The sequence below is a fragment of the Aedes aegypti genome, chromosome 2, assembly GCF_002204515.2.
Source record: "Aedes aegypti strain LVP_AGWG chromosome 2, AaegL5.0 Primary Assembly, whole genome shotgun sequence".
NCBI lineage: Eukaryota > Metazoa > Arthropoda > Insecta > Diptera > Culicidae > Aedes > Aedes aegypti.
In genome coordinates this window covers 454,524,589-454,596,677 of record NC_035108.1, presented here as the reverse complement: position 1 = coordinate 454,596,677, position 72,089 = coordinate 454,524,589, and the positions used below count along the sequence as shown (strand labels likewise).

The 72,089-nt window shown below is 37.8% G+C and overlaps 1 protein-coding gene and 1 long non-coding RNA gene across 2 annotated transcripts; both read left to right on the top strand.

The window, feature by feature from the left end:
* The first annotated feature begins 39,179 nt into the window (after positions 1 to 39,179).
* On the top strand, positions 39,180 to 39,914 carry LOC110676081. Its single transcript, XR_002500053.1, has 2 exons — positions 39,180 to 39,355; positions 39,416 to 39,914. It is a non-coding gene; the product is annotated as an uncharacterized LOC110676081 (long non-coding RNA).
* An 819-nt stretch (positions 39,915 to 40,733) lies between these two features.
* On the top strand, positions 40,734 to 41,583 carry LOC5576846. The gene is made up of 2 exons (XM_001662905.2): positions 40,734 to 40,979; positions 41,052 to 41,583. The coding sequence occupies exons 1-2, from the start codon at positions 40,974 to 40,976 to the stop codon at positions 41,526 to 41,528; spliced, it is 483 nt and encodes a 160-aa protein (XP_001662955.2). The 5' UTR covers positions 40,734 to 40,973; the 3' UTR covers positions 41,529 to 41,583.
* Positions 41,584 to 72,089: the final 30,506 nt, after the last annotated feature.

Sequence of the window (72,089 nt, the reverse complement as noted above, 5' to 3'; positions counted from 1 at the left end):
AAATGTTAGTCTAGATCGATTTTGAAAAAACAAAGTATGTAAAGTATCTTATAGTTTCACATAGTCTTCACACCCAGAAAGTTTCATTGAATTCTGAAGGGGTGCTGCCAATCCCTTTGTCGAGTTGGCGTGAAATCCGTCCGTTGGATAACGTCCTTCGGCAACATATGGGGGTACAATTCCAAAAAAAAAAAACGAAAAATTGAGCATGTAACGAAAAGTGGTCTGGTTTTGACCGGTAATAACTCAGCCATTTATCGAAAGATTTTCAATATTTATACATCAATCGATCGGAAATTTATCTACGCGTCGATTCAAATGGAGGAAACTATTGATTATTGGCAACAAACTATTGAAAAATCGTAAAATGTTGACCCCTTTCTTATTTAACCAATCACGTTCAAGCACATTTTTGGGTTCCGCTTCCCACTATAAAATCGCACCAGTCCTGCTTCTTCTTCTGCTATTTTTTCGAACAATTTCACCCAGTATCTCACTTTCCGGCAGGGGCTTAGAAAATTTTGAAATTTTGTGTTTACAAAATTGGGCATATTTGTAGTTCTGTGGAGAAAATTTCAGCTCGATTGCTTGAAAGGGAACAAAACTACAGCATGTCAAAGTTGAGCATTTTGTATGAAAATCGACATGCGCTGCTATTATTCAGAACAGCACTGTATATGCGTTGAGGATTCCCCGTTTGACCATGGCAATTAACTGATAACATCCCGCAGTGCTATCCATCTGTGACAGCATCGAAGCTAAGAAAGCCATCGGCTCTTTTCAGGGCCATCAAATGTGTTGAAAAGAGTTAAAAGAAAAATATTTCCGACCTTATAACATCTAATATGCCTCAATCAATTTCACAGCTTTATACAAAATTTAATTTGTCATGAATAATTGATGGCACGACAATTTGATACTGTATTCGCGGACACTGCTGCAGTGCCGTCGGGTTGAGTGCTCAACATTTCACAACGATTGTAAAATAGAGTGGCATTTCCAACAGCTTCTTAGACTTGCCATATTTTATGAGAACACATGTAACAAAAATGCGACATATTCAGAATGCTTTTGAAAAGACATTCTCATTGAACAGTTTTCATCATTTTGGCACTCATGGATCAGAAATTTCCCTTTATACTAAAGAAAACTATTGATTATCAATAGCGAACTATTGAATATTTAGTAAATGTCAACCATTCCAACTATTCATGTTTGACCAATTTCTCACGCATGATCATTTTTCGCAATTTTCATGTAATTCTAAGCCCAACTCATTATTGGCACATACCCATTTCCCAGATTGGTCGACTAGAAAGTGAAGAACACGAAATGGAGGAGCATCATCTGCTAATCTAAGGGTTTAAAACATGCTTCCTTCGTCGGATTCGGTTTCATTCCATTTTCGTTTTCGAGCTGGTAAGAGCTCATCCGAACCTGCTTAGCAAGGAACACCTCGCAGCCAGAAGCCTGTTGAGCTGTTGATCAGCGTCTGGTTTATGAAATCGCCCTAGATTGACCCGTGCTTCTAGATTTCGACTCAAGACATCAAGATTGAGCTACGTTTCCAGATTTCGACTTAAGCCGTGTGATCCACTACCTCTTGTTGTTGTGTGCCATCCACTCCACGAATCATTCTGCTGGTTTGTCGTATAAGCAGATAACTTGCTCAAATTCATACATTTGAGTTGAGGATTCCCCGTTTGACCATGGCAATCAACTGATAACATCCCGCAGTGCTATTTATCTGTGATAACATCGAAGTTAACAAAGCAATCGGCCCTTTTCAAGGCCATCAAATGTGTGGAAAAGAGTTATAAGAGTAATATTTCCGACTTTATTTATAACATTTCATATTCCTCAATAAATCTCACAGCTTCAAACAATATCTCATTTGTCATGAATAATTGATGACACGACAAGTAAACTTGAGCTACATTTCCAGATTTTGACTTCAGCCGTGTGACCCAATACCTATTGCTGATGTGTGCCATCAGCATATACCTGCCAGGAAACATTCTGCTGGCTCGTCGTATAAGCAGAGAATTTATTCAAATTTATACAACTGCGTCGAGGATTCCCCGTTTAACCATGGCTATCAACTGATAACATCATGTAGTGCTATTCATCTATGACAGCATTCGAGCTAACAAAGCCTTTGGCCTTTTTCAGGACCACCGAATTCGCGTAAAAGAGTTGATAGTAATTTTTCCGACTTTATTTATCACATTGTCAAGCATTGAATAATATTTCTCTCAAACCATAAGATCAACACAGCGATGACTGGAGCTTTCATTACAATCCTCGAATAACTTTCTATAGACACATTGCTGTTAAATATTATTTATGAAGTGAAATTTCTCATTTTCATAGATAAATATGACGAATGATTGATAAAATTGTAATATTTATACAAAACGAACTCACGTTCATCTGATAAAGATAATGTAAATTTGGGACATGATTAAACGTACACTTGGCTGCAAATCGTTATATGCATAAATATTTACGAAAGTTTCGAACACTGAAGTCAATGAAGTCAAAACTAGCAACAAGAACGAGATCAAATTCAATTACATTACTAGTTCGTATAACCCCATAGGGATGTACCCTTATAGTTTTTCAGGGCCTCCAACCCAACTAACAATTCAGTGCCACAAATAAGCATGCATGTTTAATTATTGTTTAATAATGGTAATGACAGTTGAATGAAAATGTTGCCCTATAGTAAGCTGAGAAGATGCTTTTCAAATACAAACTTAGGTCATTGTTCAGCGTTATGCATTGAAAGGAACAAAAGTTGAATCACCACTTATTAAACGTTTCCAAAGATTCTCATTCGACTAGTCAAGATTGTTTTACTAATGAGCTGAACAAGACATATTTTCCCCAAGTAAAAAGCCAGTATTCCACCAAACAAATGTATATGTATAAAGGGATATTCAGAAGACGCTGAGTGTGCTTCACACTTCAGCTATTTCCACATGTTGAACATAAACATGATTAAGAGCTGAATAAGTACTTTATAAAACCCTAATTTAGCTTCAGTATATTATAAGAACAGTTGATCCAATTGAGGCCAAAATAACGACTAACAAACACATTGTTCAGCAATAAATAAGCCTTGCAAAAGAGATCACACTATAACTAAATTTCATAAAATGGACAAAATATCCGAATTTCGTGTTGAGTTCCGTATGGATTCCAAAGCTCATAACTTATGCTTTCTCAAAACTTTTTAAATAGCTGTTCAGAAAATAAACATAGTCAGCCTTCAGAAATATAGGATTATTTTGGAAAAAAATCAGCCAAGTATTCGGAGTAAGAGCGAAAAACTTACAAACAAAGCGTGTTATTGACTTGATTGGCATAAGAGATAAAAGATCTGAATACAATATCAAAATTTTGTTCCTGGAACTTCTGGACCTATGAAAAATTTGATGTTCGCAGATCTAATAAATAGTTCGCAGCTATTGGTCATATCTTATATATGGCATGACAATTTTGTTAATTTTAGATATCATTTCCAGATCTTTTATATCTTATATCTATCAAGTTAATATCACTTTTAGCTATCCATATTATAGTTTGCTATTGCAAAGCTTTTCTGGCCTGCTCGGGATGTTGTTCCGTACAAGAAAAGTGGAAATTTCTTTGACAGAATTGATTAAATAAATTTCTATAGCGAGCTACTTTTGAAATTACATTTCTTTACAATTGAATAAATACTGAGATCTGAAAAAAAGGTTCACTTGGCCGCGCATCATGATATTGAATATTTTTCTATTCAGGTGCATAGTTCTCAGAACCCTACAAATGATTTAAACATATTCATACAGAGAAATATTTCTTTAATGCTTAATAGGTTTATGAACAACACGAATCAGTAAAATAATTAATTATTAAATATATAATTTATAAAACAAAATTATTTCAATTTAAGTAAATGAATCATTCAAATTGAAGTTTTGAACAAACTAAAATTTATTATGAAATAAGATCAATAATATCGGACAGATTTTAATTTGTGTAAATAAACATTATTTTCGACCATTATTGACATTAATTGTCTCAATGTGCGCTAAAAATAGCCGACTGAACTCAGCTTGGATCAGCACTAAACAGCAACTGAATAATATTCTTGTTCAGCTGTTAATTAGCGTACCATGTTTTGATTAGACGTTGTCGAATAGAAGCGCAAACATGATCAATATTCAGCTATGAGAGGTTTATATTTTGCACTGGACGGTTTATTCATCAATTCTAGGATGGCGCAGATGGCAAGGTATACCGCTGATGATTGGAAGGTCTCGAGTTCGAATCCAGTATCCAGGCGATTTTTAAATATGGTTGTTGATCATGATACATGTGTACACTTCATTAATGTGCCTACAAAAACAAATTTTTTGAGCGGAAAGCGGAAAAATAAAGTTGGTATTCAACGACATGCTTTAAAGTTTCTCCATATTTGTGTGAACCACGCCTGAACAAAGGTTGGATATGAAAATTATTAAAATGTTATAAAACATGATGCTGAATAAAACTGCCATAATGGTGTTTGTTGAATGAGTGGTTGTTAGTTGGGAAGAGTATGAGTTGTTTTGAATCATATTTCTTACAAAAATACCATTATCTCACTCTAACCAATTTTGAAATAATCGAACGCAGCATTTAACTGAACTATGTGTAAAACCCCCCAAATAATCGGCCCTTCATTAAGACCATTTTCGAAACCATATCATTTTTGAACCAGCCTAAGGTTATCCAACGTCAACACTGCGGTCGTGTCTTGCACACAACCCCTCAAACTTTTTTTTTATATTATTTGGAAACGTAAACTTATCTTTCGAGTCTAGTAAACGACACTGAAGACGTCTGGAGGTTGTTTCCAGAATTTTTTATAGTTTATGATATAGCCGAACAAAGAAAATATAAAGCAGAAAGGACGTTACTTCAAACTAAACATCGAAAACTCAAATGGTGTTTTGCTCGTTTGGACATTTATCTTCAGAAATTGAAATAATTAAAATTCATTAGATGGAATACCTTTGAGTCAAACGAAGTTATTTATTAGTTGTTTCAGATGAAGTTGAGTAACTTGATTACTTTTTTTAGAGCTTCTAGCACAACACTGCGGCAAGAAATTGTCTAAAATTCCAGCAAATTCCATTATCAGTGCACTCACTGCCCGGGAGCAGCACTATGCAAATCAGCGCCTGAAAGCTTTCATCATAACACCTTCCGGAAGTGTCGATAAGCAAGCAAAAGCAAGCAAGTGGAAATGCAAACTTCCCGAGGAGCAAATATTGGACTACAATTAAATAATTGATGAAAGATTGCACAGTCGCCGCCCGTCGATTAGACGTCAATTAGACGGAGAGAGGATGATGCGGGAAAGCAAATGTTAGAACTAGGACACTTTCCCAGAGCTGGTGCCTATTTCTTACTGTTTGAACTGGCATTAAGAGTATCTCATCGCTCTGCTTCATCAGCTGCATTCGACTCCCACACAGGCAATTAGTCTAATGAAGTGAGTGCGATTCTTACTCGTCATGGAACCGTGTTTAATGGTAGAAATATGGTTCTTTTATCTAAGTAAAGCTACATATTTAATGCAAGGAGCTTCATAGAGTACCCGGGTAGAGGTGAATAACAAAATAAATATAAAATACGAACACATTTTTCAATCATATGAAGTTTAACCATAAGCATGTGATCATTATCTCAATAATAACTTTTTTTTTGCCTTTTCTGTTTGCATTCATTTATGTTATTAGTTTATTATTGCCATGTGAATATAAGTTTCTCTTTAGTTTTTATGTCATTAAAACTTTGTTATTATTTTTGTTGTTTTAACTTTTCATTTCAAACAAATAAATAACAAATTTAAACATTATATTTTGAAGGTAGACCTTAATATTCATTTGCCATTCTCATCCACCCGGGAACGCCTGCTGGTTACTTAATACCACAGCTCGGCACAAAGTCTCCTAGAGCTCTGTAGCCCTAATCCAGTCAATTTGTTAAGGGAGCTGTGTAAGTGGTGTAAGCGATATATCCTGCTGCTATGAAAAGGACGACAACGACATAACAGAATTAAAGGATGATGGATCGAAAATTGATTTCCATCCGCCCTCCCGGAAGATGTAGATGTTCTCTATATGGCAAATCCCTTTGATGCGGTTCCGAGCGTCACTTCAATCTCCGGCCTCTTAACATTTCGTCTTCATTGAGAGCTGGATCGAAAGCTTAGTTGTAATGAATATGTAGCCCTATAGAGTTGGTATTTAGAAGGAATCGAAGCAAATGACACAATATCGGAAACCATTAGGAGCGACTCTTGGGGCTTCTGCTTTGGTGATGGTTGGTTTGATTCATATTTAAATAATGACAAACTGTCAAGTGCATTTTGCCGGAAGGACACAACTGTTTCTGGACGGATCATCATCAATCTGGCCAGCCGGTGAATGGATGGATAGATGGATGACAACACAAACACCAGACTTATTCGACTGCAAATCAGCAAATAAAGACAAACACTAGTACAGTATGTTAATCCTTTATTGATGAGCTTATGTCTAGTATCTTATGGTCGGTGGAAGCATATGAATATATGTTCTTGGGTATGCAGTGCAATCGATGACTAGTATTTCAAATTATTGGAACTCGATTTTCCAATTTGGCTTCACTAGCAGCAGGAGCTGTGGGGAAGCTTTTCCTAGACAAGTGGAGAAAGAATAAAGCATACGACGAGTCGCTCAACATGATTTATTCATCTCTAGCTATGTGACCGTCATCACTCGTGGGGATGTCAACGGCTGACTGAAAAGTGGCAATGTTGTCGTTTGTGGTCTGGCAGTGGCCCATGCAAAAGAGTGCGGTCAGGTCAGAAATGACATGTCTGATTTCTGTCAATTCTATCCATTTGGATTCATTTGAATAATTAATATTTTTTTAATATCACAACGGATAGGGTAATGCACTTCTTAGGATTATCCATGATTCACTATAGGTAGTACCAATTCTTTCTATAGCAGGAAAAATAATGTATATGCCCATATTGCGATGATGCAAAGCTCACTGGTATGGGCGAAGCATATTGCTACAAATTTTGAGCTTAAAAGCTTTTACCCTTCCAAAGTAAATTAAAACTGTCAAGAATAAGATGCGTCTCCCTAGTCAAGAAAAAAGTTTTTTCAACATAACAAATACATGTCCCTGTTGCACATATGGCAACACAGCATGTTCCTTCAAAGGACACCATGCACGCCAGTTTCCCAAAGAAGAAGAATTCCCAGACTGCGGTTACTGCATTAACCCCTAACGAAGCATATTGAACTGCTGCTCTAAGGAATGGCGTTCAACAAATCCCGGAACACCATCACTAGACAGTCGCCATGTTGTCCTCAACGCAGCAAAGGACCTCAAGGAACAGCTTTAATCCCATTTGGGACGATACAAACACTGACTATTACGTGTTAAAACATATCGAAAGCGCTTTGATTTATGGACGTTGCGTGAATGTTCGACACGACACGTACTTGCACAGCTAAGGGTATGCGATGTTTTGAACGTTTCCGTCAAATGCCGTTCGAATCGAAATACTGCGAGTTTCGGCTAACTGAAAAATGTTCGCTGTTTTTCGATTTTGAAACCAAATAAAAATGTTTTTTCTTGACATTACGTCGTTAAATCATTTATTTTTGTAAATTTAGATGATAATAGCGGAACGTTAAATGAGATGGTTCATATATTTTATCTTGTTTTAAGTACCAAATTAAAAGAGATGTTTATTTTTTTGATTGTGCTACTTTTCCCTCTAAAAGTCATTTCTCCGAATGACCCTTTTCTCCAAATATCCCGTTCTGAAGAGTTATGCAGTTCAAAAAGATGCAAGAATTGTGTTGAGTGGCAGTGGTAAGGACTATTAAAAAAGATAATCAGTCAAAAGATAGAGATTTTCTGTCATATGCGCAGAGAAAAGTAGCACGTCATTCGTTTCGACAGCCAATTGCAAGCTACAAAGTCAAGTGTAGCTTGCAATTTCGAAGTAATAAATCTCAGTCCTCATATGACTACTATACTGATTCAGAAAAGGATCAACTGATGAGTTAAAATGCGGAAAGTATGCTGATACTTTTTCAGTTTTGTCGGCTCATTTTCATTACTTTAATATCGTGAAAAGAATTAGCAACAATCATCAAGAACGCGTTCATATTTCAATGGCGGCCTTAAAGAAAATTAGTTGGTATTGCACTGACACATCTGAAAAAGTATCAGCCTTTTTTCTGCATGTCAGCGTACCGTTTTGACTCATATTACGGTATATAGTGATACTTTCCCGAATCAATATGGGGTCATGCACAAATTACGTCACGGTCCAAAGGGGGGGGGGGGGTCAAGCCATGCGTGACAAGCCTTACAAAATGTTCGGAAAGCTCATACAAAAAGTATGACAAAGTGGGGGGGGGTCTAAAAAGTTAAAATTTAGCGTGACATAATTTGTGTACCATCCCTATGAGCTATAAGGACTGAGTTTTATCAATTTGAGATTGTGAACTGCAGAAATGGCTGCCAAAATAAATGACGAACTACTTCGCATTAAAAAGTACAGCATTTTGGCGACGGCGACGGTGAATTAGAAGAAATCTACCGGCAAATCATGCGGCAGAATCAAGCGATGGCGGAGCATAATGCCCGGTTGATGGAGATTTCCACCGGTGGTAACGGAAGTACGAAGACCTCCTCCTCAAGGTCGTAGCGAGACTGGACGATACTGCAATAGTGCGATTGCTGTCGATAAGCCTCAGCGTGAAGGGGCACGACAAATACGTCAAATTTGTGCTCCCAAAGCATCCTCGTGAGTACCCGTTAAAAAAAAAACGGTGAAGAAACTGAAAGAGCTCTGCTCAGAAAGCGGTACCAGTGCTGTCAGCTCTCGAAGAACGACGCAGACGATTTCTTAACGTACGCTAGGACGGTCAAACGATGCTTTTTTTTTAAATTATTTATTAGTATCATTCCAAACATTACATTCATTTCTTATATCTAGGTGTTCTGTGTTATTAGACAACACTATCATCAAACAAATTAAGATTTAATTAACATTTTGTTAACAACATTACATTTCATTTGCCGTAGCAGTTCAGTTTATTTTACAGGTGAGTTGATTTCACCTGCTTATAAGAGAAAAAAAACGTTTTTAATATACTTAACCTAACTTAACCTAAACATATAACTCATTAATTGTGGCAATAGAAGATTGTAACGATTTTTGCCTGAAATTATTAATTATTTTATTTGACATTTGTTCCAATGTTTCAACATTGGATATTCTATGTAACTCATTGGTACTATACCAGGGAGGAAGCCTCATAATCATTTTCAAAATTTTATTTTGTATTCTCTGCAGAGCTTTCTTCCTGGTATTACAACAGCTAGTCCATATTGGTACAGCATACAACATGGCAGGCCTGAAAATTTGTTTGAATATCAAAAGCTTGTTCTTAAGACAAAGTTTTGATTTTCTATTAATAAGGGGATAGAGACATTTTACATATTTATTACATTTGGCTTGAATGCCCTCAATGTGATTTTTGAAAGTTACATTCTTATCTAGCATGAGCCCTAGATACTTAACTTCATCTGACCAATTTATTGGAACCCCTCTCATCGTGACAACATGTCTACTTGAAGGTTTCAAATAAAGAGCTTTTGGTTTATGTGGGAATATTATTAGATGAGTTTTGGAAGCATTAGGAGAAATCTTCCATTTTTGCAAGTATGAAGAAAAAATATCCAAACTTTTTTGCAATCGACTACAGATGACACGCAGGCTTCGTCCTTTGGCGGAGAGGCCTGTGTCATCCGCAAACAAAGATTTTTGACATCCCTGAGGTAGCTCAGGTAAGTCAGATGTGAAAATATTGTATAATATTGGTCCCAAAATGCTGCCTTGAGGAACACCAGCTCTTACAGGAAGTCTTTCAGATCTGGAGTTCTGATAATTAACCTGAAGTGTACGATTTGACAGATAACTTTGAATTATTCTAACAATGTATGTTGGAAAATTAAAGTTTTTTAATTTTACAATCAAACCTTCATGCCAAACACTGTCGAATGCTTTTTCTATGTCTAGATGAGCAAGACCAGTAGAATAGCCTTCAGATTTGTTGGAACGGATCAAATTTGTTACACGTAAAAGTTGATGAGTGGTCGAATGTCCATGGCGGAATCCGAACTGTTCATTGGCAAAAACTGAATTTTCGTTGATGTGGGCCATCATTCTGTTCAAAATAACCTTTTCAAAAAGTTTACTGATGGAGGAAAGCAAACTGATTGGACGATAGCTAGAAGCTTCCGCAGGATTTTTGTCTGGTTTTAAAATTGGAACAACCTTAGCATTTTTCCATTTGTCAGGAAAATATGCTAATTGAAAACATTTGTTAAATATATCAACTAAAAATGATAAGCTACTTTCTGGAAGTTTCTTGATGAGGATGTAGAAAATTCCATCATCGCCAGGAGCTTTCATGTTTTTGAATTTTTTAATAATAGTTCTCACTTCTTCCAAATCAGTCTCCCAGGCATTTTCGAAAACGTTCTCTTGATTGAGAATATTTTCGAACTCCTGAGTAACTTCATTTTCAATTGGACTAGTAAGTCCTAAATTAAAATTGTGCGCACTTTCAAACTGCATAGCAAGTTTTTGAGCTTTTTCGCAATTAGTTAGTAATAATTTGTTTTCCTCTTTCAATGCCGGTATTGGCTTCTGAGGTTTTTTCAAGATTTTAGATAATTTCCAAAAGGGCTTAGAGCCAGGGTCCAATTGAGAAATTTTATTTTCAAAATTTTTGTTTCTTAATTGAGCAAAACGTTTCTTGATTTCTTTCTGCAAATCCTGCCATATAATTTTCATAGCAGGATCGCGAGTGCGTTGAAATTGCCTTCTCCTCACGTTTTTAAGACGGATCAAGAGTTTAAGATCATCGTCTATAATCACGGATTCAAATTTTACTTCACATTTTGGAATTGCAATGCTCCGGGCTTCAACAATGGAATTTGTTAAAGTTTCAAGAGCATTGTCAATATCAAGTTTAGTTTATAAAGAAATGTTAACATCAAGATTAGAGTCAACATACGTTTTATATATATTCCAGTCGGCTCGTAAATAATTGAAAGTGGAGCTGATAGGATTGAGAATCGCTTCTTGGGATATTTGAAATGTAACAGGGACAGGATCAGAATCAAAATCAGCATGAGTAATCAGTTGGCTACAAAGATGACTAGAGTCGGTTAAGACCAAATCATGGATTTCTAGAAGAGGAAAAACATGTAGGGCTATCAGGGTATTGAATTGAGAAATATCCTGAAGAGCACTCATCAAATAAAATTCTGCCGTTGGAATTACTTTGAGAATTATTCCATGACCGATGTTTGGCATTAAAGTCACCAATGACAAAATTTTTTGACTTATTGCGAGTAAATTTTCGAAAGTCAGTTTGGAGCAAATTAACTTGCTGTCCAGAGCATTGAAAAGGCAAATAGGCAGCTATGAAAGTATATTTACCAAACTGTGTTTCAACAGAAACACCTAAAGTTTCAAAAACTTTAGTTTCAAATGATGAAAACAGTTGATGTTTTATACGCCTATGAATGATGATTGCAACTCCCCCACATGCCCCATCAAGTCTATCATTACGATAAACAAAAAAGTTAGGATCTCTTTTGAGTTTAGATCCAGGTTTTAAATACGTTTCGGTAATAACTGCTATATGCACGTTATTAACCGTAAGAAAATTAAACAGCTCGTCCTCTTTACCATTCAGAGAACGAGCATTCCAATTTAAAATATTTAAATTATTATTTGGATCCATTAGAAAAACGTAATCCAATAACAATTTGATTTGTAAATTTTACACCTACTTGGACTGCTTCAGTCATAGTGGTGGCTTTGAACATTGCATCAATCATTAGATTCAATTGTTCAGTTAGAAAATTAAAATCAGAGGCAGACATGTCATGTGATTTCCCATTGGAATTTCCGGTAGACGAAGAAGCGGAGTTACCTGTGGCGGTAGGGTTTTTTCCATTTGATTTGAAACAAGTAGAATGGGTACCCATGGATCGAACAGGGGAGGAGTTCGAATTTCCTGCTACGATATCGGCAAAGGATTTACCGTGGGTAGATACATTCGAAATTGAAAGATTCGAACGGCTACCCGACGGATTAAAATTAGTTTGTGAATGAGCATGATTATGATCTTCCTGATGGGTATGATTCATGATCAAGCGATCGTTAACTGAAAAATGAGCATTGTTCGATACTCTACCAGGCAAATTCCGGAAACGACCGTTATCGTAACGGATATTATCTTTCATCTGCCTGGCACGAGCCTCAATGACCCTTTTGCGTGAAGGACAATTCCAAAAATTGGACTTATGGTTAGCCCCGCAATCACAGCATATGAATTTGATGGTATCTTCCTTCACTGGACAGACGTCTTTGGCGTGAGAAGAACCTCCGCAAATCATGCATTTAGCATCCATTCTACATTTTTTTGTACCATGACCCCACTTTTGGCACCGACGGCACTGAGTGGGGTTCTGGTAATTTCCTCCAGGTTTCTGGAAATGTTCCCATGTCACACGGACATCGAACAAAAGTTTTGCTTTTTCTAAAGCTTTAATATTATTTAGTTCTTTTTTGTTAAAGTGAACTAAATAAAATTCTTGAGAAAGCCCTTTCCGAACAATGCCAGATTGAGTTTTCTTTTTCATAATGATTACTTGGACTGGGGAAAATCCAAGTATATCATTTATTCCATTTTTGATCTTTTCAGGTGATTTATAGTCACTTGAGAGACCTTTCAAGACAACTTTGAACAAACGTTCAGTTTTGTCGTCATAAGTAAAAAAAATGTGCTTCTTCTCTTCAAGATGTTCGAGAAGAAGTTCACGATCTTTAAGAGTTTCCGGCAAAACGCGACAGTCTCCTTTCTTTGCGATTTGGAAGGAAACCTTGATTCCCCTAATGGAGTTCGAGATCTCCTGCCTAAATCCCCCAAATTCGGAACAACTGACCACGATAGGCGGTACTCTTTGCTTACTCACTTGAATCAAAGAGCCTGGGCTAGAGGCTGCTTCGATTTGGTGTTCGGAAAATTTGTCTAGTGCATCGAACTGATTGCTCATTTCGATACAATTATTCATTTCACCCTTGGAAGAAAGTTCGCATTCCGGGGAAACGTTCTTTCTTCCATTCTTGCCACGTGTAGTGACAGTTTTAAAACCCACTTTTTTTGGAAGGAAGTAGTGAATTCAGAGATTCACCCTTCCTTTTGTTAGTTGTTGATACCATGTTTAGTTAATAAACGAAAGAAGACGTGACCTTCGAGAGGTTTTTTCCCAAGACGGTGTCCAAGAAGGATTACCACCGCTAGCTTTCGCCAACGGGTCCAACGAAAAATCGAAGGCACGGGTCCAAACAAGGATCGTAAAGGGATCAATAGTAGAAAAATAGTACTGAAAAGTACTGTTTTAGTAGCACTGAAAAGTACCGTTTTTAATTTTAGCACTGAAAAGTACTGTTTTTATAGCACTGAAAAGTACTGTTTTATTGCTTTAGGTAGTTTTTAAGAAAACTTCCAAGAGCAGAGAGAATTCGTGTACGCACAGCACGAAGGTACGATGCGCACTGGTCAACCGATGCTGATACTTTGAGCTCACGGCGGATCAGTTCACCTGTAGGCTCCGATCGCCGAAGGACGCAGACACCTGAAATGTACTACTATCCAAGCTTGAGGCCAATACGGTGGATGAATGTACGCTGGAATCCCTCATCACGGAGTGCCAACGTCTGCAAAACTACACCAAGTGGTCCAAGAACGCCCTGCTGGCAGTGTGACGTTTGTATTTTTTTTTTTTTTACAAGAAGAAAATCTGCAAACAGATCCCCTGAGAAGGTTACTCAGGGAATGCGGGGATGGAGCACCAACGACGACCCGCTAAAACCAGCCTCTGCACTGTACTTAAGCAATTCTTTTAGAATTGCTCAAGTGGTGTACAGTGCATTGACATTACCCTTGGCCTCAGACCCTTATCTCCCCGGACCACCTTACACCTTACCTTACCTTACTCTTGGTCGACGCGTCATAGGCGCTGCAATTCTAACATGATATGAGTGACAGCCGTAGTTACTGCACTCGGCATCCGCACACAATCTCTCTATTATATTGTCGGGGGACGTGTCCCCTCCGCATGGAGCGAGCATGCGACCTCTCACAATAATGAAACGGGGGCAATCGAACACGACATGATCCGCTGTTTCTTTCACACCAGCACAATAAGGGCACGCAGGAGATGTCCTGACAGAGATCGCGTCAGGTGGAAGTTCACTTCCCCATGGTTTCTACCATACCAATCTGACACATTTGGTATTAGCCGATGGGTCCATCTACCCTGAGTGGAGTTGTCCTGCTGCCAGCTTCTGAGCCTTTCCTCTTTACATGTGTCGCGGACTCCTCTGGTACCCCTTTGAAGCATTGAAGCATTGAACATCTTCCTTGATGTTGACCCCGATGGGCGTCATCCCGGCTATGATGCACACGGCCTTTTTAGATACCATCCGGTATGCCATTATCCTGTACGTGCTTTCCAACCTCTTTAGGTTACTGCTCGTTCTTAGCGCTTTTGACCAGATTGGTCCTCCATACCTTAGTATGGATAGCGCCTCGCTTGTCAGTAGCTTGCATTTGGTGGCAATTACAGCAGAGCTGTTAGACATCATCCTCAAAAGCGCCGCTATAGCCGTGGATGCCCTTTTACAGGCATATTCAACGTGGCCAGCGAAGCTGAGCTTGTCATCGATCATTACCCCAAGATGCCTCGCTTGAACTCTATGGTGCAATCACCTACCGAGATAAACGCCCGTTGCTCGGACTTGCGGTTGTTGACCACCACCACCTCAGTCTTGTGACGGGCCAGTCCTAGTTTTCTAGACTTCATCCATTCCTCAACTATGGAAATAGAGTGCGTTCAGGTCCGTCACACTCGGGCTAAGATTGGGTACCACTTCTAGTACTGCATTTGGTCCCTCGGTAGTGCAAAAGGTACCCAAGTTTGACAGATCGCAGTACACAATAGAAATATAAGAAATTAGAACGCTAATGTCGCTGCAAACCTTGTGACCAACATCTAGTGGGCATAATTTAAAGGTGGTACTCAAAGTGTCAAAATTATTTTAATTTAATCATAGTAACATGTTTTCGAAATCAAAATAACAGTTCTTGGCAACGCACATGCGTGTTGTGTTTCATTGAAACAATTTGTTTTTCGTATGCCCTGAAGATCTCCAGGCAAAAGATCGCTGTCGTTCCACAGGTGATTATTTTTTCTGTATATGGATTACACAAATGTATAATTGAATTGCTCCTTAGATTTACATAGATTGAACCAATAGCAAGACAGATGGCGACTATCTCTGTGCTCCCGGTACTTTCAAACCTGCTGCAACTCGACTCTGTATGGTGAAACTTTGAAGATATGTAGGTACGAGGAAAACGCAAGGATCAATTAGGACAATTGCAGTTGTTTAAGATGAAGCTGAATAGTAGAAGCATTAACCTAAGAATACTAATGCCGCTGCTGTTCGTGTTACCAACATCTAGTTTGCCAAGAACTGACAGCGTGAGTACCGGGCCTCAAAGTGTCAGATTAATTTTAAGAACCAAAACAACATCAAGGTATTGAACAAACAATGAAAAACCATGATTTAAGGTAATTAAAATTGAAATCAGTGTTGTGACAACTACGCCATTAGCGTTCTACTACTAATATTTCTATTAGCTGAATCGAAGCCAAACTTCAAATCTGGAGTACCGAACACCTGTTTGAGTAGAAACTTTAATCGATTGGTTACCACCAGTTAATGACTAATCGAGTAAGTTTCCAGCTTGAACTAATGTTTGGTTCTTCAGATTTGAGCTTTTGAAAATTTGAGATTTGGCTTCGATTCATCTTCACCTTAAACTGTTCATTATTCAGTAGCTTCTCATTTCCATAGCATCTGTCTTCTAACATCAGTCAAAATTCTTAAATAGTTTTAGTAATATAATATGACGGACCAAAAGTTGAAGATAAAGCAAATAAACATTGTTTTATTTAAATGAAAAAATTCTTTTACATATTACGCATACGTGTATCCGAACGAATTCTGAGTGTCCCTTTCCGATTCGTTCTGCCGTTAGAAACGTTAAACAAACTAGCACCGACTGGGTTTGGGAGTGTTTATACATCTCTTTTGTTTCAACGATTAGGATTTGGCTTCACTTACATCCCGCATTTCACTTTCAGGATACGAAAAGAAGTACAAAACAAAACAATCGTTTTGACACTTTGAGTACCGGTAGATTGCGCCAATAGAAAATCAAGGCTACTGTGGTTCATTCATTCCCATCACAACCATCGTATGGAAGGAACAGCGCTTCTAGCGTTCTATATCTAATATTTCTATTCAGTACACTTTGAACGGCATTCTAGATTACCTTACGAACCATAAAATTTTGGGCAACTGCAAGGGACATGGAGGTCTTTAATTTGTCTTTGGTGCGTTGCTGTCAACTCTACTTCTTCCATCGATTCATCATAAATCACTAGGGTTATATCACAGACAAACAGACGTAACACTTAGAACAAATTCCATTAAAATCCATCGCCCAGTTTACACCATCATCATCTGGTGAGTATGTTGCACGAAAAAGTGTTTTGTGCAACAAGACCTGCAGATGGCTGAAGTGTAAAACGTCAAACACGAAGAAAAACGATGCGCGCGCCTCTTGATGTGATATTTGTAACAGAGCGAATTTGAAATGATCGTTAAATGCGTGGTCGATGGAAGTATCTTCAGTGTTACGTCTGTTTGTCTGTGGTTATATCGTCGGCGGAGCCAACAATCTTAACACCCGTCGGAAGGGCAGCCTCAGTTCGTCATCGTACATCACATTCCATAACAGCGGGCCCAGGATTGAACCTTGAGGTACTCCCGCGGTAATTCGAACGCTTTTCTGTCCCTCCTTTGTGACATACAGTAGAATCCTACCATCAAAATAGCTTTCTAGAAGCTTACACAACTGCACCGGTACCTTGAGGCGGTGAAGCGCGTGTGCTATTGCTTCCCAGCTTTCGCTGTTGAACGCATTCTTCACATCCAGAGTGACAACCGCGCAGTAACGGATGCCGCTCCTTTTATGCTCGATTGCCACCTCAGCTGTCTGAACGATTGACTGGATGGCGTCCAGTGTAGATTTACCTTTCCTGAATCCAAATTTGTTGTTGGACACACTCTCCGTATAAGGTACTAGCCTGTTGAGAATCAACCTCTCCCATAACTTGCCCGTCGTATCTAGTAGACAGATAGGTCTATACGCCGACGAGTCACCTGGTGGTTTCCCCGCCTTTGGTAGTAGCACCAATTTTGGTCGCTTCCATACATCCAGGAAGATTCCTTGATCAATGCAGCGTTGCATCGTTATTCTGAACATGTCCGGATAAGCGTTTACTGCCGCTTTTAAGGCAACATTCGGGATACCATCGGGTCCCGGTGCCTTATTTGACGCGAATGATTTCATGACTTCTGCCTTCTTCGTTCGTCACTCTCGCCACTTCTTCTCCTTCATCTGCCGCATACGGCACTGGGGGCCATGGGCTTGTGGGATGGTGCGGGAAGAGTGGTGAGTCCCTGGACTTTCGTCCCTGCTGCTCCGTGGCAATGTGGCGTAATACATTTCATCCGCGACTGCACCTACACTAAGCGCGTTTGTCGGGATTGCAAGCAAACCGACCGCAACTCGCTATCAACCAGGTCAGCTGCACTTCAAGAAGGAAGTCAACGGGTCTCAAGTCACTCTGCAGTTGGACACCGCGACCGACTTCACCATCTTTTCGAAGAAGCAGTGGAAGAAGAACCTGAGCTTGCCAACGCTGACTCCCGCACTGCGTTGGGTGACGCTCTTCATCTTCTATGTGAGCTCCGATACCCAAGTCAAACGCACCAGGCAGATGAACTCAACTTTTTTTTTGTAACCGGAATTCCCCAGGCAGAATCTCTAACAATTCTCATAATTAGTTAAATATGTTCTTCATAACATAATGATAATAGATTAATTAAGTTTTACCAAATTAGGATGACAGTTTTGCTTAACACAGAACGCCTAGATATAAGATATGAATATAATGTTTGAAATGATACTTATAATGGATTAAAAACAATATAGTTTTGTATCGCCATGAATAAAATGCATTATTCATACATATCGCATACCCTTAAACACAGCTGAGCGAAATCGCCGTCGGTCGTCCTCGAAAAGGGGTGCGAATGGGACCCGTTTTGGTGCAAAGGGCACATCTTCAAGGCAGCGCCGCACAAAGAACTCGACCCACCAATGGCGCTTTGGATCCAGCGGGGTGTCGGCGCCTCGCATCCCGACATGTTGCAGCGTTTTTTTCACCATCAGAAGCAGCGATGAAAGAATTATGCGAATGGAATTATGATAATCATGTTTTATGGTGTGAATTTTCGTTACGAAAATCCAATCGCATGGTTTTTATTTTTATTGTTATCGTCTCGTTTGCCTCGTCTTGTTTCCTATTTGACTATGTATTGCTTTTCTTAGAATCCGATAGTGCGCGGACTGAGAGCGGACTAGCATTAATGAGCAACATGCTTCAAAGCGTGATGTATGCTTCCTCACGCGTGGTCGCCATTAAGAGGTGATTTGCATATGAATAACGGCTTTAGGAAGTTGTCCCACAGTTGATTGGAATTGTTGCGGTCCTTAATGTCAATGGAAATCACTAATTGGCTCAAGAAATTAACCATAATTGTTATTGCGTGACTCGATAAAACAATGATGGTGCAACGTTTTGATAATTTTACCTTCAGATTGACGAGTACATGCTAAAAGTATGTCGACTGGAAGAAGCAATTTGAGAGTGAATCCGACTCGAGATTTGACTGCAATTAAATTTGGCTTTGGATTGGATTTGGATTGGATTTGTAATGATATCCATCAGATTCAACTATGAACTGCAAGACGGCACCGCACTTCACGGTTCTGCTGATTAACGCCGATTATTGCCATTCCATTTTACAGGTAGCTATTGCAATTGCTCGCCCAAGATAGAAGTAAAAAGCGGAAAAATGTCGTTCGAGGCTTATTGCCGTGCCGCTTGTATGACCATCTCAACGACTATCAGTTCAGGTCAGGCCAAGACGTCGTTGGTTTATGTTCTGTTTTTATTGGACTTTAACAGTCTTGAAGTCACCTCCTACGTCCAAATAGGGATCACAATGAGGCCTCCCGGGTGAGAGATATCTGTAAGTGCTCACAGGAATGGTGTGGATAAGCCTTGCTAGAAATTCAACTGGATAGGATTTAATTAAACGAACATCGCATCATCCAGGGAAACTTCCGCGCGAACGCCTCCATACAAAGTGGATCCAAAGAGCAGGGCTGGTAGCGAATGAGTGCCTTCAAAATAGGAACTTCAGAGTCCTGAAGAATTTTGGGAAAAATCCTGTCAAACGTCAAACGGATATATAATTATTTATAAAATCACATGGAAATGGCTGGTAAAATAATTGAAAATATCGACGTAGAAACTCCTTCTAGGGCTTCCTGGAAAACCTATAACAATTTCTTTTTAATAACCCTGGAGTAAACCCTTCATCCTTGCATCCCGCAAAGGCTTTGTGCCACGAGCCGCAATGTGCCGGGATAAGGATGGAGGTATCTTGACGGACGAACGTGAGGTGATTGAAAGGTTGAAGCAGCACTACGATAAACACCTAAACGGCGCAGTGGAGGAAGATCAAGATAGCAGGAGGATTGGTTTCATCAGTACGGCGGATGAAGGAGACGTGCCAACTCCCACAATAGGTGACCTTAACTTCATCAAACAGCTCAAGAACAACAAAGCAGCTGGAAAGGATGGTATTGGAGCGGAACTTATTAAAATGGGCCAACAGAACAGCTACCGGAGGAGTGGAAGGAGGGAATAATATACCCAATTTACAAAAAGGGTGACAAGTTAGAATGTGAGAACTATCGAGCGATCACCATTCTTAACGCAGCCTATAAAGTGCTTTCCCAGATCATCTTCCGCCGTCTATCGCCAGTTTTGTGGACGGGCGATCGACGACAGACCAAATCTTTATGTTGAGGCAGATCCTCCAAAAGTGTCGCGAATATCAAGTCCCTACGCACCACCTATTCATCGATTTCAAAGCGGCCTATGATACCATCGACCGCGAAGACTGGACTAGACTGATCAAAGCAACGATGGATCGTGTACAGTGCTGTGTGAAGATATCGGGTGCATTATCGGACCCGTTTGAAACACGCAAAGGACTTCAACAAGGCGATGGTCTTTCCTGCCTCCTGTTCAATATTGCGCTAGAAGGTGTTATAAAACGGGCGGGCTTCAACATGCGGGGCACGATCTTCAAAAAATCCAGCCAGTTCATCTGCTTTGCTTACGACGTGGACATTATCGGAAGAACGTTCCAGATGGTTTCTGAACAGTATACCAGGCTAAAACGTGAAGCAGATCGGGTTGGATTGAAGGTAAAAACGTTGAAGACAAAATATCTACTTGCTGGAGGAACCGAGCGCGATAGAGCTCGCATTGGCAGACGCGTGATGATCGACGGGGATGAGTTCGAGGTGGTGGACGAATTTGTCTACCTCGGATCATTGATAACGTCGGATAACAACTGCAGCAGAGAAATTCGAAGACGTATCATTGCCGGAAGTCGTGCTTACTACGGACTCCACAAGACCTTGCGGTCTGGTAAACTTCACTTCCGTACTAAGTGTACCATGTACAAGACGCTGATAAAACCGGTAGTCCTCTATGGGCATGAGACGTGGAAAATGCTCGAAGAGGACCTGCTAGCGCTAGGAGTTTTTGAACAACGTGTGCTTAGGACGATCTTCGGCGGAGTATGTGAGAATGGCGTATGGAGGAGAAGGATGAACCACGAGCTTGCGCAACTCTAGGGTGAACCCAGTATCCAGAAGGTCGCCAAAGCTGGAAGGGTACGATGGGCGGGACACGTTGTGAGAATGCCGGACAACAATCCCGCAAAAATGGTGTTCACCTCGAATCCGGCCGGTACAAGACGAAGGGGAGCGCAACGAGCTAGGTGGTTTGACCAAGTGGAGCAGGATCTTGGAAGTGTGGGGCGATCGAGAAACTGGAGATTAGCAGCCATGGACCAAGTTAATTGGCGTAACATTGTGGCGCAGGTCATGTCTTGAAGGACGTAGAGCCAGCAAAAGTAAGTAAGTAAAGTAAGTAAGAGTAAACCCTTGAGATTTTCATGAAAGAGCTCCTGTATGAATCTTTGGAAGATCTCTTAGAGTGACTACTGGAAACAACGGTGGAGAACTGGAATACGTGGGAAAAATCTGTGACGGAATTCCTGGAAGAGAATTTTTCAGAAATTTCAAAGTAATTCCTGTGGGAAATTCTGTTTAGGTATTTTGAATGTCAATTCACTGCAGATATAAGTAAAATAGTGGGGGCATTTTTGCTTCGAAAAAGAGCCTTCAGAGATCTTCCATTGAAAAATAAACTTTTAAACTAGAAACGAAGTCTCAAAAAAGAGACCTGCTACCAGCCCTGAAAGAGCAGAGACTCTTGAAGTGACACTAATGGCGTGAGCTGCAGCCTAGTCTGAGGTCCATCCGTTGGGAAACGTGACAATTTCGTCGCACATTCCCATTATGCTCGCTCGGCGAATCCTTCCCGCCAGTGTCTAGGGGTACTAGTTGAAAATCGTGATTCGATTTCAATTTAGTTTAAATTATGCTGTCATTAGGAACTACACGCACGTATATGGGGGGGGGCTTAATTAGAATTCCCGACAGCCAACGGCCGAACGGTTTCGGTTTCTGTGATCCAGGATGAGCGAATCAAACGGGATGCATGTGGCGTGGCAAAAAATCGTGTTCTGCTCATCGGATGGTGAGTGCTTAATCGAATTGCAGCAAAATCCGTTAGATAAAAGTTTAATTTTCTGTGTGGGATGGAGAACGGCAGCCTAATGTGTACGGACGTCTGTCAGTAATAATAATTAGCAACATCCATCCGTTGTCACCTTTCAGAATTGTACTAAATAGAGTAAGGTGGGGCAAAAGTTCGACCTTAGTGATATAATCAAAGTTTCCAGAAAAACAATAGCAGTTGAAACAAAATAAATACCATACAGTGAACCTTCAACATATTGGCTATAATTTTGCTGAACACACTTGTGTCAAAATATTTACCCATTTTTAGTTATAATAGTTTCAAAATTGATTGTCTTAAGGTGAAACAGTTTGGAATCAACTTCTAAGATTGCACTGAAACTTCAAAGGCACTAATCTCGCGAAGAAAGCATCCAAATAGACTGAACTTTTTATTTTGGCTTTGTGCACTAGCAGAAAGCTTAACATAAGAAGATCAGGAACGTTTGTCTTCTATTTCTCCAGTTTTGTGCCTTTGAAAACGCGAGTAGGGTCACAAGTCGGCCATTGTGACGGCCATCTTTGGATTCCGAGATTTTTCACCTTTAACGAACTTTTGCCCCACCGGTGGGGCAAGATTTCGAATCTGGTGTGGGGCAAAAGTTCGCTGGCTAACACACTAAATATTGATAGTTTTATGACAGGCATACTTTAAACCAGCCGTAAACTTATGTTTGCCGAAAAATACACACTAAATTTTCTTCAAAAAATTGCCTTAAACAGGGTTAGTTTTATTATACCCAAAAATAGCAGTTTTTTGCAAAACTAAGTGAAAATGTAAAACTTTTGTGACATTTTTCGCAGGATCAGGCAAATTTCGCTAAAATAATATGTGGATTTTGGGCAATTTGATTTTTTTCCGTGATTTTTTACATGAGTCGAACTTTTACCCCGCTTATTCGAACTGTTGCCCCACTATGGGCCAAAAACTGTTTCCAAGCATTTATGCAAAAACTAATAGGGTAACTGGGGGTAAGACGCGCCCTCTAAGGAAGGAAGCGTTTTTAGCTATAAAGAACATTATTATAAGCTCATTTTTAATCATTATCCCATAGACAAACATGTTTTCTATCAAATAGTAGAAACAGCCATCCATTTTCATTTTTCTGGAATTAATAAATCAATTTTTATAAAATGCTTGCTTATCTGCATTTTTATTTTTTGCGGGGTAAAACGCGCCACCTGATCTCGGCGTTAGTCGTTTGCGCGCACGCATGCGCAATCATGCTTGCAAACACGTTGCATACATAAGGGCGTTTGATCAAATGTTATTGTTCGATTATAGTATACATGCTGATTCGAAAAATATGCATTTGTAAGGTTCAAATTGGCACGTAACTACAGCTTGGCATTACGTTTGCTGGAATTTCAATTCAAACGGCTGTTTTGGTGTTATGAAATAGGTGTGGCCGTTTTGCCCCACGAGTTAATTAAAGTTTAAGTCCTTCAATACGCTTTTTAAGGATAAATTCAACACTTTTTTCGCATGAAATACAAACTATGGGAGTGCGCAGTCGATTCTCGATGATAGTTTCGAAAGTTTAGTTATTTATCGACCTGAAAAATGACCTAGAAACTAACACAAAATTACAACAAAACCAGCAAAAAACGTTTTTTCGAGTTTTTCACGATTTTTGCCGGGAAAACACTTAAAAATATGTATAGGTAAGCATTTTAATACATTTTCTATTATCTCGGGTGAAAAACAGCGTCCCAAAGCACGTCGTTTGTTCAAAACAAGGGTGGCGCGTTTTACCCCAACGGCGCATTTTACACCCAGTTCCCCTACACCTCAAAGCATCCTTATGGTAGGCCTAGAAACGCCCTTATATAAAATATAAAAAAAGATTTTATCTTTGTTTGGTTCCGTGAAACGAAAGTTTGACAAAAATTACAATATTCACGTCAAAAAACAACAAATAGCCATACCTTTTCCAAATCTCTACCGATTTTTATGATATCCCTTTCGGGACGGACCATATTTGAGTGATTATTTTAAAATTTACCTTGCAAACTAATTATCGCGAACTTTCTTTATTTTGGCTATTCTATCAATCTATGAACTTCTTGGGGTCAAATTCAGACCCCAAGGCGGTCGATGTTCGAAAAAAAATTTTTTTTTTCAAATTTTTTTGTAAATTTTTCCAATCATGCCTTTTTGAAAAATGTTGGACACGTATTTTTTTATTTCGTCATTAGGGTGCTCTTTCGTGGAATAGGGTGACCAAAAAATCCAGAAATAATTTTGTTTATTTTTATGTACATTAAAATTTAAAAAAATACTTTAATAATATATGATTTTTTTTATGAATATTGCCGAGATATAAAAATACTTCATATTCTCTCTAAGATTCATAGCATTAGGTGACGATGACGTTTATCGCTATAATTCAAGAGCTAGTCTATGTCATAGAAAATTGGGTAAACATAGTGGTTATCACGCCCAATGGTATGGGTGCCTTAGTGTAGATGTAGTTGTGAACCTTAGAGGAAAACAATAAGCACTCAGTCTCGAAAAGCACCCTGAAACCGGGTGTAAATTTTACAAATTGAGTAATATTTATATTTCCATATGCATTTTGATGAGTCTGGAAAGCGTGTGCAAGTTTGAGGAAAACAAAAACAAACTGTGTATGACGAGCGTATGCAATTATTCGTGTGTTCAATTGTCACTAAACTCTATACATGTGTGAAAACTAATTGTCTCAACCAAACCATCTTGGTTTTGCTATGTTTGTTTATATCCTCACAAATTATGTAAGATGTTTTTCTTAAAAATAATAAATGGAATAAAAATCGAAATTGAAAATAATAATAAACCTTCGAGTTGTATAGTGGAATACTTATAAATAAATGAAAACCGAATTTAGTACTGTACCATTTAATTCCAGCTCTAGAGTTTGTATCTTTTGACAGATACACGTAATTTGACCTGGGGCCAGATAGCCGTAGTGGTAAACGCGCAGCTATTCAGCAAGACCAAGCTGAGGGTCGTAGGTTCGTATCCCACCGGTCGAGGATCTTTTCGGGTTGGAAATTTTCTCAACTTCCCAGGGCATAGAGTATCTTCGTACCTGCCACACGATATACGCATGCAAAAATGGTCATTGGCATGGTAAGCTCTCAGTTAATAACTGTGGAAGTGCTCATAAGAACACTAAGCTGAGAAGCAGGCTCTGTCCCAGTGGGGACGTAACGCCAGAAAGAAGAAGAAGACATAAGAAGACCTCCACTATAAGGCCGTTATCAGAGCCATGTACTAGACTCGAAAAGTAAATTTATTTTTTTAGAGACCCTTAGACCCTTGCCCGACAGCTTGGACGTTGATTACCAAGCATTTTTAAGAGCAAATACCGTGCAAAAAAGTAACACCATTTCTCGACGATTCATGCAAAAATAAAGTTTTGGCGGAAAAAAAATGTATGGAAACTTTTTTTGCACGGCCGTGTAAAAAAAATCTGTGCAAAAACAGAATCGGGTGTAATTACCATCAAATTTCTTCTTCTTCTTTCTGACATTACAGAAGCCTGCTTCTCAACTTCTCATGAGCACTTCCACAGTTATCAACTGACAGCTCTCTTTGTCAATGGACCAATTGTGCATGTGTATATCATGTGACAGGTACGATCATACTCTACGCTCAGGGAAGTCGAGAAAATTTCCATTACGAAAAGATCTGAAAGATCGAAAAGATCCGGCTGGACTCTAACCTACGACCCTCAGCATAGTTTTGCTGAGTTTACTGTTATGGCCCCATATATCAAATTTACTTTATTTTATTTTACATCGGTTATTTTTCTTCAAATTGAATTTATGTCATTATAATATTAGTTTTATGTACTTTGTAGCACTGAAAGAACTAAGACGGATAGCTAACATATAACAGGGAATTCAAAAACCCTTTTAAATACGCATTGTCAAAATCAGGTCATTAACCATATTAAAGCATGAATTTGAAACAATTAAATTTTGTTTTCGAATGTATTCAATTATTAAGAAATTATCAGATTTGAAAATAAAGAAACTTACAATGCTTCTAATAAAACAATCTTTAAGACAGCAGCGATCAGCAGGCTTTTTGCCCAGACAACCCAAATGTACGTATAACGAAATCACCTGGAGGCTCTATATGTGCAAAATTTCACTTATAAGATGTTGCGAAACGGCCTTCTACGTGCAAAAATGGAGGCGATATGCGTGCATATATTATGTGGTGAATCATAGCATACAATGCTAGTGTATAAATTTTCTACCGAACTAACCTGCAATATTATGCGACTTAACTTATGATAACAAATGATGATTTGACAGCTGCTACGGATTGATTCGACTTACTTTGTACGTGTGTACGGGACGAAACAAAATTTACAAATGAACTCAGAAAAGAAGTGTTTTATGCGAGGAAACTCATCAATCTGACGAGTTTATCTACGGTGTTCAGCGAGTTCGATGTAATTAGTATGAATAAACGAGTTGTAACGTGAACTTTCATGCGATTTCTGGTTGTCTGGGTGGTTTACCATGAGTTTTTAAAAATTCGCAATCAGCTCTGAGGAACGATTCAAATATGACGTCCATTGTTTTTCGGGATTTCTAGACCCCCCTCCCCCATCTGTCACGCTTTTTCAATACCTAATACATGCACTGTCATACTTTCATTACCCCTCCCCCCCCCCTTCTCTAAATGATGAACGTAATTTTTTAATGACCCCTGATCATACTCGTAAGTTTTGTTTTCCCTTTCGTTTCGGTTGCATGGGCACTTTTAGTTGTCAACCCTACCATGGAAAGTTTCCTGGAAAGCACTATGTACGATTAAGACCTTCGAATCAACGGACTAGCATGCAACGCCAAATGGTCGTAATAAGTTCCTGACAAAAAAACTGAGCTGAAGCGGGAATTGAGCTCACACTTCTTTGATCGATGCAGCTAGTTACTTTGCAACACTATACGCACGGCAATGAAGTCCAGATTTCAATTTTTAATATATCAGTCTCAAAACTCAAGATATGGACAATACATTTAAGGTAAATGTAACTAAACGATATTTTTTTTATATGAGCGGATAATCTAGACTCCAGAACTCCAGAAAGCCATTCAAAAGACTCTGCAGTTCAGAAGCAAATAGTAAGTAAATGTTTTCAGCTCCAGTTGTCCAACTTCATAAATATTGTAGAACACAAAAATGGATTATCGATTCAACATGGTATTGACAGATTATCAAAGCAAGGGAACATTCAAATATTACGTCCATTGTTTTTAAGTCTATCTAAATCCACGCTTTTTCTCAAGCCCCTAGTTCATGCACTGTCACACTTTCGTACACTCCCACTCCCCTAAATGATTGACGTAATTTTTGAACGTTCTCCAAAAATTTAACTGCTTCTTAAACTTTGCTATAGGCGATTTAAGATAATAAATGTGATTCCCAATCTATTTCAAATATCAACGTATTGAAAAAAAGGTTTCAAACCAAAGCTATGGTTTTCTGTTACATAGTTTTTGTACGGTACATAATTTTTATGATTCGTATGTAATCACTCGTTCATGTTCCAATACAATATTATGCACTTTTGTGGACATTAGAACCAGATTCAACCACTTAACTTGATCAAAATAATGAAAATGAAAATTGGTAGTCAACAACGAACATCGACCGGGTAAGTGCCGGCACCAGCACAATTGTGCTGGTCCCAATTTGTCCCTCCAGAAATCTTTGCTGTGTGAATCAATTCTCATTTGGTCTTCACCATTTCAAAGAATGACTCTTTCACTCTCGATTCGTACCTGTGCATACCTAGAGAAAACGAATAGTTTAAAAGTTGCGACACATAAAACTTTTTCAATTCTTACGGTGTTTGTTTACATTTTGTTTACCCTGGGCTGGAGTTTTCTAAACACGACGTAAACAAAAGTTTTTGCGCTTAATTACAAGTATCAATGAAAATTCAATAATCGCAATCAAAAAAGTTTGGTAAAACAATGATTTATTGGCTTAAAAAAATCATTCAATGTCATGGGTGCCGAACAGCACAATTATGCTGGTTCGTCCCGAAAGGGATATTTGGAGTGAAAGTCTCCTACTTGAATAGCATTCGAACTAGAGAGAGAAAGCAATGACATGTAGAGAAACTACATGTCATTGCTTTAAAACTTTTTTTTTGCAATAGAAATTTTGAGTGTATCAAAAAATTACTATTTACTTTATTTACAAACAAAGTTTAATCCAGTGACTGAGAAAAAAAGCTTGTGCGCATCGATGTGTGCGCGATGCTCGTCATAAAAAACTTTTCCTTTGATTGTGTTGTTTTTGCTACACTGTGAGCAGCTGTCATGATTGTTCGGTCAAAAGGAATTGTGCTTATATGTTTGAGCTGAACTTTGATGGCGAACAATGGATTTTCAAGGAAATTAATATATTTCATCATGCTGAAGGAATGGAGGGAGATGCCCGTAGATTTAAATATTCTAGTAAAACATTTTATTATAGCGTTGATATGTTATATTTCGACCTCTCATTATATCACAGTGAGCCGTAAGTTGTGAGACGAATCTGAAAACTGATTGCGATAGAAATGAAAACGATACAACGAATTGAGAATATGGCAAGAAGCAAATTCCTTGCATTATTTCCAAAAAAGATTTGTGAAAAAATTGTTTGGCATCGGTTTATATCAGCATCATTCACTACAATACTGGGAAAATTGCACGTTTTCACTAATAAAAGCTTAATACGATGGATATTAGCACATCACCCTATTTCTCACTATCTGCCAAATGATTATCTAATCGCACCGCTCAGTAGAATAGCGTGTGATAGAACCACCACACCACCATATTTCCGTGTGTAGCCGACCGTATTTGTTGATGACGCCGAAGAAGCTTATGATGATGGTGATGAAGAGAAGCGTGAAACGCGTAAAACAAAACAAAAGGTAGGCTATGCTCGCATGTTTCGTTGAGATGATTTTTTTTTTCAGAGCGACGGAGATTGATGTGTTTAATAAGTGTTGCCAATATTTATCCTTCAATCAACGACCGCAATGCAAAGGTACCGTTGAAAATTGATAATCAACATAATAATTTATACCAGAAGAGATTATTATGATTCATACACAATTTTATAACACTTGGAATGAATAAAAAATGGCAGTCTATGATTTGATGAAAGGAAATGAATTTCAACTCTTGAAAAAAAAGGAATACTTATCTTCGTGTCCCAAAGTTACTGGCAGCTATGTCAAAAAATGCTCTCGTTTTCCTCGAAACATTCGGTGTTGGTTGGACCACTAATGCAGGTAGCAATTAAATTGCATCCAATAAACTTTCACACATACATAGTAAGGCAGTACCCACTTCAGCAAACATTTTCAGCCCAACATACACTCTATTATGTTTTGCTTTTCACACACATGAGCATCGCTCAGAGCTGTATCACTTACGGAATATTCCTTCCTCACTAACACATGCTCACTCACATCTTCGCTTTCATCAAGTTTTTAACTTTTTTCCTTTTCCCATCCAGCAAATTTGAAGAATTATTCACTAATTAAATCAACTCTACGCTTTCCTAATTACATATCTTATTGCTAATTCACATGGTTTTCTACTATATTGAACGATAGTCCATTTTACGAAACGACAATACTGATGATATTGTTGTTACTTTCACACGTTACGACAGCGCCTTCTGTCAAAATTTCATTCATAAAATAAGCGATCAGCTGTTCAAAAACGTCTTGTAAAATGGACTATTCTCTTGGTATTCATTAATTTACACACTATACTTAAAAACAAAGTATATTGAGGGAGCACACGCACTTGCAACTTAACACGGTAAGAAATCGAAGCTGACTAATGTTGGAATCCAAACTGTTCATTGGCAAAACATGAATTTTCGATTGAATTATTCCATGAGCAATATTTTGCTCAAAAGTCACCAAAGACATTTTTTTTACTTATTGCGAGTTTGAAGTAAAATAACTTGCTTTGACTTATTGTGAGTTTGAAGTACATTAACTTGCTGTCCAGAGCATTGAAAAGACAAATAGGCTGCTATGAAGTATATTTACCAAGCTGCGTGTTAACAGAAACACCCAAAGTTTCAAAAATGTTGCTTTTAATAGACGAAAAAAGTTGATGTTTTATACGTCTATGAATGATTATAGGAGCTCCCCCACATGCTCCATTCAGTCGATCACTACGATAAACAAAAAAGTTCGGATCTCTTTTCAGTTTGGATCCAGGTTTCAAATAAGTTTCAGTAATAACTGCTACATGTATGTTATTAGCTGTTCGAAAATAAAACAGCTTGTCCTCTTTACCATTCAAAGAACGAGCTTCCGATTTGAAATATTAAAAAAAATAGTTGGATCCATAAGAGAACTTTTTTCTGATAACAATTTTATACCAACTTAGAATGCATCAGCCACAGTGGTGGTTTTGAACATTGCATCAATCATTTGATTCAATTGTCCAGTTAACTGAAAATCAGAGGCAGACATTGTACTAGAAGTAGGTATATTTACAAAGACAATTTACACCGTCTTCAGCACATAGGCTGCACAGAATGAAAGTTCACTAACATTAGGCAACGGACCACACGAAACACCCAGTAGTTCAGCGATGAATTTTTCGTTTGACGAAAAGTTTTCACCGACTGGAGAGGAAATCGAACCCACACCCCGTGGCACAATACGCCTAGACGACTGACGCCGCTAAACGCAAGGCCACGCAGCCCACATGATTATACGTTAGTGAAGAGACGGAATAGCAGTTGCCTGCAGCGGTATGAGTTTTTTCATATGATTTGAACAGTGAATCAATTGGCACCCAACAAGCAGCAACAAAGACATTGTCATCTCCTATTCTTGTTGCAACATTTTTGCTCCACAACATCCATTTATCACCACTTGAACAGCATATGACAATGATCGATAACCACATAGACAGCGATTTTCTGGGCTTCGCATTTCAATTTTAGAGAACTCTCTACGTGTTGATAAACTTTGACACATTATCGAACAGCTCCCATAAAACAAATTTGGTTGAGTGTTTAAAATAACTGATTAATCGCGAGTTGTTGCCACCTGTGATTGTCATGACAATTTTACTTTTGATTTTATCCCTATCCGTAAAAGTTGGGACACGCGGTTGTGAGTCAGCTTGCTTTGTTGTTTGTTTTTCGTCTGTTTAGATGACAATTTGATTCACAACGGGCATCCATAGGAAGATAATTTGAAGAGAAGGAGCTGAAGCTGCCTGCTACACTATCGGCATAGGAGTTTCCTTGGGTAAACCCATTCGAAATTAAAAGATTCGAAAGGATACCCAACGGATGGAAATAAGCTTGTGATTATAGTTTACCTGATGGGTGTGATTCTTAAGCAAGCGATCGTTTACTGAAAAATGAGCATTGATGGCCTGGGGAATTCGGGCTACAAAAAACGTTGCCGCTCATCTGCTTGGTACGAGCCTCGACGATTCGTTTATGGGAAGCGCAATTCCAAAAGTTAGACTTATGGTTGCCCCCGCAATTTTCGCATACAAACTTTTTAGTATCTTCCTTCACAGGACAGACGTCCTTAGCGTGAGAAGAACCTCGACACATGATAGGATGGATTTAGCATCCATGTGGAAATGTTTTGTATCATGACCCCACTTTTGGCACCGACGGCACTGAGTGGGGTTCTGAAAATTTCCTCCAGGTTTTTGGTATTGTTCCCATGTCACACGGACATCGTACATAAATCTTGCTTTTTGTAAAGCTTTATTATTATTGAGATCACTATATGATATTCTAGAGAAAACCCTTTTCGTAGAATGCCAGATTGGGTTCTCTTTATCATAATGATTCGTTGGACTGGAGAAAATCCAAGTAAATCACTTATTGCATTTTTTATCTCTTCAGGTGACTTATAGTCACTCAAGAGACCTTTCAAGACGACTTTGAACAAACGTTCAGTTATGTCGTCATGAGATAAAAAATTTTGCTGTGATTGCAGAGCTGTATGTTTTAAACCCCAGACATTATGGTCATTGCAATATGAGAAAATTACTGAAAGAATTAGGTGGATTAATTTGATTTTTTCCTCTTCAGAACACCCATTGAACACCTGTTAATTTGATTTAAACGATGAATTCAATCCTACGTGACTCGACCACCGTTGCACCAGGTCCCACTTGAAGCTGGTATATTCCGGCTTCTGTTCGTCCAATGAATAAGTGTCGTTTTAACGTCGGTCATATCAAATCAACAAACACCCACATTGCCACCATTGATCATCGGTAAATCATAAGTCGCAATGCGTGACAAGTTGATGGTTAACTTTTTCGAACGAATCGCGCCCCAGATGTAACCATGTGCAGTGAAAATGCAAAACAGTCGCACTACGTCCTACTGAAATAAATAAAAAAAAAAAACGAACCAAAAAGACAACTTTCAATCGATGGCACTTTTTGCTATATACCTTTCATTGTTTTCGTCGATGGCGATTATCCAACAAAGTTTAATTGTAGTTTTTATTCGCGGACAAAACTTGACGTGCAATCACGACCTTCACATGGTGATACAAATTCGCGTCCGTGCGTGATCCAATTCTCTCCAATTCAACCATCCAAATGCTCCTCAGCTGACTATCGCGACCCAACTGGGGGGTACCTTCCTACTGAGTACCTAGAGTGCACTGTGGGCCATAAACTAATAATTGCGGTAAAATTCTAAACACTGTTGAACGGTTTTATTTCTCACCAAATGTGGACGATCCAACAAAACGGACGATACAAAAAGGGCTGATCAACATTTGGCGAAAAATTAGAACGTTCAATAATTGTAAATTTACACTATATGGGATAAATTCATATTTACAATGAACATGTGATCCTTAATATATATTTATTTATATAGCGTATTGGGAGTCGTGGGATCGAAGCCCACCAGAACGATTCCATTATCTTTCACAATTTTCAATATCAATAGAGCCAAACTGACATTTGTGTCTACACCGATAGAAAGTGTTGTAAATTTCAATATATTTTCATGCACATATTTGGAGCATAAAAATAAACTGAAATGCCAGCGATCAATTTCTTATATTTGAATAGAATACACTTTAAATTTATACGATTATGTAGTATTCAAGCATCTGTAGTTGAATATTTAACGTGATGCTGTAACAATAGATGAATTTGGATTTTGTTTACTATAATCTTCTGTTTACACTAGAGGGTATTGTCCCAGGAAATCCCGGGATCTAAAAAATCCCGAATCCAGGGATATTTTTGAAAATCCCGGGTTATCCCGAAATTGCATGTTTAACTACAAAATACTGTTGTATTATTTTCAAATAATGGCACAGAACAAGCTGCATGTTTTTTCCGGTGACTGTTGATACAGGAATGTATTTAAGTTATTGCATTTTGCTTACTCAATAAGCGTTTTTATTGAGGTTTAAGGCCACTAATGCTTGAACTTGTTTTTTTTTTCTGGTGTGTTAGTTCCGTATTGTCCAATAAACTATAGCAGGTTACTCTACGGTTTGTTCCATTTGTCAATAAATTTTTTTGATTCTTGAATTATTCATAATATTGAAATTTTATTGATAACATTTTATCTTTCCGTACCCGTTTTAGTTTGCCCGGTTTATCTAACAATTTTCCAGGACGAATATGCCTGTGTTTGTCATGCCAATAATTGAAAATCATGAAGAATCTATTTGACACAACAATGTAAATAAGTTGCATAATCATGAGATTAGATTTTTAAAGATATGGTAAAAATTGAGAGTGATTGGTATCACCTATACTTTACCTTATACATCACGATTGATTTTCGTTTCAAATGAACTGTAATAAATGCCCGTTGACTTCAACTGCAGATAGGTGAAATATTGATGAATGAAATCTAAGACAGCATTGTTTTGTTTTATAATTCAACTTAACCTTCGAAAACAGTTTCGGGTATTGTGAAACTGCTCTATAAGACTAAACAAAGCTTCAATACGCGCTTTGGTCGTTCTATAGTCGATTTAGAAGCATTTGAGTTTTGTCCCGGGATCTCGGGAAATCCCGGGATTTTTAAGATAAAATCCCGAATCCCGGGATTTTTTCGAGTCCGGGAAACAAGACCCTCTAGTTTACCCTACTATTACAATTTTGCTTACATCATTTGCAGAACTTATGTGAGACATGAATGTTTGGTAGTGTCATTCATACTCAAGGAAATCATTGTTTCGAAAAGTTGAAAAATTTACCCACGAAAAATACTTAAACCCACGAAAAACATTTAAAAACCTTATTATTTGTTAGCTCATAAATATAAGAAAAAGAATTCATGCATTGAACATATTCCATGGATAAATGTTAATTAATACTTCTTACTATCTTACTAGTAGGGACATTCCGATCAATATCACTTCGCTGATCAATGTTACCCAGTTTTACGGTACACACATTTCAGAGTAGTGAACGGCTCAGTTATCGTATTTATTTGATTGGCGGTTCTTTCGAGTCTCACCGTCCTCAGCACATTTGGCTAATGATCAAGAATGATCAAACATCTCCTTAATTTGATTGCTAATCGTTCATTCTATTTCACCACCGTTTCACTGAGGACCATTCCTGCATTTTCGTGAACTGCTTCGCTTTCCGGAGAAACGAGTTACTCAAAAAAATGGCTGTCGAGGAAAAGTATCATTCAGGGATCTGTCGTTCACGGAAACGACATTCGAGGAAAAGGACCACAATGATATGGTATATAATAATATGAAACTAAATATAGATATATTGAAACAAAATATTAAACACACTTTAACCGGAACGGACTAACCATTATAATAAATCAATCAATCGGCATATCTTCTTCTTTCTGACGTTACGTCCCAACTGGGATAAAGCCTGCTTCTCAGATTAGTGTTCTTATGAGCACTTCCACAGTTATTAACTGAGAGCTTTCTTTGCCGATTGACCATTGTTGCATATGTATATCGTGTGGCAGGTACGAAGATACTCTATGCCCTGGGAATCGAGAAAATTTCCTTTACGAAAAGATCCTCGACCGGTGGGATTCGAACCCACGACCCTCAGCATGGTAATGCTGAATAGCTGCGCGTTTACCGCTACGGCTATCTGGCCCCCCATCAATCGGCATATATGACATGCTAATCACCATTGATTCTGATTGCATCGCTCGTTTCCGTAAGAGCAGATGTCATAATTGAAGGACCAAACACTACTCTTCTTTTGATTTATATTTGTTAATAAAGCAAAAAAATGGTTTTCTACAGGGTGTTAAGATGCATCTGATCTACGTGAAACAAGGTTAAATTACTGCAGGGCGTTGATATAGATTGAAAAATTTAGATTGATTCTTTACAGGGCGGTCAGATCCACTTCATATATGTGGGCTAAGATTACTTGATGAGTGGAAGCTTGGAATTCTCAAATAATGTCGTACAAGGCGTTGAGATGTACCTGATTTACCTAGGATAAGGATAAGGATACTCCAGTATGTGCAATTGATGCTCTACGAGGCATTGCGATGATCTACATGAAACAAGATAAATAATATCAGGGCGTTGATATACCTTGATAATTTATATTGATGTCATACAGGACGTCAAAAGACATCTGATCTACATAGGAAAAAGTCAAACTACTCCAGAGCGTCGATACAACAAGAATATTTCGATTGATTTTCAACAGGATGTCAATATGCTTGCAAAGATCATTGTGGAAAACAGTCAAATTACTCCAGGGCGTTGATATAGCATGATCGATTGATGTCACCCAAGATGTTTCTGAACTACGTGAAATAAGGCTAAATTATTCAAGGGCGTTGCTAAAGCTAGGAATTTCGATCAATGTCCTACATGGCGTTGAGATGTACTTGATCTACATGGAATGAGGTCAAACTACTACCCTGAACACGAATTTTAATTTACAATTTATATAGTACAGGGCATTCAGATGTATCTGAATGTATCTACGTAAGGCAAGTTAAAATTACTCCAGGGGGTTGATACAACTTGGAATGTACAATTGATGTCATGCATAGTATAGCATAGCATAGCATAGACTGACTGTACATGTCAATGGTTGCTATTCCGTGATTGATCAGAACTGGTAATAATTGCACTGCGATCCAAATGAATAAGGGATGGGAGTTTCCGCTTACTCTCGGAGTGCAATTTTAGCAGATCTAATATTATTGATCAATAACGGCGCCGGCCAAGTCCTTACAGTCAGTGGGGATAGGAAAGGAATGTTAGGGTGTAATGATTGTTGCTTCTAGAGACCGAGAATACCTCTGCATCTCCACAATCACCACGGGAAGGGTGTTTATTAGTGGAAAAGGAAAAGATCTGGGAGTCACCTCTGGTCGGTGATGAGATCCATGGATAAGGAGGAAAAATACGATTTATACTTTAAGCTAGGTTTTAGTTTTGTCTCAACAAGTTTTTGGTAGAAGATTTAAAATAAACGTCAACATCTATAATGTCGAACCATTCAAATAGAAGTTTTTATTAATGGCGAAAAGAGAAAAGTATATGCGTTTATTTTAAATTATATGAAACAGGAATAATGCCGACATTTGTAGTGACGAACCATACATAGTTTGTTTGTAAATTACATAAAAATATTTTTGAACATTTATGCCTCAAGAAGAAAAGTCTTTGGTAGAAGTTTTAAAATAAACGTCGACATTCATAATGTCGAACACTTCAAAAAATATTTTAAGTAATGTCAAAAATTTTATATGTTTATTAGAATTGTATAAAACACGACACTTGTAGTGACGAATCATACAAAGTTTGATTGAATATTACAAAAAAGTAACGCTTCCATAAAAAATGTGTTATCATAAGCATGAAACGAGCTCACCAGTTGGTAATCCATCCTCGACTGAACACGAATGTCTTTTCGCACTCACACAGCGCGAACAGCAAAACGTCTCGGCGCCCCGAAAACGAACCGTCTTGCTTGGACTTTCCAAAACACTGCCCAGCACAACACGCGAAACAAAAAACCAAACTCCCGGCGTCCCGAAAACGAAGCGTCTTGTTTGGGCTTTCCAAAACACTGCCCAGCAAAACCCGCGAACCGAAAACCAAACTCCCGGCGTCCCGAAAACGAAGCGTCTTGTTTGGGCTTTCCAAAACACTGCCCAACACAACACGCGAAACAAAAAACCAAACTCCCGGCGTCCCGAAAACGAAGCATCTTGTTTGGGCTTTCCAAAACACTCTGGAATGTACAATTGATGTCATGCAGGGCATAAAGATGCATATGATGTGCATAGGATAAGGTCAAATTAATCCAGGGCGTGGAAACAGCTTGACATTTTTAAATGATATCCTGCAGGGCGTAAAGATGCACTTAGTCTACATAAGATAAAGTCAAATTACTCCAGGGAGTTAATATAGCTTAAATTTTGAATTGATGCAACGAATCTTCAAGGGAAAAAAGTAAAATTACTGCAGTGCGTTGATACAACGTTAAGTTATACCTGATATATATAATGAGATCAGATCACTTAGACATAGAGTCATGTCAAATTACTCCAGCGCGTTAATAGAGCATGTAATTTCTATTGATGTCACACAGGTCGTTATACGCACTTGATTTACATAGGAGAAGGTCAAATTAATTAAGGGCGTTCATACAGTTTTTATTTTTTAAATGATGTTTTACAGGGCGTTAAGATGCAGTTAATCTGTGAGACAAGTACAAATTACTTCAGTGCGTTGATTCAGCTTGAAATTCCCAATTGATGTCTTACAGGGAGTAAAGTTGCAGCTGATCTACATGAAACCAGGTCATATTACTTCAGGGCGTTGATGTAGCTTGACAATTTCGATTGGTATCATATAGGGCGTTGATAAGCCTGGAATTTTAAATTGATGTTTGATAGAGCGTCAAGATGCACCTGATCTACAAAAAAAAGATCAAATTACTCCAGGGCGTTGATACGTAAATATTGATTGATGTCCTACAGGGTGGTTATATGCTCCTGATCTCGCAAAGTTTTGTATGAAATAAGGTGAACAGGGCGTTGTTACAAGTTGGAAATTTCTACTAATGTCTTAAGAGGCGTTAGATTGTTGTTGGTTTTGCAAAGATCTATCACTCTACCTACATTTTTTTATAACTTCGGGTGTAAATTTCTGAAAAAATCTGAGAAAAGCTTCTTAGTCGTCGACTAAGAGCGACTAAGCAGGACTGAGGATAGCATTAGATTCAGCAACCTGTAATTATCTAGAGACACTTAATTTGGTATTTAGGACACACGGAAATGTTTTTTTTTTTTTAACGAGATTTTTAGCCCTGGGCTAGTTTATCTCGGGACCAACGGCTTTACTTCCCTTCCGAAGGAAGTCGTCACAACTGAAATTTTTAGTGACTATCTCGGGGATGGGATTCGATCCCAGGTCCTCGGCGTGAGAGGCGTACGGAAATGTTAATTTTATTCCGCTGCAATTTTTACAAAAAACAAAGAACCAATCCAATTCAATTCTGCATGCATCATTATCTATTCCCGCATAGAAAAACACAGTTTGCCATACATTGCAAACAATAATTTTCTTATAGCTGTAAAGGTTAATGTTCCACAAACAGTAGCTTTCATGTTGGACAATATTAAATTTAAAGCATTAGATTATTAAAAATGGTTTGAGTAATCCATATCAAATAGTAACATCATTTCAAAATGGCTGGAAACGTTAAAATTATATAGGGGTTGAGACTCGTAAGAAACAGTGGAGCTATAAGGCCACCATTTGCCGAATGATTTGCGCTTCTACCATATATTACCAAATCAATACATTACAGCAAACGGTTGGTTTGTGCGAGCAGCCTTTATTATACACGCTCACAAAAAACCAATTAGTAGTGTTAAAGTCGGACATTAATGAAATATTTAATTTATCCAAATAACTTTACGTGACTCTACCACGCAAGTGCACAAAACATGAACAATTTTTATTGCACATCCCAAAGAAATACATGTGTAATAAACAACAAAACTGTGTTGTTCAACTTTTCCAGTAAAGGTGAGTAGAAGAAAAAAAACTTTTTTTTTCGAAATTTAAAACTACACCTGCGTGGTGTTTTTTTAGCGTGTTCCTATGCCTGTGTGCCAAAAACAAAAACAAAATATCCTTGCGGTGCCACAAAATTTTCATCTCCGGTTTCTGCTAGCGTTTATATGTATATAGACTCTGATTTCTGCTTGTTTTGTGCTACAAAATCTATATTATTATCCGGTACCGGATCCAGAACTGCAGCTGGTAAGTAACCGTTTCAAATCGGCCTACAACGGGACAAAATTTCTTCTCTCCCCCCCAAAGGATTCGCAATGCTGGCGCTGAGTAAAAGGCAGATGTGAACCGACAACACCTCCGTGGCAACCTCCTCCAAGCCGATACGCGACACGTTCCGGTCTCCGCAACCAGAGCGTATCATTAGATCTTCAGCAGCAGGATGGATCCTTACAGGAAGTGTTTTATATTGTGCCAGAACGGCATGAAGCTACCGCACAGAGAAACTACTGGTTCGGGGAACCAGTTAGAATCGATTTTCATGGTCGTTTTGTGCTCTTCGTCACAGGGGGTTTTGTCGACAAAATCTTCCGAAATTCATCAGTAAGATGCTAATAGTATCGATGCAAGTTTTTAGTCCAATAGCTTACAAAAAACCTCCTGTGACGGAAAGAACAAAGCTGCCGAAAATACTAGTCATACTAACTCGGCACACAGACAATATGATGTAAAAATTTATTCCATATAGACAAAAAAGAGTGGAGTGAACTTTAAAATCAATCAATAATAAAAAATCTAAATAAAAGTGTGTTCGCCATTTTTTTTAACACGCAAGGAAACAGGTACTATGTGTAGTCTTAATTTTCTTCAAACTTAAATCAGTTACATTTTATACATCCTCGAACATCATGAATATTTGTTGAATAAAATGTACAGATTTGTTAAATTTGAAGTGCGTTTGTTTCTACACATTTACTTTTTTCATTGTATCCTCTACAATATTTTATCGCAATTCCTCTAATGGTATAAATGTATCATAACAGTCCAGTATTTGGTTTAAATACCACAAATCACCATAAACGAATAATTATACATACATTACTCCTTTTCAATAGAATGTTATGGTTAAATAGTTTGTAAACTGTTTGCCTTACAATTGATTTGGCAAAAAATGTACAATATATGCACAGTTTGACAAACAGTCTCCAAAAAAATTTGTTCGAGAAAATTGCCATTTTTATATGGTTACATAACTTAACCGCCTATTCCCCACATTGTTATTTGTCCATTTACTGTTTCCCAGATTGTAAAAACTGTTCGCGGTATTGTTAGTTTATTGTTGCTTTGGGTGTTATACGGTACTGTTTAGATATTGTTGTGAGTGCTTGTGGATAGTTCGGGTAAATGTACTGATATGGTTCCAGTTTATGCGGGTTCAAACAAGACGATTTCATGTATATTTGAGCTTGTATTACTTCCAGATTGATTTTTTGTTTATTATGGAAGTGCTTGAAGTTTTGCCGCAAAATTGTCACTTCTGGCCCATAGTAGAGTGGTACCAACCGATAACAACCTGTCGCCATATACTATAGGTTTTAAACGGCCGAACGAAATCGAAAGTGCAATGAACCGAACCTGAACGGCGGCGATGGCAGCGGCGGCAGAACTTACGAAATGATTTCGCTCGGTTTTCGCGATACGAATGTACCTGATCAGCATTTTGATCCTGGCAGAGGAAAAAAGGCCCACTAGTTAAGGCATTATAAAAACCGTCCCCTGGTGGTTGGTTAGGCATCAGTCGCTTGTAGTCCACCGTTCCAACCCAGTGCGTGTAGGCCAAACTTAGTTCAAATTGGCAACATCAATCATGAAGGTGAGATAGTAGGGTTACCTCCAAGAATTTCAAGAATCGTTCTAATGTTTGTTCTTTCTCATCCGTTCTAAGGCTTTCGTGGTGTTTTGCGTTGCTTTGGCCATTACTTGCTCCTCGGCAGTTGACGAATCCTCGAAGAAGGACAAACGTGGTGTTTGGGATCTGGGCTATGGTCATCACGATTCATATGCTTACGATAGCCATCACCACGATATCCATCAGTACGACAGCAGCCAGTGGACTCCCATCAAACACTACTCGGACGATCATCACCACGCCGTAGAGATCGAGAAGAAGGTTCTGGTGGAGAAACATGTCCCGGTTGTCGTCGAGAAGAAGATCCCGGTGCATATTGACCGGCCAGTGCCATACCCAGTGGAAGTTAAGGTCCCAGTGGTGCACAAGGAGTACGTCGAAGTGCCGAAGCCGTACGCCGTCCACGTGGAGAAGCACATCCCGGTGTACATCCACAAGCCGGTCTACGTCGAGAAGCCAGTGCCAGTCAGCATCTACATCAAGCAAAAGAAGAAGCATTGGGGATGGTTCTAAGACGGTGGCGTTAAGTAGACTGAGTTAATAATAAAAATTGTTGTGTTAATGTAAATTTAGTTATGTTTGATGGACGTAATATCACGAGTTTTACTATTTCGTAATTATTTCTTGATCTCTGTTAGAGAGATGTTTTTTTCAATTTTCCCAAAGGATCGACTGTAACCTTCTGTCTGTGCTGATAAAATGTAACGTTATCTGTGTTTTGGGTCATTAGGATTGGATATTACTTCTTCTTCTTCTTGGCATTCACTTCCCCACTGGAACAGAGCCGGCTACTCAGTATAGTGTTTTTTTTTTGACAAATTTAACTTAACTTAAAAAATGTAAAAATATCTGAATGATATCTTCAGCAAAGTTTTAAATTTCGACAAGATGAACAAGTTTGCTGAAGATAGTTATTGTGTAATGCTTTCCTATTTTCAGATGAATCGTTTATAATTTGTTGTCGAAAATTTCACTTTAGTCAAAGTATTAATTCTGCTGAGCTGTGTCGGAATTTTTTTCAAAAATATGTGTTAGAATTCAAGTTATGTCTGAAGTGATGTGAATACTTCATTTATAGCGGACTATATATAACTGAGATCTGGTCTACCAAAAATGATAATTTTGTATGGAAAATATTAAAAAGTTGCAAATGTATTGTCCAATACTGTGTATTTAATGCTGCTTCCAGAAATAATGATTGGTGATGGCTTAAGAAAATTTATTGGTGAGAATTGTGCTGAATCTGATGAAATCCTTGAGTACCTTCGAGAAAATCGTTCAAAGAATCGATGAATGACTGTGAATATCTTTAACAAATTGGTGGCGGGAGTTGAAATCTTCCTTACTACGTGGTCTTAATGCCCAATGCCGTGGGCTTAGTACTATACCATCTAATTCCACTAGAGTTTGTATCCTTTGACAGATATACGCGTATTTCGATCTCAACTGTGTACTAGACTTGATTTTTTTTAAGTATCTGTGGTGGATTACAGATGTTGGTTCATAATAAGATATTTCCATTAACTTCGATTTCTGGAACTGGGGATCCGCGGAAAGTTAGTGGAATTTTAAAGGGGGTTACAATTTTTAAAAGGTTAGGAACCACTCAGTTATACCTATATTAAATCATACCATATTTGGTATAGATTTCAACAAGGACACAATGATTAGTTCAATACTTCACCGCATGATGGCGCTAGCACAGAAGATATTCTTCTTTGATCTCCTTAAACGACTTCTTCGTCTTCTTCTTAGCATAACTTCCCTACCGAGACAGAGTCTGCTTTTTAGCCGTTGAAATTCAAACCCACCACACTTTGTTTAGACTGGCAGGATAGCTAACTAAAACTTGGAATTAAATTTTTGTAGAAAACACGAAGAATTACTCACAGGGCTTAGCAAAAGAATAATTCGGAAGTTTATTATCTATTAACGAAGGATTATCAGTAGATGAAAAAAACCGAATTTAGTACTATACCATTTAATTCCACTAGAGTTTGTATCCTGTGACAGATACGCGTATTTCGACCTCAACTGTAAGGCCGTCTTCAGTGTCGTGTACTAGACTCGACATCAAACAGCTCGAAGATTTATTATCATGATGGATTATCAATTGGTGAGCTCGTTCCATGCTTCTATTTCAAATAAGTTATATATGTTTATACAGACCTTTTTGTGACAACGGTTTTAATGTTACGCACCACCGGATCCCTGAATTGGGTATCTGTTGTTAAAGATGATCGTTCCGGTTCCAGTGGCATTTGCAAGCTTTCGTGCCAAGGCGTTGTAGCATAATATCACTAAAAACTGGAACGTTTGGAAAACCACAGCTCTTAGAAACAGCAACGAAGGGCATCGATCTTTTAGCAGGGCATTAATAATGCATTGTTGTTTGCACTGCCACATCCTATAAAGCTTTAATTTTATTTTAGTTACAGTAATTTTTTAAAATACATCACCCTTACTTACTTACAACTGTAACCCTTACTTTAGATACCAAGATTCACCATGATCATTATCACACTCAGTTATGACACTAACCTTCCGAATTTGTACTAAAAATTATGATTCGGCGAATACCGTGCTGCATCAATATCCGGACGCTTAAGCAGAGGCAATTATTCAAACTTCAATTTTCATGTGTTTCATTTAGATTTAAATGCAGTCACCTTATGTTACCAACAGTTCTAAACTTAATCATTGTAGTAACAAACAATTTAATGGTAAAAATAACGATTATGCCATGAAAAACATTGAAATGAAAAGGCATATCGTGTCCTTAAATCCGGACACCTGAAGCAAGCTTTGTTTTCAAATCCGGACACTTTGGAATCAAAATCCGGACAGTCATGCTGTGACGAAATAATCGTATAATATTGATTCAATAATACCCTCATTGAATTAATAGCAACGTTTACAAGCTTTTCATATTAACATGTGATCTATGCTGCCTAAAAGAATGAAAAATATGCATATTAAAACATCGTTTACCTCATCCGCAGCTCAAGATTCAGAATTAACTGCTCGTGGTTCAAACTACAGCAAAATATTGGTGTTTTACCGCATAAAAGGTCATCCGAGCACTTAAAACACTTCTTCTGTTACATAAAAACATAACAGAACTTTACTATGATGTCCGGATTTAACGACACTTGCACAGTTTCCCGGACAGCCTATGTTCATGCTTTGAAATGCATATTTATACTATATTCCACCACTGCCGTGTTTCCGGATGGTTAAGCTATCCTTCTGTCCACAATATCACTGAAACACTTCGTAAATATTACATTTTTGCAAACATTATCGCCAGCTAAAACTTATGATGGGCTCGACGACGCTATAATCAAAACAACTTCCACTACAAGAAATTGATGTCTATCTTTAGCAGCAAGTTTCTGTTTTTATTTTTTTAATAATTATCGGGCAATGGTAACTAGATTGTAAGTGATAGTAATATGTTTGGAATTGTTGTAACTAGAATTTATGAATAAAATTAAACACGATAATGTTATATTTTTCGTTAATTCAATGAATTTCACCGGAGTGTCCGGATATTGGTACTGTCCGGATTTCGATTCACCACGATACTTCAGGTTTGCAAATTCATGCAATCGTAAAAAAGGCGTGCTGTCACTAAAAACACATTCACTCGCGAGCGAAGCCTACTAGGTTCTCCCTGGAGATCCAAACAGCCTATGGGACCCTAAACACGAAGCTGTGGCACTGGTTAATGACGAAGGCGAAACGGCTGGTTTGATGAAGAGTGCCAGAGAATGACAGAAGTGAAGAATGTCGCTAAAAGCCGTATACTTGTACCGACATGCAGAGCAGAAAGCGGTACATGGCAGTGAGAGCTGAAGATAAGCGAATCCACTGCAGAAAAAAAGGCAGCATGACAGAAAGTGTGATAGCTGAAGCTAAGGATAGCATGAACCGGAACGATATGCGGAGATTTCATGCAACAGTCAATGGCACGCGGCACAATATCGTCCCAGTGCCTGTCATGTGCAATGATCACGAAGGGAATTTGCTGACTGCTAAAACGGCGGGGGCTGGCAGGTGGAAGAAGTACTTTCAGCAGTTGCTAAACGGTGGAAATGGAAATGTAGCGAGAAACAAGGTCAACATAGATGATGACTATCGAATTGTAGACCTACCGACCATAGAAGAGATTAAAAGGCTGTCAGCGCGCTGAAGACATGTAAGGCTGCCAGAAAGGACGAGATCCCGGTCGAGCTTCTCAAGCACGGAAGTGAGCAGCTTTACCGGTCAATCCACCGAGTACTTTTGAAGGTATGGGAGGACAATTAAATACCCACCGGCTGGTTGGATGGTCTCATACGCCCAATTCACAAGAAAGGACACAGACTAAAGTGCGCCAATTACAGAGGGATTATGGTGCTAAATTCGGCGTACAAAATACTGACGCGGATCTTATTTAACCTCTATACCGGCAGCTTAATTTTTCACCACTAAATAAATATTCAATTCGCGATAACTTTTTTATTTCTCGATATATTTGCACCATTTTTTTACAAGATCTCAAAAAACTCATCTTGTTTAAGAATTTGTGTCGATATTAATTATTTGGGATCTAGTTTTGAAGATATTCCGATGTTCCTTGGTGGACCGACATTTTCCATATAAAATGTGTTTGGTGGCCATTTTGTTTTTGGTTAATTTATAAAAAAACGTGTTCTATACAATGCCAGGTAATAAGGAGCTACTCTGAAAAAAATATTCAAATCGGTTCAGTATTCTTGGAGAAATCTGAAAATTACGATATGAAGTTTTTTAGAATTTTCAAAATCTTCATTTGTCCAGCGAGAAACATGAATGTTCATTACTCAAATACAGATGCACCAAATTGTTTCATTTTTTCACAACATACTCGCATTAATGTATCATTCCAAGAAGTGAAAATCTCAATACGACAAAAATTATGTAGCCTGAGATATTCACCTGGGTTATGGCTACGCGTCGGTCCCCCAAGGAATTTTGGAATATCTCCCGATCTAGATGATCCATTATCAATATAGACTCAGATTCTAAAACTAGAAGAGTTTTTTGAGAGTTTGTGCAAAAAATGATTAAAAAATATCAAGAAACAAAAAAGTTATCGCGTTTTGAATATTTTTTAGTGGTGAAAAATGAAGCTGCTGGTAGAGGGGTTAATATACTGAGACCGCTCAAGGAGTCCTTCATCGGCAACTAAAAAAATGGGTTTCGTGAGGACAGCTCGACAACGGACCAGATGTTTCTCTTGCGAATGATCCTAGATAAATGTCGGGAGTTTAATTTGTAAACTCACCATCTGTTTATTTATTTCAAGGCAGCATATGATTCTACGAAAAGAAATGAGCTATGGCAGATACTGTCTGAACATGGTTTTCCGTCCAAACTAATTAAGGTGATAAGTGAAACGCTAAATGTTTTGAAATCAAGTGTTTGTTTTGCAGACAAGTTGTCAACTTCATTTGTGACGTTTGGTGGATTTAAGCAAGGAGACTTACTGTACGAATTATCTGTTCAACATTGCACTCGAAAGTGCTATTAAGAGATCTATCGTGTAGATAAACAGCACTATCATCACACGGCTGCAAATTTTCTTTGGCTTTGCGATCGATATCAACCTCATTGGAATGGATCGTAGGTTAGTGGAGGAGGCATTTTCTGATAATTTCAATTAAAGTAAATTAAATTTATTTTATAAAACAGTTTGAAAATTAGAATTTCTCGTGATTTGAATTTGGGGTCAATATGATCAAAGACGTCAAATTTTTGTCAAGAAAACTTCCCCTGAAACCTATTTTTTCAATAAATTTGGAAAACATCCACATGCAACGCAAAGAACTGTAAACGCACGAACGTGTGAGAAAAAAATCATAAATCGGTTCTCTAACAAAAATGTTACTGCTCTTCAAAATGCTCCGAGTCACATCGCCCCCAGAATACAGACAAAGGGTTAACCTGTTCTTGCAAATGTTACATAATTGCAGAGCAAAGTCAATAAATTCTCCGATACAGGTTTTAATGTTGGCAGCTGGCCAAGTGGGATAGTACCCATTTAACGCTGCTCTACTGAAAGTAATTGGACAACATTTTTGCGGAGAAGTCATAAAAATGCATCATAGAGAAGTGATTGTATCAGAAAGCGTGCCTCCTTTCGCTGCCACTGCATGGCGAAACGCTTATTTTGAAATGCAAGGTGACTTTTACAATTACCACTTTTTATGACTGAGAAGAACGTGGCATGTGTCTAGGAATTATTTAATGGTTTTCATGATGGTTAATCTATCCGGCGGTTATTTAATCAACGAAAGGCAAACACCAGCTGATTGATAGTTTGAGGTTTCGCACCAACAATTTAAACGAGAATAACTACTTTTCAGTGCAACCTTCTTGGAGTTTTTATTATTATATATACTCGACTTCCAGTCGAGTCTTGTAGATGAGAATGGAGGCGGCCTTATACAGTAGAGGAAGGATACAAACTATAGAAGAATTAAATGGTACAGTACTAAATTTCATCGGTTTCATTTACTCACAAGTATTTCAATAAACAGAATCTTGCCAAATATGATAATTTATTATCATATTTGGAAAGATTCTAACAGCAAGTTAACAATACAGTCAATTCTACCCATTCCAATATTGGGTATCGCGATATCGAGTTATAGGACCATACGGGGAATAAAGAAAGCTTCATGAAAAATTTCAAATGTAACAAAGAAATGAGCAGATTCAAAGTTTGCATAAATTCAATCAATCGATGGAGACATTCTAGTAGAGAATATACAAATTTAGCTATCGGTGTATTGAAATGAAAGCTTGCATGAGGAAGAAGAAAAAGGTAATATCACAAAAATCACAAATCACAAATCACAAATTTTGAAATCTTGGTTATAAAAATGCACAATTTTTTTTTTCTTCCAAACTTCAAAGGAAAGCAATTTCAATATGAGCCAATTGTAGTCCACTTTTGCGATGGATAATACATTGTTGCCTTTCAGTCAAAGTAGAGGAAAGATGTAGCGGCGATGCAAATCAGTGGCACACTTCGCTCGTTTATCCATTTGTTGTGCCAAAGCGCGCAAATCTGATTGTACCTACTTTGCTACGTTCAACCGAGTTGGTTGGGCACTTTGATGGATAAATTGAAGACGTATGTTTGACATAATTTAATTCAATTCCAGCTTATTACCTCTGGCTTTGACATTTGCATTTATGAATGCGCTCTCATATGTACGTATAGGCGGACGAGGCATGAACTGAAGTTTTATGAGATTTTTGCCCGTTCGTTTGGTTTCGGGGACCAAACTGAGATTGCTTCCACTGACTGTCTGACTGGTAAAGAAAAGGTTAATGTAAAGCGACGATTGTTAGTGAAATGATGCCGGAAAGAATCAGAGAGAATAAAAATCGTAATATGAGAGCACAGGAAGACGTTTTATGCACTCATTTTCCGGTGTCTTACAGTCTCTGACGGATGTAGCGTGCGATTCGTGTTCGGTTTCGTTTATGTTCTTGATGAAATACAGGAGTTGACTGTCTTTTTTGATGATGATGGTTGTTGATATGTAGGGTAATTTATGGCTTCGGCACCATTCGACTGTTATCGGTAATCAAAATTCAAACGCCAAATTCACAGTTTTTTCTGTCAAAACACACCAATGAAAACATTCAGATGGTTTCTTTTTGTGTCAGCTTCCGTGTCAGACGAGATTTCCGTGACTAAACAATTAATCAAAGTCATTTATTGAAAAAAAAACACGCTTAAAATACAGCTATTTTGAAGTTACCGACATTGGCGTAGCTAGGATTTTTTTCTGGAGGGGGCCTAGGGGGGGCCTAGCAAATACTTATTTTACAGATGTAATGTCGGTCGCAATAATCACGAGTTTCACAAATTTCGTAGTTTTAACAGATTTGTATCTTTTTTTCTCGTTTCGTTGCACATCAGCAATACGTATAAATTTCAATTTTTAATTCATTCAAAAATCTTTCAAGAATTATAGCAAACAAATTTACAGGTATATTTTAAGGTATTCAACCATATGCTTTTAAGAGATTTTTATGAGAATTCCTACGGGAATTTCTTCATTAATTATGTTCGTTCTTTTCAGTGCTTGCTCCAAAAACTCTTTTAGCTGTTTTCACTGAGTTCGTCCTGCGATTGTCACGGAAAATCAAATCTAAACTTTCTAATCTCACCAGAAAATTTATCGAAGAATCTCTATCGAATTGCTTAACAAATTTCTTGAAGAATTCCGCAAGAGAATGCATTAGAAATTCTTTTAAAAATTTCTCCTGGAAAGTCCTCTAGGTACTTATTACATATAAGTTCCAATTGTTAGTTTAAAGTATCCTCCTGTGTTCATTAAAAATATGTTAAGAGTTTTCAGGAATTTCTAAGGATTTCTCCAAAAAATAGTACAAAAAATTCTAGGAGTCTCACTAAAAATGTCTCCAAAATCATCAAGCAGGGATTAATTCCATGAATTCTTCAGAGAGTTCGCCAAAGGATTTGCCCTTAAAGTTATTTAAGTCTCACTACAGGGTTGTTTGAAAAAATCGCAGCAAAAATTATCCTGATTTCCTGTCAAAAAATGAATGACTTTTCAGGTGTCACTTTAAGGATTCCTCGTATTATACCACAAGAATTTCATGAGCAATCAAAAATAATTCAATTGGGAAAATGTTATTCATAATTTCGCAGTGTATTTCTCCGCAAATCTCTCTACATTTTTTCACACATAATTTTTTTTTATTCAGCTGAAATCAAGGAGCAACATCTCGCATTCCCTCAAAACTCTCTAATTTTTTTTTTTTCAAAAATGAACTAAGAAGTGTTTACTGAATTCTAACATTCCTATAAAATTCTTAGCGGAATACGTTCAACTGTTCTTTCAAAAACTCTTCTGCAAAAATATTCAATCATTTTCCGAGTATTTTGTTCAGGGATTTCTCAAAGAATTATATTGTTGTTTTCCTAAGGTTCTTCCGAAAAAATTAACAAATATTCGTTTAGGCATTTTCCAGATATTTTTTTTTCTTTAAACCACACTAACGATTCTTTTAAGATTTTTTTTTAGAAATTGTGCACCAGATTTACTAAGATTTTGCAATTGATTCTTGAAATTTATAAAAAACATTCTCCAGAAGTTTCATCAAGTATTCATTCGCGCTCTAGAAATAACTCCATTTTTTTGCAAATTAAATCTCAGGACTCTTTCATAAATGACATTTGAAAATTTGTCCACTCTCAATTTTTTTGGTTCAAAAACTACTCCAGGAATATCTGAATATTTTTCAGGGATTGCTTTACAAATTTCTCTACAAATCACTCCATATACGTTTTCTGAAAAAAAAAAAAACAAATACAAAAAAAAGGGTTGAAAGAACTTTGTTGGTAATTTCTCGAATAATTGCAGCTTTAATATAATTTGGAAAAACGTACTAAATTCCTGTCGTCAAATTCAAGAATTTAAAAATTTCACAATTTGTGAAACTTGTTAAGAATGTACCTCACAGAAAAGCTTGTAGGATTAACTACAAAAATTCTTGTTCTTTTTTCTACGTCTTTTATAATAGAAAATGATTGGTGTTAAAACGGATGGAATTTTTACCGAAAGTACTTGTAAATAAAGTCTTAGATAATATTTTGTGTGAACTCCGAAGTATCATAATAATATGTGAACATATTGCTGTAGAGTTCATTTTTTCTTGCTTCTAGAAATTCCAAACAAACTTTTTTGAAGGGTCTCTTATCGACTTTTTTGTAGTACTGTAGAAGTTCAACGCGACAATGTAAGATTTTAGTGTATTTGAATCTTAGTGAATACATTTGCATTGCTTTGAATTTTTTTGAGGAATTCCTGATGGACTTTCAGGAATCAGAAATCATACGTATAAGAAATCTACAATTTTTCAAAACTCCTATAATTACCCTTATCGAAACATTCTCTAAAATTTGTCTTTTTGGACGATGGAAAGATTTTTATACGAAGTTCCTCGAAGCGTCATGCGAAGAAAGAAGAAATAACAAAATGTTGAACCAAGTAGAATAATAGATGGGCTATGGTACAATGAAAGATAATGTATAATATTTTCTATGGAAGTAAATTACAGTGAAAACCTCTCTAATGAATTGACAAATGACATAAATTTCTCAAGAAGGTCCATCACAATCTTCTTTAGAAATTATTCTTGAAATCCATCCTTCCTTGACTTCTTGTTTTCTAGAATTCTGCCAGAAAGCCTTTTCAAATTCCGCACTCGAATCGCATAATTCAAATCAAGAATAGGGATTCTGCCAATATTTGGTTAATTTTTTTTTTTAAGAAGTGTATTGATCATCATAAAATTTCATTATGAATACCTTAATAAATCTTATCACCTTCCCAGTTATTTTGCTACATGTTCCTCTACAGATTCCTTTACCGCTATGTTAATTTCAAAAGCAAAAGTTTTTCTGGGGGTTCTCAACAAATTTCCTCTAAATATTCGAAAGCAAGAGACATTTTAATAACATTTTTCTTCTCAAATCTTGAATAATCCGGGGATTTGAAGCAAAATGTTTGCAACAAAAAAAAAACAAAGAAGAATTTTTGACGTAATTTGTGAATTATTTTGGAAATATTTTTTAAGAACTTTTAATGAACTTTGTAAAAGAATTTATAATATATTTTTAGGAAACTACTCAAACAAATTTACAGGAGAGTTTCTAATGAAAATTTCAGCGTAATATATCTATACTAGATTTGACAGAATCATTGATTTTTTAGAGGAATTGCGAGAAAAAACTGAGCTTTTGAAAGATTAAGTAACATTTTTCAGCTAAACCCTGAAACATTTTCCGGAATCAATTGATTAAGTAACATTTTTCAGCTAAATCCTGAAACATTTTCCGGAATTAATTTGCTAATAGAAAGTAGACATAGAAGAAATGGATGTCCATCAGGAGGAATTCGCTTTAAAAGTATGAACAAGTCTCACAACATTATTTGACAAATTGTAAAAGTTTAAAGCCACCCTTAACCCGTATAGGCCTGAGTGAAAGCAAAAATTGTAAAACCCTCACCGCTCAGCGAATTCTTAATGGATTTAAATGATTTTTTGTCAGTATACTGGCACGCATATCTTGTTTCTAGAAGTGGACAGAGGAACGCGAAAATATTCATGTGGCCGGAGTTATTCCGGTGGATCACTGGGTCAGGTCGGGTGAGAAGGGTACTGTGCGTTTGTGCCCCTGTAGGTAGGCAAATTTTAAGTCACAGATAATTTCCGGAATCGGCTATAATATGGCCACTACATGACGGAATTTTAAGAAAATTGCATCAGTGTAAGCCTGTTACACTGATGCAATTTTATTAAAATTCCGTCATGAATTTGAATAAGATCACTATGAGTTTTGCATTTTATTAATCCTACTAATGACCATTTTCGGGTGCCGGGACGCCTCAAACTTATGATTAAGTGGCCAATTTGTATCTGAACATCTGTGCCAAGCTTATGCGAATATTTTATTTCTACTTTTCTTAAAATTAAAATGGTTTAGTATCCAACAAATCTACAGCCGGTTCTTCCAGGCATTACGTCTGATTGACCACAACCGGAATATTTTAAACGGTGCAAAACTCTTCATTTATAATGTTGAATATCAGATCTAAATGATTTATGCAAAGTAAAATGATTGTCATTGCAAATAAATAAAGGTTACTTGGCATGTCCCAAAAAATAGCCTTTTTTACCCCACTTGACCCAGTCACTCACTCGAATAATTCCAGCCACAGGAATATTTCCGAGTTCCTCTGGCCACTTCTAGAAACTAGATATGTGGCCCAGTGAACAGACAAAAACTCATTTAAATCCATTAAGAATATGCTGAGCGGTGAGGGTTTCAGTATTTTTGCTTTCACTTAGGCCTATACGGGTTAACACTTCAGTCGTCGCGCTATTGTATTTTGTACAACACTTGAGAAAAAACCTCGCTTCTCGTTTACAACAGTAGCGTAGTGGTTCTAACGGTAATAAATCGCGCGACGACTGGAAGGTTAACTATTCCTTGAGGAATTTGATGAAACTTAAAGTCTATAAAGAATATCAAAAAGTTTATTTTTAATTTTACTTCAAATGTTTTGAAAATTAAACAAATAATTTATGAAATGATAAGTTTTCCTGGGAAAATAAAGTTCAAGCAACCAATTCATTAATGCAGAAAATAACTATAAAAAATAAATCCAATTCAAAGAGAGCTGGAATAAATCACTATGGTCGATTTTGGTACATTTTTTCACACCAGGTTAAATTTATGCCATTCATCTGAATAAAACTTGGAAATGCCAAAGTTTCTTGAAAGTTAAGAATTTTTTCGTCAAAAATTTCTGCTATGCAATGTCTGAGAAATTCCTTAACTAATTTTGTTTTTTTTCGAAAAATATACGAGTTGAAGTTATTGTATGGATTTTTTAGTGAATTCTCATAAGGAAAATCATCATCACCACACACCTCGAGCAGGGTATGCTCCTAAAACATGAGAAATCAGATTGCAGTGAATATGCTGCTTTATGCTGAAACAGCATTATTTGGATTTTTAAGAAAAAACGGACTTTTTGAATCAATTGAAATATCGCTTTTTTGTACCACGGTATTTTTTGCAACGGAGATGTCGGAAAATCGCGCTTATCACATACAACAACAACGATCGAAAGGCGGACGGTTTAGCTTTCTGTTGTCGCACGATTCACCGAAGTCAGAACCGCCACGTTGATGCTGTATAAGATAAGCGAGGTTTTCTCACTATAGTGTTGAACAACAGAAAATAACGTAACTACTGAAGAATTTTTGTTAATAACAAGAATCAGGAACATTGATTCAGAAGGTTTTGCTTCAAGTTAAATTGTTTTTTTTTATTATCAATAAAAATTCTGGGGGGGGCCTGGATGGTTCTGGAGGGGGCCAGGCCCCCCTGGCCCCCCCTGTTCCTACGCCAATGGTTACCGAACAGATCTACAAGCAGTTCTTATGGGAAAGACTGCCGAAAATAGTCACACTGACCTCATGCCATGTACGAAGCGTTGTACAAACGTTTCCAAAAAGTTTTAAACATTGGCTTGGACTGTCGAGAATACGCAAATTCCCTTAGATAGAAATAGTTGTATCCAAAGCAATAACTTATAATTCCGAAATAATCTTTTAAAATTTCGTTTTTCTTATACAGTCTCAATTGATTAATTCTTCATACTTCATATGTCATCCAACTTCAACAAAATGTTTTCCAGATTGAGTCCTTTTCAATTGTAGTAATAATTTTTCGATCCCAATTTGGATTTTCATTGAGGAATATAGAATTATCCCTGATGAAGATTCAAATCAGGACCGAAATGTTTCGAGCGAGAATAATTGTTTCGTGAACCACATATTCAGACTGCTAGCCAGAAAAAAATACCACGATAACTAGTCCACTCGAGAATCACCTTCTGGATTATAATTTTGAAACAATATTACAGCATTTCTTCAATGTTACCACAATAGTTTGCCAGAAAATCCATGGAAAGATCTTGAAAAGCAGTGAGAGTATAGCAAAGTTTTTCAACGTTTCTTCAGAACTATTGCCAACTATTGCGTTTCTTCAGAACTATTGCCAACCAAGCATGGGAGAATTCACTCACTCACCCGAACGCCGCCGATAAAAAATAGCAAAAAATCTGCTGCTACCGAACATTCAGTGATAGCTGAACCGTACTGGGTGGAGTGTAACATGAAAGCGACGAAAACGATTGTGTAAAAGCGAGAATCGGAAGGAACATGAAGAGAAGTGAATACAAATTCACTTATATCTGTGAGGCACGAGTGAACGCATTTAGCATCCATTCGCCGAATGCATTGAACTGACTGAGCGGATTCCCACTCACTGAGTCATTCCGTGGTGTGGATTGCCATTCAGTGAACGCTCATCAGCACTCAAACCCGAATGCCACTGCAACGGAATCAGAATGTAAACAATCATTCGGTATGCATTCGGTTGGCTTCGGCTTTCAGAACCGGTAGCGACTCAATCAGTTGCCGTTTTTTGTTTCGCTTTGCGCTCGTTGAAAAATCCAGCCTATGGACATGCCCTATATCAACTGCAGCGATTTGCAGTAGACAGGATGTCCCGGGCCCGATCCATCTGGCAAACCAATCGAGCCCTCTGTCACCATAGAAGATGGTGTATCCATCGATGTCGATGGCACTGGAAATTGAAACGTTCGGGTTGGTTACAGAAACGGCTTTCTCGCTCCCGACTGTGTGTGGAAGCGAGTGAGGGAAACGCAAAAACTGAGTGAGTGTTTCCCATGCTTGATGCCAACAACGGATTTTTCAGAACTATTGCCACTCAGAGTGATTCTCTTAGATGTAATTCTAGAAATAAGACCCTAGAAACTATTCAGCCAGCGATACGAGACGTACCATCCTACACAAGACTAAGATAGATTTCGCGAAGTATTCCCTCTCACATGATCAACAGCAGTAACAATAGGGCAGTTTTTTATTCAATCTATCGTTTTTTGGTGAATTGCAATCTTGGTTGCAATGATGATGCCGTGTTACACGATAGCGGAATTTGGGCAAGGACGTTTACCGTCATAAAGGGATGCTTTATAACAAGGTTCATTACAAGTGGAAATCTCTAGAAGTAAATTCGTATAAATAAAATGATTCATTTTGTCTCCAATCAATACGATACATGTATTACCCTTTTATTACAGCGGGTATGTATAATATTACACTAGATTAGCACAAAATAACGGTAAAATATTGATGTAGGTAAGTGAAACAATACTTAACACGCCGAAAAACATGTTATTATTAAATATTTTAAGATAAATCACGTTGGGATCAAGAATATTAGCTATCCTCCTACTATACATCAGAAACCACTACAGGAGCCTTAGTTTGGTATATTATTATGATTTTGAAGATGATGTTTACTTTTTCATGAATTTCAATCCAACATTTTTCGTTCACCAAATACGTGACACACTTGCCCTTATAACTATGAATTTCTACTTGAAATCCTGGAAATTAAATTCTTTCGGAAATACCATGGATAATTCTACTGAAAATGCTGATGCAATTCTTCCGGATGTTTTTAAACGATTTTTCCACTGTTCTATTAGGAATTTACTAGATTTTTTCTGGAATGCCTCCGAAAATTACTTTGTAAATGTTCCGAAAATACTTCTGCGATTTATAGCAGAATACCTCTGGTATTCTTCCGGAAATCAACTGAGATGCTTTCGGGAATCCTATTGTAATACAGTCAACTCTCCCTTATTCGATATTTCGTAACTCGATATCGAGTTAGAGAACCACATGAGCATGAGCATAATTGACCACCCGCAGATGCTACTCCGTTATTACAAGAACAGCTGTACATACACAAGGAACCAACAGACGCTACTCGGGATAGCATCTTCATCTTCGCAACACGATTGATGTAAGTACTGGTGCTCTCATTATTATAACAAACAATAACGGCGCCAGCTGCGTCCGAATGCAGGTCAATTTGGGATAAGAGGGAAGTGTTGACGTGTTATTTGCTTTATGGAAACCAAGGAGTCCTCTGCACTTCCACAAGTAAACACTGGGAGTTTGGATATGAGGGAGGGATTCGTTTTGGTGAACGATAAATATATAATTAGAAATTAATGCGCCTAACCGGATTCGCGATATTACTCGGTAAACGCATTGAACGCCGAACAAGTGTTCGTTACTCGTCCCCATAGGAGCAAGCGACAAGATCAGGGATGGAACACAAATTATGTCACGTGCAATTTCAACTTTTTTTTTACCCCCTCCCCCCTTTGTCACGTTTCTTGTATAGGTCCTCCGAAAATTTTTTAAGGCTTGTCACGCTTGGCTTGACCACCTCGTGTGACGTAATTTTGTTAGGATCAAACACTACTAACGTCGATCCGCGACACTATTCCACCGTGCGAGCGGCGCGCAACACGATTGATCCTGCCCTCATTGCCCGCTGTAGCGTTAAGGTCGAAGGATCAAACAACACTCCTCGATATCGACTTAGAGATCCATGGACCGATGCACGAGTTCACTGATTTGACGTTTGAGCGGTGCCGAATTCACTAGTTTCCATGGTGACATAAATAACACGGCACCGCCGAAACGTTAAATAGTGAATCCGTGCAGTAGGTCCATAGTAAAAGTTGGTTTTCATGGCTACCTCGATGGTCCCTTGGATCGCATTTGCATTGGTTTTGTATTCTATAACTCGATGTCTCCCTAACTCGATGATACCGTCAATATCGAGTTATAGAGATTTGACTGTACATTTGGATATCTTTCGAGGGTTCATCCGAAAATCTTTCTGAAATTCTTATAGAAATGTCACTGTGAGTCTTTACTCTTAGATTGTTCCAAAAATCCTGTTGGAATTCTTCTTCTTTTTTTTTGAAAACCTGTGATTCCTTCGGAAATCTTTAAGAGGACCGTCTCTATTCTTCCTACTAGATTTTTTTTTGCAGAAATTCTTCCCAAATTACTCCTACGATCCAGGAGCATATTTTTTTCAAGAAATCTCTCTGTGATTATTCTTTTCGAGTATTTCCCTAGGATTCTTTTTGAAATTTATCTGTAATATCCCTAGATTTCTTCTAGAATACCACTACATTTCACTGGATTTTTTCATGACCTACCGGAAGTTTTATTGAGATTCTATCGTAAACCGTACAAGTATTTTTTTTATAGAAATACCATTGGGATTCTTCGGAAAAAAAATATAGGATCCTTCAAAATATTTTTTGAAAATTCTTCTGGGATTTTCTTTGGGATTGTAGAAGGATTTCCGGAAGAACATTAGTCGATTTGTGAAAGAATCAGAGAGAAATCACTGAAAGATTTTCAGGAGGATTTCGTTAGGATTTTCGTTAAAGTCTGAAAGAATCCTATAAGAATTATTGAAAGAATTCCAAATGGATTTTGAATGTATTTTTCAGTTAGTGATGGTGTTGTGACTGGGAGGACAATTGTAATTTTATGGCTTTCTCAGTCTAATAAATTAAACGGCCAAACAAGCTGTATTTTACAGTGATATCCAAAAGAATCCCAGAATTTATTACGCATGAATCCCTGAAAAATCAGATGATTCTTAGTAAGATTTCCGAAAGAATCCCAGAGGTAATTTTTAAGAATCCCTGTTCGAAAGTTTTCTTAAGGAATTTACATTTGAATTCATGAGGGATTTCCAGAAGATTTTACCAAGAATTTTAGTGAATTTCCAAGGAAATTAACTGATAAATCACGAAGACTTCCCTATAAATTTCCGGAAGAATAGTATGGAGATTGTTTCAGAATTTCAAAAGTTTCTTTTTGAAGAATCTTAGAAAAAATTCTCAAGAAGCACAGAGGAATTTCCAGAAATTTTTCAAACAGGCATTCGATTATCCCAGGGAAATTTCTGAAAACAATAAAGCAGGATTTCCGTAAGAACTTGAAAAGTACCAGGAAGATTTCCAAACAATTTCAGATGAACTTGAGGGTGGATTTAAAAAACAAAAATTCAAATAAATTTTTGAGAGACATCTGGAAGTTTTTCAACAGGATTTCTGGAAGTATTACAAGGGACTTCTGGAAGGATTTCATGGGGATTTACGAAAGAATCCCAGAGGAATTTTTGGAACAATCTTAATTTGGAATTGGGAAAAATCTGACAGTGAAAGAATAGATTGTTGATTATAGTCTCAAATGAATTTTCGAGAGAATTCCTGATGAATCGAAATAATCCAAGACATGTTTTGGAAGAATCTCAGAGCGTTATTCGAAGATGTCCAAAGGAGATTCACGGAAGAACCACTGCAGGATTTCTGGGAAAATATTAAAAGGATTAATTAAATAATTTAGAATAAATCTCGAAGAATTTTTATAAGATTTATGGAAGAATCTTCAAAAGATATCCAGAAGAATCCCAGATTTTTTTTAAAGGATTCCATTCCTTTGAAAAGCAAGCATAGAAACATTTTTGGCATAATTCCAGAGAAATTTTACGAAAGAATGCCGGAAGGATTTCCATAATAACCTTTGTGGGGTTTCCGGGATAATCCAAAAGGAAGTCCCAAGGAGATTTTTGGAAGGATTATTTTTATTGATAATATTTTTTGCAACATTTTTCCACGCAACGTGTGATAGTTAATAGTAGAATGACAGTAATCATCGATTGATTTTCCCCTACATCTATGCTTTCAATCACAATTGTTATTTCTTTCAGTGCACGCGCTCGATAAATGAATCTGGCTATGGCGCAACAACCACGCTGCAATCGATGAATCCTATGCAACAAAAACTGTCGGCGCTATTCGCCAAATTCACTCATCAAAGCTGCATCGCATATCGGTATCAGTCAAAGTACACTCAATGAGTGCCTTCCAGTGAGTGACCGATTGTATCGCCGTGAGTGACCGACACGAATATCTTACACGTCGATTACCAATCATCATCGTCATCTTTTGGCTGGAGCCAGCGTCAATGTTTCTAGAACACGTAGACGTAGTATAAATACGCGTGCTGTGCGAGGATGGATTCAGTTTTATTACTAAATTTAAGTGATAAATGATGTACAAGTATAAAGTGTAAAGTCAAAGTATAAAGTATAAGTATAAGTGTAAAGTTAAAGAGTTAGGGAAATGCACTTATTTTCGATCCACAAGAATTCTGTGCGAATTTTCGAATACTCGTACAAAGTAGGTCGAAATCGTATGAATGGGTTGAAAATTGGTGCTCTTCTCTTAGTGAAATAAAGTGAAGTGTTATCAGTAAAACTTTGCCTAGAATCTTCTTCGCGTTTGAAAAGTTTCGTTTTCGTACATTTGGTCCTTCGAGCCGGATCGCGAAAATCTAGCAAGTCAGAAGGCAGATGTCGCGTCAGTCGCGTACGATCGTAGCGCAAGTAGTCGCATCTCGAGTCGATTTAGTGTGCGCGTAAGTGTGAAACAGTCGACTCTCCACATCTCGATGTTCTACATCTCGATATCTCTCCCTATGTCGATGATTTCTTCGGTCCCTTCATTCTGCATACATTTTCTCTCTCCATATCTCGATATCCTCTTTATCTCGATAACTCCATATCTCGATGTGATCCTGTTGATATTTTGTTCCCAATTTTCTCTCCGTATGTCGATATGACCATAATCAAAGGTGACTAGACTAGATTTCAGTGATTCAGAACAATTTGGGGACGCAAGATGACGTCTGTTTGTTGTTAATTTTCCTGGTAACGGAGTGATTATCAATCTAGTATTCATCAAAAATGTGTTCTTTGTCTCGATCTCTCCCTATCTCGATGGTCCCTTCGATATCGAGATGTGGAGAGGCGACTGTAGTCGCAAGGCCGTCGTAGCGGTGTCCATCGCAGTCAGCGAAGCTCTTGGTCTCGACCAGTCGACTATACGTCGTTCATCGGTTTACTCGGTAGCAAGGCAGATACCGTGTCCGATTACGTGCTTTGGCGCGCATCAATCGTCGATTGTTAGGGGGGCTGGGGGCAAGAAGGACACCTTAAGATATATAGGTTCAGATCATGGTTGATTAGCTCAATTTTTGAAGATTATTCCAGTGTAGAGGCAAGCTCAGCTCTTGTTCTAAATGATGTTATCAAAAGATTTCAAAAATATAAGAAACGCATGATGATTTGAGATTTTTGAAAATGTCCCTTCTTATGAGGTTTTTAAACGAGGAACGGGGCAAGAGTGCCACTCGTATGGGGCAAGAAGACCACCAAAGCAAAGTGCCACAAATTTTGTAAATTATTATTTCCCCGCCTAAAGGATAAATTGTAGAGTAAGTAAAGATAAAAACTGAGGGATAAAAGTTGACTTATAGTTAAAAAGTAATTTTACGAAATTAATTTAGTTTTCATCTTATTTGACTGTAACAATAATAGTAAACATTTTCAGAAATCATTTTGAATATCTAAGATGATTTCTTTTGATTTTATTTAGTAGGAAACATTGATTGAATGCAATATTAAACAAAAAAAAATAAAAGTTCATTTGATTTTATATGAGAAAATTGAGGTGTCCCTCTTGCCCCATAAGACATACTGTTATTATATATGTAAAATTTAATGTCAAAAGGACTTTTTCGAATCCTCACAGCTATATTAAACAATTGAAAATCATCAATACTGTGCGGAAAAATCAATATGTCTTGTATTTATTGGTAGTCAAACCTTGTTTTCCAGTCTTACATTCTTATAATATTTCGCATATTTTGAGTTGGTGAGTTAAAGACATTTTTCTAATTTTTTGTACTAAACATTTTGAACTGTAATATTTACACAACCCTCAATTAGTACTCAATTTATACTTATCCTGAGTTTAACATCAAAAAATTGATTTGAACTACGTGAAATTAGAGATGGCACTCTTGCCCCGGGTGTCCTTCTTGCCCCATGTCCCCCTATATCAGTCAGACACAAGCAACTGACGGATTCAACGGAGTCACCGGCCGACGGTACATTTATGTTTGGTTACAACGGTCAGTTTTGAACGACGAATTGCAACAACTTGCGGCATTGCGGAGCTTAAACGACAGAGTGGAGATATTCTAAGACGCCTGACACGGTTCGAGGTATTCATCCGGGACATCCGAGCCCGGAACCACAGCAGAGTTGGCTCAGGCACGACTGGATGTCGTCAGTCAGTGCTGGGATGAGTATGACACCGTACAAACTGCCATCGACGCGGAGGAAGGAGTAAACGATGAAGAGTAAAAAGAAAAGCGGGCCACTTTTGAACAAAATATGCATCTAGAGGATGCAGGGTCCATCAATAGCGGCTGCAAACGTGTACAAAGGCCAGGCCTCGATGCCTATTCATGACCAGCAATTCCTCGTGGTGCGAAAACCAATAGCTGTACGATTACCCTCATTGAAATTGCCAACGTTCAGTGGTGACTATCCAGGTTGACCAGCATTTCGCGATGCTTTTGAGGCGTTTATCGACAGAAACACGCAACTGTCTGACGTTCATAAGTTGTTACGCTTAGAGACGAGCCTCAAAGGGGAAGCAGCGTACATGTAGGATGCGAGGGTTAAACAGAAACACCTGAAGGCATTTTTCACCACGAAGCAAGTGTCTCAAGATTCGCCGAAGGAGCTGCGTCCCAGAGGCCAGATTCAACGAGGTGAGAAAAAGGAAGCTGTTCTTCGTCCAAGCATGTAGTAGGTAAATGTGAATCCAGAAGCTGCTAGTCCTGCACTGGGTAGCACAACACGTTACATGTAGGGGAAGTGGTGGTAAAATGAACAGGGGTGGTAAAATGAACACCGTGCCTTTAACCGAGAATAAACAAATTTCGATTAATTTTTATCACGCACGGACGATTTAGAGCATAAATCTGCGTGACATCGAGGTCAATTAAAGTGAAAATATCAACGAAAACTTAAATTTTAGAAAACCTCGTTTGAAAATTAGAATTGACGTAACTTTTAGCTCGGAAGACTTGAGGTTTTTCAGTGAGGTGAATATCGTTGTGATATGATGTCAAATCTGATACCTATAGAATTCTTATTGAATGGGTTACAATCATTAATGGATGTATTTTCGGTGGGGCAATAAAAAATTTCAGTAATATTTGTTTTGCTCACGTTTTTTGCGTGGTGTTCATTTTACCACCAACCGCTGTTCATTTTACCCACATAGTGCAGGTGAAATGAACATTTGCATCGCTTTTTGATAGCGATGAAAGTAGGGTAGATGTACCAATAGTGGAGGTACTAAGCACGATTGAACTTTATTTAACCGCCTTTATTCAAGAAGCGCAATAAATGTACATGTTAATGTTGTAACGGGAAATAACGACCATTGACTTAATGAGAAAAATGATTTCATCGCAGTAATCCACGGTATGTCAGTGAAAAATAATGCCTCCACTATTGGTACACTGTTCCTTTAGTTGCGGTATATTTTTAATTTGTGTTCCTATAGTTGCGGTATCCGTTGTTTTCTTATGGAATCCTCCACTATAGGAACACTTTACCGCAACTATTGGTACAAGTAAGAAACGTTTTAGCAGTTTTAGTGATATTTCATCAGTTCTAAACTAAATTGGACGATCTTTTCAACTATTCCATGTATCAACAAGCCAATACGTCGATTGGCAGTGTCAGTTCTGTAGCTAAAGTGATGAAATCAGTGGAAACGGCACTACCGCAACAATAGGAACACCCACAACTAAGGGAACACTTACCCTATGTGAAAATTTAGCTATTTAAGTATGAATCCATGTCGCTGCTATACTGCCGTTGTACGCATAATTGTCCCATGTTACTTTTTGTGCATTTTGACTTTTTGTCATCAAACAGTTTATTTTTACGTATAGTTTTAGAAAACACACACCGAAAATTAACTTTGTTCGGAAACTCAATGAAAAGCAAGCCAAGTCAATTTGTCCCATTGTTGAATTTCCATGCATAACTGTCCCACTACTGTATTTCTACGCATAACTGTCACACTATACAATTCGCTGCGCTGATCTCGAACAAAATAGTCAGTAGGCAGTCTTGAATTAGCTGGTGTTAGGAAAAATCGTTTTGAACACCTTCTTACATTGGCTTTACATTCCATGTGGTATACAACCTGTTTTATGTGTTTGTATTATCGGGATCATCCATGCGAGCCTGACGTCAGATTTGATTGAAATTTGCAATATCAAAATTTTATTTCCCATCCGTTTTTCAAGGAATTACAGTTGAATTTTCAGGGTCGACCACAAAATTCTTCTACTGTTTGGAACCACGGTCATCGATTAAAAATTTACCGTAATTTTGGATTCATCACGAGGAGTAGTGAAATAATCCCACTTGAAGAAAATGTAACCACTTTAATTTCGAGGCTTGCAACTAATTAACTTCATGATTTAGAAAACCAAGTCCAAATAAAAATAGTTCGACCGTTTTTGGATGACTTGGCCACACGCTGGGTTGTTCCGAATACCGATTCCTTGGGGGAAATGGCTTCTAAACCGTCGGTTCTGACAACATCGAACTACATAAATTCCCAAATCCAGGCTAAAGAAGGGTAATTCAAAGGTTCTTGGATAACTGGATAACATGCCAGGTTGTTTTGGATACCCTGTTCTCCAGAGGAGGTGGCTATTATATTGGCGGTTTTGAGACCTATCTTGCGACTTATCAAACTTGATAAAGTCAAGAAGAAGTCAAAAGAAGAATAATTTAAGAGGTTTTGGATGACCTGGCCACATACTGGGTTATTCCGGATTATTGGTTCTTCGGTGCAAGTGGCAAATATGTTGGTGGTTCTGAAGCTTAATTTGCGATGTATCGAATATCAAGATTTTGCCAAACCTGTCCAAAAAATGTCAAATCGTGTGAAGATTTGTGTCGTGAATTTTGAGTTGATTATTTACTCCGCAGAATAACCTTTAATTCGCAGATGAGTTTCTGTCTAGCCTGCAGCTGGAAGAGTCGATATATGAATTTATAACATCTTATAAACTCTCTAAATAACTCATCCACTCTTTTTTGCTTTCCATCCCAAACTATAAAATCGTATTTCTTCACTTCCCCACACGTGGCTCCGTTTGGCACATGTCACTTGAGCCGTCATTAGGTGCCTTAATATTGTCTTGAGGATATACGGCCTCTACATTCGGTACAATCTATACGTAAGAACGGTCATCTACAGCAGTATGCTAAGCACATCATTGGTCACTACTATCAGTGGGACTGTTATGCGTAGAAATTCACCAAAAAACCTTGCATTTCTAGGCATAACAGTCCCACTTTGAATTTTGTAGCTAAATTTCCTTTATTTCCATAATACAAACTCTTGACTCTAATGAACACGCTATTCTGTATACTATTGTAAAGATTTTAATTTAATTTACCACACACCTGGTCAATACGAGCCCTAAATGTGTTGAAATCTTTAAACGCGTTTTTCTCGATTGCATATTTTGGAACATGGGACAATTATGCGTATAACGGCAGTATAGTCTACATCCCTATTTTTGATGTTGTGCGATAGAACTACTCAAATTCCTCGTTTTTCGATCAGAAACAAGATGATTTCCTTAAGGTGTTCATTTTACCACCCCTTCCCCTATGTACATGGACAGCAACATCAACAACATCAGTAAGAAGAACGCACGTCCAGTGTTTTTTCATCACCGTTAGAATCCACAAATACGGACCAGTGCATCGTAAGCCAAGCAGATCATGCAGCAGCTTCTACTTCCTGATAATGCTGAGATTATTGATCTTATCGTGTGGAAGAGTTGCAATCTGAAGGGGAACAATGAATCCAAGGTGGAACACAACATTGGAAACGTTCAGCAGCTATCTGATGGAAGGTTGAAGGTTTCATCATCTCATCTAAACAGGGCACAAAACAGATCACTTGGATAAGTTTCGGAGTTAGAGCTTGTGGAGATAAATGAAAACGATCCTGAGGATACAACGAACAGCCTGGGGGAGAGTGAAATTCGTTTGTAAGATCAACGACGGTGAACGATATCACATATCCTGGTTTCCTCTGAGCAAAACAACTTGTCAGGACGTTCTTCACCATATGACTTCGTGAGATGTTTCTGGAGATGCATTATTGATTAGCCCGTTCTGCGAAACAAGAATGTTGCAGAGACGGTTTGTGCTGTAATCGTATAAGCGATTACACCATGATAAATTATTAAACATGCTTATAAATATAATATGTTCAATTGTTATGAAAAATTTCAAAGTAGAAGGAAATAATGTCGACACTTGAAGTGACGAACCATTTAAGTTTGTGGAATAAAGTTAATTTTCTGCAAGTATTCACTTAAAGTGTCTAGTCAAGTTTTTAATTTTAAAATGAAAAATAAAAGAAAGAGGTGTTCTAATAAAAAAATATAAAACATCAATAATGAATGAAAGTTTATGCTGACATGAGTGGCTAACCATTCATAGTTTGTTGAAAACATGTAATTACGTCCCACCATTGTGACGATAGAATGTGCAGTCAAATCTATCTATATAAATAAAAATGGAGTGGTGTTTGTATGTCACGAAATGGCTTGACAACTGATGAACGGATTGACGTAAGTTTTTGACTGTTGCACTCCAAAAGGGATGCGATAATTGCGGATGCGGAATAATTGGTCAAACGTGTCATATTGTTTGGGGAATTACATGACGTTCTACAACAGCCTTCTTGATGGCAAGACGAAGTTTGCCGGGACCACTAGTTTGGAATAACAACATGAAGCGCGCTCATCAATTGATCCTTCACCCTCGCCTGAACAGCCCTAACTCACTTTCAGCTTTACTTAATGCATACAAACTAACTGAGAAAGAAATCATTTTGGAGACGCGGGAAAAATAACACTTTTGCATTCCATGCAAAAAATGGTCTGATGACATGAAACAAAAAACACCCTACTTGGGCTTCCATGAAGCACTGCCCAGCAAAACACGAGAAATGAAAACTAATATTACCCCGTGTCTAGAAAAGCGAGCCTTTTTTACTCTTTTTTTAAATTTTTGGAGATCTTGCAACGTTTCTCTTTTGTCAGCTGTTTTAAATAATTCATAGTCCATAAGTCTAATGTGTATAATACTGCACTTTGGTTCAGATATGAGATTGTCAATTCACTACCACAATTCCTCCCTCTTCAACATGTACTCAACTTAAAGGGCGATGGCAAAAGTACATGTGGCTTCAGATGTCTGGTTCTCGATAGAGCAACTTGTTTTATTTTTTCCTGCCCCAAAGGCAAAACGGCTGATACGTTGTTCCTACCAAGCGAAGTCAGGATTCTTGCCTGATATTCCGACTGCCTGTAAAACTTTGAACTTGGCGCAGAAAGCATCCCAGTCCCTGAGGCTTCAAATTGAACAAGTTCTATCGTTTCATCAGCTATTTCAAAATTAGCTCCTCTTCCGCAATTAGAGAAAATCGTTTGTTGGCAGGAAAAGTGGTTTCTGCTGTTCGGGACTTGATTGCAAAAGCCATTGCAAATGTGAAGTTCACTTCATACAGATAAGAGTTTAACCATGGCATCGAACTCGGTGGCGTGAGTTCAAAGAAGCAACCCCTAATCACCGCAAACCGCAACTTAATTCTTTGAACCTAATTAAGATATTGATTTCTCGGCTTCAAAGAAGTTCGCACGCCACGAAGTGGCGATTTTCCTGGTTCTCGATGCCGCCGCAAGGCCTCAATTAAGAACCCCACTCATAAATTTACATATCTTAATTGATTTGTTGCCTTCCCCACCCACCGAACACCGGAAGATCTCCGTCTTGGGCTGCACACTTGACGGAGGTAAGGAAGGAGGTCTACTTAATGCTTTCGCGCTATTGGATGCATGCCCCGCCCTGCCCGTGTTCGACTTTGGACAAACATTTTCCTCCAGCAACGCTGGAAACATGGGCTTAGGCAGGATTTTTGTCAGGAGGGGGATTTACACCAACAACTACTCCAAAAATCAAGAGTTACTCTTAGATCACCAAAAGACCTGCAGAGGGTTATAGTAGTTAGTTATCAGTTGGCTACAAAGGTGGCTAAAGTCGGTTAAGTCAATCGTAGAAGGGTTTCTAGAAGAGGAAAAACAAGTAGGGCTGGGCATTGAATCGAAAAATATCCTGAATATCATCAAATAAAATTCTGCCGTTGGAATTGCTTTGCGAATTGTTCTGTGCTCATTTTTATCGCTTTTCCACCCTTTCTCCTGACTACTCCCATGGCTCGACCTCCGCTGACTGTTGTGACTCCGTGACGTAGAATGATGGATTTCTTCCCCTTTTCGAATCCCAAGATTTTCGAATCGATGCAGCGACGCGACTCATCCCGCATCCACAATGCCCACATATGTAGATATGGATGGGATCCCACACACAGTGACTGTTTGTGGTTTTGTTCGGGATCAGCTCTTAATTTATGCTAATGGAGTGCAGCGAAACTTGTGTTTAACTTTGGTGAGAAAAATAAACATCTAGTAATTACCCACTCCTCGCCGTGATTGGATCCCATCCTGTCCGTCCTCCTGCGTTCCACAAGAGAGTAAACCTCCGGGGCAGCCGGCCGAAGATACTTGTCGCGGGATTGAAAGATTATGGCTCATAATTCACCTACTTTGCTGCGAGGGATTTTAGAAACGTGGGATCACCTGTTCCAAGTGCTCTAGAACTAGGCGATAAACGATAATGACACGGTTTCTTGGTGGTATCGTGAAGTGATGCAATTTATCAATACTGACGTATCACATTATTCTAGGAGGAGGCGAAGTCTGGTGTCTAAGGATTGAAAGTAGATTTAAGTAAGATAAATTTACCGTCATGGGGAGTGATATTGTCTGCTTGTTCCATGGTAGTACGGGTTTCATTATTTTTCGTTTTTTAAAACTTTATTTGTGTGAAATAAAACCATCCGGCTAGTTCTTCACTCGTTCAAGAGGGCTAGATGGGCTACTCACAAAGTATAAATTTAAAGGATAGGCCAGAGGGACCTACTTTCGGGCCCAACCATTGAGTCCCGCCATTCATTCAATACTCAGAGTACTTTATACAGAGTTGAGTTTTTAACAAAAACAGACTATGAATAACAGCAAAATTCGAAAACAAATTTTCCGTGTGTAGATTTTTACTTATCTCCTATCTGCCACTAAATGGCCGCTGAATGTTGTAAACAAGATTGTAGGAGATAAAGATAAACGTTTTTAAAAAATAATGTTCATTTTGTTCACAAAAAAAGCAGAATAATTTTACTTTGCACAAAATAACTCAAGTTTTGTTTACTTCAAAAGATTTTCAAATGGACACATATAATATTTTTTACATAGTGTTTACTCCTAAATAAGTACGATTAATTTCATTTTTATTTTGCCGTATTCGTTTCTTGTAAAAACTTCAACAAAGATGTCAGAACTATATTCTATCTTCTATCTTCTATATACAGTTAACTCTCCCTTTCTCGATATTCCGTATCTCGATATCGAGTTAGGGAACCATAGTAAAAGTTGGTTTTCATGGCTAACTCGATGGTCCCTTGGATCGCAGTTGCACTGGTTTTGTGTTCTGTAACTCGATACCTCCTTTACTCGATGGCCCCTTCAATATCGAGTTAGGGAGAGATGACTGTAAATATAAATGGAGAAGTGTTTCATTGTCACGACATGCCTTGAGAAAAGATCATCGGATTGACGTCAGTTTTTCACTGTTGCTCTCGACAAGAGAAGCGACGTATTTGTGCGAGGAAAAAGCTCGGAAAAGCCTTCGAGACTGGGAGGAGGCTAATGTGAAATATTCTATAACAGTTTACATGACGTTTTATAGCTGCCTACTTGATGGCAAGATGAAGTTTGCCGGGACCTGGGAGGGAGAAATCGATACGAAATTTCTGTACGCCAAAGCGAGCCGAGATTCTTCTGTCTCTAACTGTCACTGTGAGCCAGGATCTTAAACAATGGACAAACATTATAAAAGCGCGTTATTGATCAAAAAATATTTTAAGAATTTCATCAAAGGTGACAAATGTCGAGAATCAATTGATCTTTGTTTATATTTTCCACCAGCACTCTTTAAGTAGGGTTTGTGACGTGTAACGTGTATGTACACGAGCGCAGAAACCACTATGGCGCGGTCTGCGAGAATTGAGAAAGCGCGCGCAACTGGCGTCACGACGTCTGTTTTTGGAAGAGAAAGCGTCAACGCCATATATGCGTATGCATATGTTGCATGGAGCTTTCAGGTGTCGCGCGATACTAGGCGACATTTTTTGCTCTACAGACTGACAGCTAATGAATTGCGGTGGGCTTAATTGGCAATAAAAATATAATATATAATATGTTATATTCTAATTGCGTAATTGGCGGTCATCACTTAAAAGTCTTTATACGGGTATCAAAAGTAGTGTACAAGGATATGTCACAGCTCTGGACATCGTCCAAAAACTCAAATTTCGTGATACAATTACCAAACTGTAAAAACAAGAACTTTAATGGATTTAGAACAACATCGTTAGAGACAATGGAAATTCTAATTTTCGCTTAAGCCTAGAAATCCACGGCCTTCATCGCAAAACAAGTCGATCAAAAATGTTACAATCGTTTAGTTTCAAGTTAGATTATTCCTAGCTTGCAACGTATAAAACGTCATGCAAAATGCTTAAAAATGTTCAATGTGTAACAAATATAATAACTACGAGACACTGTAAGATTGCATTCAGTATTGGAGATTACATTATAAGGTGGATCATTTTTTACTGAACTTTTAAAACTTTTTGAAACTCAATTGAAAAATTCGTATTTATAATTAATTTTAACAGTTTGTGCAAATCAGTGCACAGGTAATCAAATCCCTCACGGGACACCTCTGCTTCGTGTAATCTCTGGATAAGAAGAAAAGAATCGTTTCCCTAGAGCAATTACTGAAGATATCTCAAGATGCATAAACGCAGGGGTATTCACCCTTTTTAGCTCGCGGAGCACTTTTTGAAATAAAATTGTTGCGCGGAGCACCTGTTCCCCATTACAACTCCGTTTGAAATGATGATTTTTTTTCACACCTATGTTCCTCATTATAACTCCGTTTGAAATCATGATTTTTTTCACACCTATGAAAATCATGATTTCAAACGGAGTTATAATGAGGAACAGGTGCTTCGCGCAACAATTTTATTTCAAAAAGTGCTCCGCGAGCTAAAAAGGGTGAACACCCCTGCGTTTATGCATCTTATCTTATCTTCACGATGCATCTTATCTTATCTTTACTTCACGATTTTCATAGGAGTGAAATGATTGATGTTGGCCAACCTTCCATTAGTTTTGATTTTATTTTTAAAATTTTAATTATAATCTCAGATTTGTTTTATTTGATTCAGCAAACTTTTTTATTTCAAGGGTAAAATAAACTATGTGTTATTGTTAAACAAATAAGAATTTGTGGCTTGAAGACGAATGAAACTGTATTTATTTTTTCGTCAAATATTTCAAATAGCTCGAGGCTTGAAAATGGCAAAATTTCTTTGGTTGGGAAATATTCATAATTCATAATCGCTACATAGGCTTCAAAATAATTTCAAGTATATGTGAACATAACTCGTACTCAGTGCCGGATTTGGGCTTCGGGGGGCCCGGGTCAGATCTCGTAAAGAGGGTATGAGATGTAGTTCAAATTTCAGGTCATTTGGTATGTTAGAAGCTGTTATACAGTTCCCTAAACTTGACCAATTTTGTAAGAAAATCGGATTTCATGTACCTTATTCTTGGCAGTACTGTATATTCTATTAATTATGTTCAAAGTTTACTCTAAGCTTTTACTAAATTCAAAGAAAACTTCATCAACTACGGAATACAAAAAAAGAAAAGTTAATAAAAATAATCACAAAATAATTTCCCTCACCCTTAATGTTTTTGATAGAAGTGCAAAATGTTTAAATTTTAAAGTTCTGATAGGTTCCGATAGTTCCAGATAAACTCTTTAAATTGAGCAGTGCTTTAGAGGTTTAGCCACATTTTTTTAAATCCTGCAAAACGCATTTTCAATTCAAATATTTTTTGAAAACTAATGAATTTCGAAAATTTTGGCTCAACATTCGTGTTTTTTTTTTGTAATATATTGAAGGATAACAATTGACCAAACCATACTGTAATATTAGGTAATGAAAAAGAAAATAACTAAAATATTGGAAAGTTGACTTTGACGTTAGAATTATATATCCAAGTGTCTAAAGAGAAACTATTGTAAGGCATTTCAAAATGTTTTTTTTTTTTTGTTTTTAATTATAATTCCTCGGGGGGGCCCCTTCACCGGGGGGCCCGGGGCATTTGCCCCCTTGGCACCCCCCCAAATCCGGGCCTGCTCGTACTGACAAACACAATTTTTCCTAACACCCAACAAACTTCTGTCATGATGTTGGCAACAGTGCTGTTAAACGTCAAAATTTCGAAAAATTTAAAAAGCTTGTACGATTTTTTTATGAGAAATATCGCGTCATCAAATATTGCCAACCAATAGTATTTCGGAAAAAGAAAAACAGGGAAAACATTTTTCGATGACATTTTTCCCCGGGA